The following is a 60374-nucleotide window of genomic DNA, read 5'->3' as shown; positions in this document are numbered from 1 at the left end:
CATCCCCTCAATGACATGGTCTTGGCTTCTGCACTCTGGATAATGAGGAGGACCAAGGGTGCTGTTGTGGCCTAGGCCTAATTGACAGCAAGCAGCCCTAGGAAGAAGGCAGTAGCACTGTCAGCAGGTTTTGGGAGCTGCTCATTGTGAGAACTCTGGGAAATAACCCTCCTTGGACCATCAAGGCTTGCTCCTGCCCATCCCTGACCCTCTAAAAACAGTACAAAGTGACCAAGGTCCAAGAGGTCTCTCAGAGGAGGTATCTAAGGTTCAGAGAGGTTACTTAACTTGTCCAAGGTCACTCAGCAAGTTGGAGATGGAGTTGCAGTTGGGACCCAAGCCTGGCCCCCAAAGCAGACTGGAGGCATTCCCTCCCTGGGTGAGTCGGGCTGGGGAAGAATGCTGAGGGGCCCCTATCTGGATCCACAGAACTGATGAGAACAAACTGGAAGTTGGACCCAGCGAAGCCTTTAAATGGGGCCTGCCCTTCCCCCAGCCCCTCTTTTGCTACCCAGCTGAGCTCTAAACCTCTAAGTTCAATGCTCCCTCAGCCTCCTCTCTGGGTCCTAGAGATGGACCTCATCTCAGGGCCCCCATGTGGCTTCCACAGCATCACACAGACACAGAACTGGGCACCCAGGAAGGACCCAGAAGCCAGGTCTCAAGATTTGCTCTCACTTCTCTCCCAGTGGCATATGTCACAGGTGCTAGCCCTCCTTCACTCAGTCAACCCCCAACCACACCTGCTCTATGTATGGCCCCAGAAGGGAATTAGACTCAATGTGGGGGCCTGGGAGAAAAGTTGACCTCCCCTCCCCACTTCACTGACCTCCCCAGGGACGGCGCTTAGGAAACTCGGACAAAGCAGCTCAGTGATTCTCAGGGGATTGGAAGCTGGGTGGCTGAGGGGAGCACCTCCACATGCAGGCCAGTTTTCCCAGGCCAAGTCCAGGCTGAGCTCTGCCTCTACTAGGCTCTACCCCACCCCACCCCCAGTGAGTGGGAAGTGACAAATGAGCCTGAGGAAGGAGGGGGGAGCTGGCGATCGATGGCATTAACATGGTGCCCAAATTAAATATTGACTTTCTTGGTTGACTCTAGGGACACTTGGATTGATGGCTGAGGCTTTGCCATGCCACCACAGGGGATGGGGACATAACAGCCTGGAGCAGGTCCATAGGGAAGCTGAGGCCTGGAGAGGAGGGGCTCACCTTTGCTTCCGCCTGCTCAGGAGAAGTAGGGGTGAGGGCTTCAGGGAGCCTGGAGCACTGTGCCTGCTTCTCCACCTTCCCCATGGAGTCCAGAGTCCCATCCTTCCAGAAGGTCTTGGAGTCCAGGCCTTGTTGAGTGTCCCCCCAACCCCATTCCCACCTCCAGGAACTGTGGCTAACCTGAAGTGCAACAAATGAGCAGAGTCAATCTCTGTGATGATAACCATTACTGGGTCTCAGGACCCGGCCTCCCAAGGTGGTAGGGCTGGTTATTTCTGATCATTATGTAGGATCTTGAGGAGGAGGTAGGGACAGCCTCTCTATTCATGTAAATCTCCCATCATCCTCTCCAGCTAACTCACCTTCAGAGACTACAGTAAGCCCTGAGCTTTCTCTCCCTCTTTTCTCTTTTTTTTCACTTGTCCTGAACAAAGGGAGTCTCCCGCTTTTCAAAGCTCCACTTTAAGAACTGTCTCTAGTCCCTTGATTTATTCACCTCCCACCCCACTCTACAACCCACCTCAGTGCTGGTTCCTCCCATAGTAATGACTCCAGCCCAGCCCCTCATTCTGAGTTCCAGCCCTGTGTGTTCAACTACCTACTTTCTGCTTGACATCTCCCCTTGACCATCTCAAAGTTAACATGCCTGCTATGGTTTGAATGTGTCCCCCAAAAAGCATGTGCTGGAAACTTAATCCCCAGTGCAACAGTGTTGGGAGATGGGGTCAATGGGGGGGTGTGTTTAGGTCATGAGGGCACCGCCCTCATGAATGGATTAACACTGATTATAAAAGAGCTTGGGTCTTTGAATTCAATCTCTTGCTCTCTCTCTCACCCTTCTGCCTTCTGCCATAAGATGATGCAGCAAAAAAGACCTTGCCAGATGACAGCCCCACAACCTTGGACTTCCCAGCCTCCAGAACTGCAAGAAATAAATCTCTGTTCTTTATAAATGACCCAGTCTTGGGTATTGTTATAGCAGCACAAAATGGACTAAGACAATGCCCAAGGCCAAATTAATGACTGTCTCCCCCAAAGCTGGTCCTCTTCCTGTACCTCTATGCCAATGACACGGTCATCCATCCAGGTGTGTAAGACAGAAGCCCAGGTGTCATCCTTGGCTCCTGATACCCAATCCACACCAGGAGCTGAGTGCTGACAATTCTACCCACTACATATATAGAAACTCCATTCCTCCTCCATAGCACCCTCTAAAGTCTCCTTCATGCAGATCATCTCCTTGCTGGTCTCTCTCTCTCCACCCTCACTCTTCAGTGTCCCTGCCCCCACCAATCCATTTTCCATCCACTCAAGAGAAATCGTGTTGATATAGAAATCTGATCATGCCAGTACCCTGCTCAACACTCTTCCTTAGCTTCCCATTCTCCTTAAAGGCCAAAACCCTCAAAGGGGTCTCCTCTGCCTTGGACACTTAGCATATGTTTTGAGGGCCTGAGACGGTGGAAGTCTTCCCAGAGTCAGTGGCCTTGGAGGAGTGGAGGGAGGAATACAATGGGTACTGGGGACTGGACTAGAAAAGCCCCAACTGGGGAACCCCATGAGGTGCCAGGGTGGGCATGAGGAAGCCTGAAGGGAAATGAGTCTTGAGAAGCAGAAGTCAGCAGCATCCCACACCCAGGTCCTCCCTCAGGCCACCTAATTTCCTTTTCATTGGTGCCTAATGGAAGTGATTTAAGCCCAATTGAGTTTTAACATGTCTGTTCCAGTCTAGCCTCAACTTGCTTCCCTTCTCCCAGAGTCTATGGCTGCAGGGGTAAGGGTAAGGGTGAGGGTAAGGGTGCACCCTTCCCCCAGCGCTGCTGAGGGAGGCCTGATACCAGTCCACAGGTCTCCTCAGGACCTTCCCCTACTTCCCCAACACCTCCTCCCTACCCACCAGTATCCCCAGGATATGTGGAGTCCAGGAACCCTGGCTTTGGACCTCCCTTGTGCGGGTACTGTGCTGGCAACTTTCCCTCCATCACCTCCTCAAGCCCTCTCCATGGCCCCATGAGGCAGGCTGTGCAGAAGTACCTCCTTTTCACAGAGGGCACTGAGTTCACTTGCTCAAGGTCACTGCCTTTGTTCTGCCTAGAGCTGTGCTGTCCGACATGGTAGGCTCATGGGAGTACTGAGCAGTCAGAAGGTGGTGAGACTGACTTGAGATGCACTGTAGCACTGTATGTATAAAACACACAAGACATTTCCAAGACTTCATATAAAAAAAGAATGTTAAATATCTCAGTTATTTTTTATACTGATTATATGTTGAAATGATCGTTTTTTAATATATTGAATGAAATATATTATTAAAATGAATTTCACCTTTTTAAACTTTTAAAGAATGGTTACTAGAAAATTCTAAATTACATGTCGTTTACATTGTATTTTTATTGGACATCTCCCAGGGTCTGTTCTCATGAAGGTAGGGATGGTCTGCTCATCCTTGACCCTGCCAGTCTGGAAAGCAAGGAAAGGCTGCAGCTGAGCTTCTGTGGGCCTCTCAGTCTTGTCTCCTCATCCTTTGGGAGAAGACAAGTCCCTTTCAGCACCCTGGACAGCATCCAGGGCTGGCTTCCCACTTGGGGTTGAGGAAGGAATAACTGTGGGAGGAGTAGATTAACACCTACAAAATGCTTCCCATGAATCATCTTAAGTCATGCTCCGGATATCCAGTGAGGAAGACTGGGTAAGGACTGTCATTATCCCAATTTTGCAGATGAGGAAATCAATGTTCAGGGAGATTTGTGTATTCCACCCTTCACCCACTAAAGATTCACTGATGCCTGCTTCATGTGGGCCTCTGAGTGCACAAACCAGAGCAAGGCCAACACAGATGACAGCAGTTCTGTGTGATCAGTGCAGTAGTTACAGTGCATGCCAAGGCCTGTGGGGGCCCAGCAAGTGTTGACTGCTGGGCCAGGGAGTTCAGGGACAGCATCACACAGGGGGCTACTTGGACTGGGTCTGGAAGGCTGAAGGAGAGTTTTCCCTCTGTGAGGAGGGAGTTTCAGGCAGAAGGAGTGGTGCATGCACAGGCATGGAGGTCAGAGAGATGGGCCAGAGGAGGGAGGCAAGGGCCACATCACCAAAGGCCTTGAACTCTAGGCTAATTCCAGGATCCACAGAAGGCATCTGAGCAGTGGCCTGGCCAGATCTGCATTTTGGAAAGATCACTTGGGCCATGTGGATGAAGGGCTGGAGACTGGAGGCAGAGAAAATGAGGGCAATGATGTGAGAAATCTGAGTCTAGGAAAGAAATGACAGGTTGTTAGATACTAGCTCAAATGGAAGGGAGACCGGGCCAACTCATTTTACAGATAGGGAAACCCAAGTCAGACAGGGTCCAGTGGCCTGTCCAAGGTCACGCAGCAAGTCAGTGCCTGGGGGAGCAGGGACTGAGGGCAAGGGAGGGACAAAGCCCCCACCCCAGGAAAGCTAAGTGGCTGGTCCCAAAGCCAGCAGAGGCCTCTGCAGGCAGCTGTGGTTTGTGTTTGAGCAGAATCAACAAGGTAAATACTAAACTTCCTCTTCAACCAGATGCAAAGCAAGAATGGACAGGAGGGCTGGGACGTGCACATCACACCTCAGCCCCAGAGGGCTCCAGACGTGGTGACCAGTGAGCCTAAGACCAGGAAGGAGGGAGGTGCAAGCACAGGACAAGGCATTAAGAGGGCCTTTAGGTGATGGTCAGAGGAAGGAATGTGGAGTAGGATCTGCTGGTACACGGTCGGGGATGGGGGCTTTGTTTGTGCAAACCCCCTTTTAGGAACAGGCCCTCCTTTCTCAGAGACCTGCTCCCTCTCCCTCTCCCTCTCCCATGGTTCCTGATGGGACTGCCAATCACAATGCCCCAGCCTCCTGCCTGGGGCCAGCCACAGCTCTTCTTCCTTGGGGGTTTTCTAATTGGAATTCAAGAGAGAAAGTTTCTTCCCCTCTAGGGGCAATGCTGAGTGATGGAGCTGGGAGGAGGAAGCCTGGCGGGCCCAGGGGGAAGAGGCCTTAAAGAATGAAGCCGACACACATTCGAGAGAATGCCAGGAGAGGATGAAACATGCGGTGGCACTCCTGATCCCGGGTCCCATCACCAAGGCCAGCTGCACTTGCCCACTGCTGTCCTTGCGGCAGTGCGCTCCTGGGTGAACAAAGCTCCCAGGTGCCTAAGCTGGCTGGTATCGGATTCTGCCACTCCTAGCCACAAGTCCCAGTCACAAGCTGAGCTGTGGGAGCTTGGGAAAGTCATGTCCCCTCTCCGAGCCTTGATTTACTCATCTCCAAAATGGGGCAGTCACAATACCTACCTTGAAGAATCAAATGAGGTAGTGCTTGAGTGAACTCTGTGTACACTTAAGTGCTGGGGCTGCCCGGAGGGAGGCGGAGGAATGAGTCGCAGGAGCCCCAAGGGTCTAGGAGCACAGTCCTGAGTGGACTCTGCCTGCACGGCTCCTCTGACCAGGTCTCACAGCAGGCAGGATTGGAATGAGACCGAGAGCAAGCCTGTGCCATCAAGGCCTGCAAAACTCTGAAGAGGCCTCCACCCCTCCTCCAGCAGCCCTGGGCAGGCCATTATCTGTGATACCCCCTACCCCGGCAGCCAGTCACTTCTGTCACTCCCACCCAGGCTGCTGTAGCACCTAACTCTCCCTCAGCTCTCCAGGGACCTGCGTCTGTGTCTCCAAGTCCCTGGGAAGGGGCCCAGAGGCGCCCATGTTGCTAAATGACCAGGCGAGCAAGGACCTGTGACCCTGCTAACTGTGCCTCCACTCCAGCTGCTGCCTGAGTCCAGAAGATGTTTCCACATGTAATCCTGTGCCCCCTCTTTCTGGGGGCCTGAAAACTGTGCAAGGATCCACGCACTCAGGCATGTAATGAATGCAACTCAGCATGAGCCTCCAGCCCCTGGCACCAAGCCAGCCTGGCTCCCGCACCCCACCCCAGCCCTGGCCCGGCCCAACACCTGCATCTCCACCACAACCCAGCACCTGCGGCTCCCCTGCAGCCATGGTCAAGTTCCAGGAAGCTGAGCTGTAGCCCCACCTCCATCAAGCGTGGGTTTGAAGTCCCAGCTCTGCCTCTGACTGTGGCCTTGAGCAGGGCACCGCCCATCTCTGGCCTCATTTTCCTATCCACAAAATGGGCAACCTAAAACCTTCCAACAGGGTTGTTGTGAGGGGCCAGGGGACATGTGTGTGAAGCCCCTAGCTTAGAGCACTGCATGAGACTGGTGCCACGTGGTCACAGCTAACCCTTCAAGAGCTTATCCTGTCCCAGGTATTTGCTGAGCACTTTACAAATAGGAATTTGTTTCATCACCGTTAACAACCCTGTGAGGTGGGCACTGTTACCATCCCCATTTCACAGATGTAGAACCAAGGTCACTAAGCTCTATCTTGGCTCTAGCCCAGGCAGTCTGGCCTCTGTGCCCCAGTGAATGGCAGCCACGACCATCACAGCCACCAGGAAAGGCCAGCCATAAGAGGTCCCCTCCCACACTCCCAATCTGCTTCCCCCAGCCCAGGTCGGGGAAAGGATCGGGGAAAGAATCACCCAGAGTCAGGGACAAAGATGGGGTCAGAGCCTAGGCCGCCCCCTCCCAGGCAGGGCTGGCCCGACCCCATCACATAATCTGATGAGATCAAGTGAGTTCAACCTAGGAGACAGGAACAAAGTTGGGGTCCCAGAGCTGGGCCTTTACCTGAGGGAAGCAAACAGCTCAGCAGCAAAATCCACAGAGTGAAGTTTATTCCCAACAAAGTTCCCCTCCCACCTCCCCAGCCCGGGACAGGGACTGACAGGCTGGGCTGAAGATGGGGTTCCAGTGGCTGAGGGGCCTCTGAGAAACAAGGAAGGGCCCTGGGACCCCAGGCCAAGCCATGTCCGGCTCCCCCAGCCTGGCTGAGTCCACGACGCCTCCCTGCCCAGCCCTCGGGAGAGGGGAGAGGGTGCTGGCTCCTGGGTAGTTCCAAAGTGGAGTGTGAAAATAGAGAGATATATATATTTATATGCAGTGGGCAGTCCAGCGTGGCACTCACACCTCTGTCTGGAAGTCACCATCCGGTGGTTCTGTGGGCTCCCAGGCTGCTGCCCGGTGCAGAGTCAGCCGTTCTCGGGGCTTGGGGGGCAGCGAGCCCAGTGTCATAGATTTGAAGGTGCTCCAGCTCTGATGGCGCCGATGTTGGGACAAGCTGGGGCGCTCCCCAGGGCTGGGCTTATCCTGTGGAGGGAGCGGGAGGGGCCGTGGAGATGGACCAATAACCTTACCCATTGTACAGACGAACAAACTGAGGAGTCCCAGAGAGGGCTGGTAATGCCCAAAGTTATGGAGCAATCAGGTGTCAAGCAGAATTCAAATACAGACCTGCCTGGTTCCAGGGTGGGGTTCCTGATCCCTGTTCTCAGTGGCCCCCAGGACATATCTCCTGCTGACCGCTCTCCCTCCCAATCCTGGAGGACCTCCACCCCTGTTCGCCATCTGCCGCACCTTCCCCACCCCCAGGCGGCCCCAGACTGTTGCCCATGCCGTGGGGGAAGCCCTTGGTGAGACAGGCTGGGGTTGCCTGGGAGGGGCAGGAGGGCAGGGAGGGCACGGGTCCCTCAGGCCCACCTCACCCCACCCAGCCCGGGGGGACTCACGGTGCACACGCTCCGCTCGGCCGCCCCACCTGAGGACACACTCCACCGCTTCTCCCTCTGCAACGGGGGCCACCGGTCAGGCTCCAACCCCAGGGGCCGCTGCACCAGGTCAGGCCCTGAGCTTCGGGGCAGGGGCAGCCACGGGAGGAGCCCTCACCTTGGCCGTGGACTGGCTGCGGTAGCGGTCGAAAGTGTGGAACTTCTGGTTGAGCTCGTGGTAGAGTTCTGAATGCCGTTTCCGGGTGTGCATCACCTTCTAGGAGCCACAGGGCGTCAGAGGGTCGCTCCCCGGGGCAGCACCATGATCCCCCCCTACCCAGGGCACTCAGCACCCCAAGTCCCCCACATCCCTCCTTGCTGCCAGCCCCTCTGGGACAAGACCTAGTTCTCTCTTCACATCGGTGCTATGGGCTTGAGCAGGGAGGGAATCATGGGAAGATCCCACAGAACCCACGGGCTTGGGCTCCTGGGGTCAGGTTCTGTAACAGAGCTTGGACTACTTTTAGGAGTGAGCCCTCCAGGGATAGACACCACAGCCAGATGTCCCACCGCCCAGCACACACATGGCCCTTACCTCAAAGTCCAGGTCTGAATACCGTAATTTCTTTCGCTGGGAAGGCGCAACAAGGAGGCAATGGAGGAGAAGAAAGCTTTTTACCACAGGCAGGGGCTTTAGAGACAGGAAGCCTGGCATCCAAGGGGTCTGCCCGCTGCACCTTCCCCCCAACCCAGGCCCAGAAGTTGCGGACCTTCATGGGGCAGCTTTTCAGGCCTCACTGAACACACACACACACACACACACACACACACGGGTCAAATGGCATGGTACACACACACACACACACACACACACACACACGGGTCAAATGGCATGGTGCGGACTTCCAACATGACACACACACACACACACACACACACACACACACGGGTCAAATGGCATGGTGCGGACTTCCAACATGACAGGCCCAGATGCCCACATGGAATCAGAGCCAATGCTCATTCTCTGTGCCCTAGAGCCCATCCTGCATCCTTCCCCATCTTGCCCCATTCTCTCTGCCAGCCATAGCTACCCCTCCCCTTGGAACCTTCCACTTGTCCTGCAAACACAGGGATTCAGGCTTTCAGAAACCTTCCTTTGACCTCACATTGCCCCTTTTCCTGCCAAACCAGGCGCTGCCTCCCTGGCCTCTCTGCTCCCTCACGCCTCTCCTGGCCCTCCTCAGCCCAGACCACTTTCAAGGCCCCAGTAAGCTGTACTGTACCAGTGCTACTCAAGAAAGAGGCCTGAGAGTCTTAAAATGTTGGCACAGGGAGACCCATGAAGCCAAAGCCAACTTTCCCAGGTTACAGATGGGGAAACTGAGACCCAGGGAGGTGAAGGGAATTGCTCCCAGGCCTTCGAAGGTGATACCAGGACCACCATCTGGATCTCCCAGGCCTGTGGGCATGCTCACCACCACGGGCCCATGGCACTCACTCTCCTGGTTTTCCTCTCCTCTCCCTACCTGCTTTCTCCCCGCTGCCCACCCTGGCTTCTGTAATACTAGGGCACTCACACTCTGCCCCGGCACCTTCTCCTGCCTTTACCACACACACGTGTATCCTCCCCATCCCGGCTGCATCTCTCTTTCTGGGGGCAACAGGGCACCTCTCCCTGTCTGATGCCCCATAGGCACTGCACATGCAGCTCACACCAATGGAATACACTTGTAATTCCCTGCCCAAACCTGCTCCTCCGCCCATCACAGTTGCCCGCGCCAGAATTTTGGATGTCATCCTTGACCCCTCAAAGCACTGCTGCATTTACTGCTGCCTCCCACACAAGGAGCCTGATGTCCGCCCTCATCAGTGGCCGGCGGGCAGGTGTCCACAGAACAAAACCCGCCATGACGCCAAGCGCGCCCTTCTCCGACGCTGGCGTTGTGTTTTGTCTTTGTTACGCCTTCCTGTTTTTGCCATCTGTGGCAGGAGCAGGCACCAAATGTTCCAGAAACATTTTGGGAGAAAAACTAAACTTGTGAGCCCCCTAGCTACTCACTTAATTTTCGTCGTGTGGAGGATGGGGAGTGGGTTTCTGAGGCCGAGCAGGAACAGCCAATTGTGGCTAAGCCACAACTCCTGCCCCTTTCCTTAACCACGCCCCCTTCATGACTCCAGTAAAGTTGCAGAATGTTCTAGGGTTCCATGGCAGGCCACTACTCTCTGTTTGTTCCCAGTGATCCTCTGCAGGGAGCAGGCCTGAGGAGGCCAGCGGGAAGGTGAAGCATTCACAGAACACACACAGGCAGGGACCCAGAGGGGTTTGCTTTTCTCAGGAAGAGAGGGTCAGTTACCACAGGCCTGTGGGCAGCACCTGCAGCTGATTTCAGGAGTGCTAACAGCAGCAATCCCCAATTATCTAGCACTTTCTACTTGCTCCACATAAATGTTTTACATCACTCAATCCTCAAAACAACTCTACAAAGAGACTGCTACGGTATCCCCACTTTACACACGAGAAAATGAAGGCTCACTGATCTCACTGCCAATCAGAGTCCAGACTGGAACTCAGACCTGCATGACGCAGAGGCCCAGGCTCACACCCTATGATGAGGCTTCCCCAACAGCATAGCACGTTGCCTGAGCCACAGTCTCCTGAAATAAGGACTCATCCTAACCAGTCACCCCAAAGTAGGCCCTAAAGCAAGTGCGAACGAGTCGAGAAGTGCACTTCCACTGTGTGAAGTCCCAGCCTGTCTGAAGGATTCAGACACCACGGCGCTGCCATGAGCAGAAACAGAGAAATGCTCAGTGTATCCACTCCCAGTGACTTTTATGAGAGGCTGCTCTGGGGAGGATGAGGCTGTCCCCTCCTGGCTGCAGCCTGTGATTGACACAGTCTCAGACACACACCCCATTCCCTACAACCCCTCACCTCCAGGGAGCCCATCTTCATGGTAGAGCCGGGCACGGTGCGAGGCATGGTCCGGCTGCGCTCCCCTGGCTCGGGCACTTGGCGGGCGCTGGGTGTCGGCGGTGGTGGTTGGAAGGTCATTCCATAGGGATTCTGGAGAGATCCATAGGCAGGGCCCAGCCCCAGGCCCGAATGGTCCACGGACAGGAAGCTGGGGTAGCCTTCAGTGTGGGCCACTGTCTTGGCAGCTCGCCGGGGGGTCCCCTCGGGCCGGGCCCTGGGGGCATCCTCACCACCTCCACCCCCACCGCCAGGCTGCAGGCTCAAAGTCCGCCGGGGCAGCACCATGTAGTCTCCCTCAGAGCCTGGCTCAGTGGGCCGCAGCCATGTGAGGTCCAGCTGCCGCAGGCCACCCTCCCCACACATGTAAACAGGGTTGGCCTCCTGTGGGGGCGGAGGCTCCCCCAGCCCTGGTGAGGCTGCCATGGGCACCAGGATATTCCCAGGCAGTGGTGAGAAGCTGAGGCTGCCCTCAGGGCCCACGAGGCAGGACTTGGGCTCCTCATCCTCATCCAGGGACAGGCGAGACAGTGTGCCCGTGATGGTGGACGGGTTGCAAGTGTTGACCTCCTTGAACAGCACTGGAGGCAGGAGTGGAGGGAGGGGGTGAGTCCTGAGGAGAAGGAACCTCCAGATGCCCTTGCCCAGGCTGGGGAGGTACCAAGCTTCTGCGCTTGGACAGGAAAGGAAACTGGGTCCTGGAGAGATGGCTGGGTGGTTGGCAATCTCTCACATATAAGAGGGGTTAAGAAGACAACGGCTCCAAAGTCCCCACAGTGAGACAGGGCAAGAAACAAAGGCAAGGCCCAGCTCCCAATGTCCTGGTGCAGGTCCCGACTTTGACCCCATAGCCCCAGGGCTGTCAAAGGGCTTTGTCTTCCCACCTCCCTGTGCATCAGCTCCCCAGGAGACAGAAATGGAAAGATTCTGGTAAGAATCTGGAAACGATATAATAACGTAACACTCTGTGCCATGGGTCCCGCTAAGAACTCGATGTCCCCGAATTCATGCATGCCCCTAAGCCTCCCACCTGCCCTGGGAAGACAGTATCCTCTCCTTTACAGGTGTGTTAACTGAGGCTTAGAGAGGCAGGTTGTTTGCCCAGGGTCATACAGTAAGGGACATTCGCAGCCTTGCGTCCAACTCAGGGCTGTCTAACTTCGAAGCTGGACTCCAGCAGCCAGAACTCCATCAGGGCCTCCCAAGATGGGGCTCAAGGCCTCCCCTTCTTCTCCAACCCCAGAGCCATTCTCAGCTCTGCCGCGGCACACTCACCTGTTTGACAAGCCAGATCCACATCCTTTTCAAAGTCTGACTATAGGCGGAAAGGGAGGGGCAGGTGGGCAGAGGGAGGATTAATGTATCAGGGTGGGAGGAGGCTCAGGCCCTCCCCAGCCAGCTTTGCCCAGTCTGCCTGCCTGAGGGCTGCCCATGGCCCATAGCCCATGGCCCAGCAGAGCCCAGGCATGGTCTACCCCAGCCCCACCTGATGGCTGGGAAAACTGAGTGGGGGAAGGACTTGCCCAATGCCACCCAGGTGTTAGTGGCTGAGCCCGAATCAAACCCAACCCCTGTCCCAACCCTGCCATGGATGGGGAAGGTAAATTGTCTAGGGCAGGAGGACTGGGGTGGGGGGTGCCCAGAATCTGCCCAGGCCCTGCTAAGGCCCCTAACTCACCAGGATCTGCAGCTGCCCGTTCTTACACGAGTCAGGGGAGTCTTCGCTCTCATCAGCCCGGCACACCCCCATCTGGCACTTCACCACATCCTGGACCTGGGGACAGAGGGCGCCTGCTGGGCCTGAGGCCGCTGCAGGGCCCCTGACCACAGATGGCTGTGCTTCCCACCCCAGATGCCCAGGCAAGTGTAGAAGAGAGGCAACACATCCAACCTTGAGGAAGGTGATGACACCTGGGCAGGGTGCAAGGGGAGGAGGAGACCCAGGAGGCCAAGGATAAGCATAAGGGACAGTTGTGGGTACCCCGGGCTATCAGCTTCCACAGTAAGGGCTGCCCAGATGGGGCCTGGGGCACCCTGGTCGGGGCCTCGATCCTCCCGGTCTGCACAGTGGGGAGAAGCCAAGGGCCTGGCAGGTGTGGTGGGCACACAGGGGCGGGAGAGGCCCAGCCCCACCTCTCGGCGCAGGAAGCAGTGCACAGCAGTGATGACAAAGCCCTGCGCGGAGTTGAAGACAGCAAAGAGGGCCTGGAAGAGGACGGAACGGCGGTCTGTCATAGCCAGGACGGCAGACATCCAGGTGAGCGCCAGCAGGGGCAGCACCACGCAGGAGCTCCAGAGTGAGGCCCTGAGGGGACAGTGGCAGAGCCCATCAGAGTGACACTCCAGGGGACAGGATGGCTTGAGCCTAGGCCTCCACTCAGCTGGAGCTCTTCAGCTGCCCAAGACTGGGAGGGCCCCAAACCCCAGGGCCTCAGTAATGTCCCCAAGCAGAGAGGGGCTGAGGAGCCAGAGCCAGAGAAACAGAACAGAGACTGAAAGCAGCGAACTACAGGGTCAGAGCAGGGACCAGGAAGGTGGGGAAGGACACGCAGACACAGGGGGACCGAGCCACAGACAGTGGAAAGGGACGGGGAGAGAGAAGAGGAGGTAGACAGATGCACAGAATCACCTGAGGACGTTTTTAAAAATGCACGGGGCCTGGACGGCATCCCTAGAGCCTAACTGGGTAGGCTGGGGAGGGGGACCGGAAGAGGGACAAAGTGACAATAACCACAGTGAGAGAACGCATGCGACAGAGACACCCAGACAGAAAGATTAAACAGGCAAAGCATGCGGGGGACATCCAGAGCATGAATCCAGGGCCAGGACCAGTGAAGCAGAACTCCCCCCACATACAGAGAAGACGCCAGGCTCCCAGGGACTGCTCAGAGCCTTGGGCAGAAGGATCAGAGCTGGGGCTGAAAGCTGGGGTCGGGGCCAGGCCTACACCTCCCTGGCCTCCCTGCCAGGGGAGGGCAGAAAAAAAGCAGATGGGGCCTGGCATCCAAGCCATTCCCACCCCTCCCTAACCTGCTATAGCCCATGAGAGACAGCGGGGCCACCATACCCTCCCGGGCCAGGTGCCACACTCAGCCCACTCTCCTTCGCAAACACCCCCAGTGGGAGAGTCAGGCACAGCTCTAGGCATGGCAGAGGGTGGCACCATTCCACAGAGACAGCCGGGGGAGGCCAAAGCAGAGAGATGGGCAGGGGGCCAAGACCTGCCCTAGGAAGTGCAGTTCAGGGCTGTTCAGCCTGGCAGGGGGCGGGCACAATGGGCTCTGAAGCCCCCGGAGGTGGCGCCAAGACCAAGAGAGGGTCTAATCACAGTAATGAAAGCTACACTGATTAACCACCAATTCTCTACCAGGCCCTACACTGAACACTTTACATATATTACTTCAAATCATGATCAAAACAACTCCAATTAACAGGCATGGATTATTATCCCAATTTACAGATGAGGAACCTGGAGTGTGCCCAGCTGGGCAGGGAGAGGCATAGTTGGGATACAAACACAGCTTGACCGACTCCAAAGCCCAAGCATTGAAACAGCTAGTGCAGACGGGGTGAGGGAGGCAGACGGCAGCCCAAGACAGAGGGAGCTTCGTGGTGACGGTGCCAGCTGCCTCCAGAGGCCCTGAGCTCCCTGACCCTGCAGGTGTGCAAGATAAAGCTGGACCTCACTGGGCATGGAGGCTCGGGTGGATTTCCGGACCTGGGTGGGAGGTTGGGCCTAAGGTCTTTGTGGATTTGTTTTACCCTTGCATAGCTGGGATTTTAAGATTCTCAGATGCTAGGGCGGGGGTCTCAGTGAAATAATTCTCTACCTCTGTGATTCTCTGTCTCCAACTGAGTGTGAGATTCAATGCCTCTGAAATGCTAAGTCTCAGATTCTATGACAGATGATAAGACTCGATAATTCACTCATTCTAACATTCTTAGCTTCTGATTGTCTTATTCTAAGATTCTATCATTCTAATTCTAAGGTTCTATAGCTCAAAAATTCTAAGGCTTAAGATTGTCTGAGCCTCTGTAGGTTGGGGGTGTGGGGCTGTGCAGGATAGAACATTAGCTGGGAGTGAGGGCAGGGGCGGGATCCAAGGGTGGGCGAAGGAACCGGGCACCTGTGGGAGGCACAGACATCCACTCCTCATCGCCTTGGCCACCTCTTGCCAAGCCCTTGAGAGTGTGTGGTGGCTGGCAGGAAAGGGCAAGCTTTCCAGGGCACTGGTCTGATATCCCTCCTCCTCCCCCCACCGTGGGCACTGCCCCCCCCAATTCCTTTGCCCCACCCACCCCCACCGCCCCCCAGGGGGCACGACTAACATGGCGTTCCTGGCCGAGGCTGAGCTGAGCAGGGGGCTGGGGACCGCTCCACACGCTGAGCAGGGGAGGAGCAGGCTGGCCCAGGGGCACCGCTCCGACCTCGGGGGCGGCACAGACATGGGAGAAGGGGGGGAAACACATGGGAAGCCGGGAGATGGGGCAGAGTGAGCCCCGAGTGGGGTGGGAGGGGAGGGCAGACGAGAGAGAGAGAGCTGGGTTAGGGTGGGTGAGGGGCTGCGGCTGAGCACCCCGGGTGCCCACCTTGCCTGCAACCTTGATGCACCAAGGTTGGGGAGCCCCGGTCGCATCATCGAGCCCTGAGTCTCCAAGAGCACCCATGTCCCTCCCTCCCTGCACCATTTCCAGAAAGGCCAAGTCTCAGAGGCCCTCCCCTTACCCGGCCCTCTGCTTCTTAGATTTGTCGGAGATGCCATCACGTGCCATGAGCTTGTTGAAGACGATGATTCCGATGAGCATGTTCACCTGGGGGCCCAGTAGAGTGGAGTGGGGGAGACAGGATCACCAGGTGCCCTCCTGGCAGGGAAATCCCCATGTGGGAGCTGGAGTGCAGGGAGGAGGTAGAGGGAGAAACAGGATGGCCCCCTGGGGCCATGCCCCTTCCAAGATGCTGAACGGGCACATACCAGGACAATGACGGCTGCAGGGCCCACGAAGGCGTAGAGCAGGCCGCCCTCCAGGGAGAGCCAGCAGCTGGGGTGGGGCAGAAGAAGGGTGTCAGACACCCGGCAGCCTCCCTCTCCACCCTCAAACACCATCCCTCAGTCCTCCCAGGCTGCCATGCCTGCATCACCAGTGCAGTCTGAGCCCCAGACGGTGAGAGTGAGCCACTGGCTCCTGCTGAGCCTCGGTTTCCCCTCCAACAAAGGTCCAGAACATTAGGCTCATCCCCCAGTGCTCCCATGGGGATGAAGCAAGGCTGACTCCTGAGCTAAACAGTCCCTTAGGGATTACCCAGTCCTAGCACATTCCCTCAGTCAGGGAAACTGAAGCTCAGAAATGGGGAGGAACTTGCCCAAAGACCCAAAACAGGCATGGGCTAGGATTTCAGCCAGCTGCCCAGTCCGGTTCCCTAACAGATCCACTACCCGCTACCACCCACCACGGGAGGCCCACGTACTAGCTGGATGTACCGTATCCTTTCGTTCGGGTAAAGCCAACAGACACGGCCACCACCAGGGCAGGCAGACCTGGGGAAGCAGGGGCGCCAGAATGAGACGGTTGCTGGTCTTCAGGGACCCCTTGTTCTCCCAGATTCCCATCCCAGCTGACCCCTGTGCCCAGAGAGCTGGGCCAGGGCCAAAGCTGAACCTCTCTTGCTGCCCCTGCCCACCAAGGCCCAGCAGCAGAGTCCAGCACTGGCCCTGCTCACCCCAGCCCAGGCAGAGGAAGCGCTTGCGAACGAGGCGGGTGCGCATCCGCCCAATGACAGCCAGGTAGGACTGCCAGGCCTCGGTAAGCACCCAGCAAAAGGAGGAGAGAAAGAAGAAGTGCAGGAAGGCAGCCGTCATGGTGCACACGCCCTGCAGGGAGAGGGAATGGGAGGGAGTGGCCCTGAGCAACCGCCAGGGCAGGAGGCGCCGGGCTTCCCACGCCCGCTGCTGGGCGCTGCCACAGCCGCCCACCTGAGCCCCGCCCCCCACAGAGCCCTGCCAGGCACCCCCGCCTTCCTGCACCCACACACAGCACGACACGGGCCTGGTGACACACACACAGCACTCGGCATCCAGGGAGGCGGGTGGGCAGGCTGCCCACGCACAGACGGGGCTGGCAGGGAGGGGGACAGACATGAGCACCTGCCACGTCACAGCCGGGCAGGCCCCGTGCCTGGCATGCATGGTGCTGGCACTGTGCAGAGAAGGCCAAGGGGGCATAGGGAACAGTCTGCACAGGTCATCCACAGGTAGGTGGCAAAACGAGGCTTCACTCAGGCTTCCACACGCTCACAGACACAAGGAGGCCCAATGCCACCTGCCCAACACACACCCAGTGCTCAGCTCACACACACGTTTACTGATATTCACAGAAGTTCCTCACTTGAGTACACACCCCCTCTCCAATGTCCTCACATATGGTCTCACACACTATTTCATACACACTCTAATCCCAACGTGGGGCACACACACGCCACCACTAATGGACGTACAAGCAAACACACACACTGCAAACACACACACTGGGCTCTCCACCCTCACCCCTCCACCCCAGTCACACCCCTGGCAGCCTTGGAAGCCTGCACCTGCCTTGCTCAGCACCCGGGACTGGCCCACGAGGATCAGGATGTTGGATGCCAAGATGGACAGGCAGAAGTTCAGCAAGATGATGGAGCGTTCAGATTTTATGAACCTGCCGGGGCACAGCAGGCAGGGACAGAGGCGCTGGCTGCCCCACCCGACCTGGTGTGGCTGGCCACCTCCCGCGCCTGCCCCCTCCACCCCCAGCCACAAGAGCCAGGTGTCAGACCTACCTCCAAAAGGCGGCATAGATGGCGAGCAGGGTGAGCAGTGCCATGCACGACACTGCACAGCCGATCACCAGGGGGACCGAGGGGGAGCCCGCCAGCTCCAGGGTCTGGGGGAGATGGGCAGACAGTCAGATGAGTTGCTGGGAGGGGGGAGCTTCAGGGGTGCCCTGTCCCCTCATCTACCATACACTGGCATACACACAGGCAGAAGGGCAACAGCTTTTTGCTGTTGTACTCACGCATGCACAGAACAGACCCGGGTATCCATGTGGACACACATTTATGCTCAGTCACCTGCACTCTTCCACACACAACCAGACACACACATGTGCACACACACACACAATTGGCCACTGCCGCACACCCCCAGGCAAATATCATTGCTGTGAGCACAATCCCAGGGGCACAGGCATCCACGTACAATCCCACAAGCGCACTTGCAGATACACATTCAGGATCACCCAGGCGCCTGCCAACACCATCACTGATGGCTGCTGGAAGCCCAGGGCCTCCTCCCTTATCCAGCCCAGGCACCTCTGTTCCACTCACCAGGTCCTTGGGCGGCTGAGCCAGGACGGCAAAGGTGGACAGGTGCTGGCACTGGCAGCGAGTGTGAGCTGCCTGGGTCTCCAGGGTCTGGCAATTTTCAGTGTCCCAGTCTCCTGAGCTGGCATCTCTTGGGTAGGGGAGAGATTCAGTGAGCCCCAGGCCAGCTACGCGGCCCTGCCCCCAGTCCTGGCCACTGCCCAAGGACAGGCTAAATCCCCAGTAAGGCCACATCCACAAGGCAACAGCAAGGAGTCCCAGGATACGTTCTTGACCCCTTAGGCTAGGATGGCACCAAAAATCCCTCTTGCCTTTCAGGCAGGAGACCCCTTTCTGGCAAAGGGCCCTAGGGCTGCTCCCTTCCTCACCCAGAGGAGCCACCCAACTCACGCTCTGGAGTAGTCCCAGCTGGCACAATGGGGATCCGTGGTCCCCTGGGGAGCAGAAGACACGAGTGCAGTCTAGGGAGGGAAGCTCACCACACCCCATGACTGCCCATGCCGTGGGGGCCACAGCAGCTCCCACACAGGTCCAATGCTCAACCCACCATCAGGGACAGAGTGCTTCCCACCAGACAGGCCTCTGGCCACCCAGGTTGAGGTGTACCCAGGGTTTCTGCATGGATCTCCACTTACATTGATGATGTAGGAGAGCTCCACAGTGATGAGGGGCTCAGCTGGAGGCTGGGTAGGGGGGCGCACAGTCACTGTCATCACCCGGGATGTGACGGCCAGTGGGGGCCTGGGGGACAGGTACCGAAGTCAGCTCCTGCCAGCGGGTGCCAGCCCCAGTCAGAAACCCTGAAGCCGCTTTGGATGGGTATGCAGAGGCTTCCAAGGAGCCAAGGCCCAGGGGAAGGCCCAGCTCAGTGGGGTCCAGGACTTCAGGTGAGGTCTAGAGCTCTGTCCATCACCCCCTGGGTGGCAGCCCAGCCTCTGGGAGCAGCATGGATAAATTTGAGAAGCATGTGTCCAGAGCCAGGCAAAGGGTTCCTGAAGGTGGAGGAGGCTGCCATGGATCTCTCCGCAGCCAGCACTGGCTCAGTCCTCCTTCCCTTACCTGGGCCTTCCTGGACCCTCAGCAGCCCCATCCACCCATCCCCAGGACTCACCTGGGAGGTGGCAGGATGAGGCCAAGGGTGCGGTAGAGTACAGCACCGATCACAAAGTAGGAGGACTCATCGGGGTCTGCTGGGAGGAGGCGCTGGTGGGAGTGGCCCGGGCCAGGAGGCACCGTTCCTGGGCCCCTCCCCCTGCCAGGGCTGCCTGCTGCCCCAGATGTGGCTGGCTTCCCTGGGGAGGAGAGGCTGAGCACCTCCTTGGGCAGGAAGAGGCGGTCCTCTGAGTGCCGCACCCAGTCCTTCATGCCCCGGCGGCCCCGCATGGGGAACGTGATGTCACTGGACACAGCTGAGACGGGCTCTCGCTGAATGCTGATCACTGCAGTGGGAGGAGGGTGGACAGAGACAGACAGAGGGGCAGAGACAAAGGGTGGCAGACCAGGGGAAGAGACAGATGTAGGGGAAACACATACCAGGAAAGGTAGATGTGGACACCGAAGTTGGTACAAACACAGAGACAGACGTACACAGAGAAACAGACCACACATAGATGAAGGAGACGGTAGAATGTGGAGAGAAAGATACAAATACGGGTTTAGGTAGAGGAAAGACAGAACCTCTTGAGTTCTGGCACATTCAGGACCCCCTCCCTTGCCTGACTCCTTCTACCTAGATTATCTGTGACAATCAGAGAGCTCTGGAAGGCCTTGAGAGCATCGCCCACCAGGTGAATGAAGTCCTCCACGACACGGAGCAGGTGCACAGAGCCAGGGGACACCTGGGGACAGAGAGTGTGTAAGGGTCCAAGACAGGGTGGGTCACGGGAGGAGAAGCTGGCAGCTGTGCCCCGCACCTGCTGAGCATCGTCCCACTTCTCCTTGTTTTCTGCATCCACCATGAAGCTCACCACCTGGAAGAAGCGCTGAGGAGAGAGCAATGAGTGGCAGGGGGTCCTAGCCCCAGGGAACAGGGGGCTTCCCCCACTATAGCCACACTTGCCGCCTCTACAGCAGACTCTGCCTAGGGGCCTGGCCTCCCACTTCAGTTTGGGCCTTCTCCACCCTCCGCCCTCCTTCCTCCTAGGCAGTACCTGCACATCATCAGCCGAGGGCACGTAGGTGGCCCTCTTAAAGGTGTCAGTGACATTCCTCAGAATGTCCACAGAGAAGAGCAGGTCCCCACTATAGTAGGTGCGCCGGGCCAGTAGCTCCTGCAGGCTGCGCACCACCTGCGACATGCCCTCGCCCGCCAGCATGCGCTGCCCCTTGGCCAGGTGCTCCCTAAGCTGTAGGTGATGAGGGGGCCACAGTCACCGAAGTGTCAGGAGCTGGAACCAGACCCTGGCCCATCCCACTCCAGTCCACCCACTGCTTGCATTCATGGGGAGAGAAAGGGGGAAAAGGTCAGAGAGGCTCAAAGGGGCACACAGGGGAGACAGAGTCCAAGAAAGAGACTCATAAAGAGAGAGAGAATCCCAAAGGGTACTTTAAAAAAGACGGAAATAGAAACACCTAGAGAAAAAAGGTGTTCAGATGTACATATAAAAGATATAAGCACAGTATGGGAACGGGGTACCTCCCCATCCCAAAGGGGTCATGTACATTCTGGAGTGTAATGAGCGTGTGTGTGGGCGCGCGCGCGCACACACACACACACACACACACACACACAGTCTCTCTTTCTCTCTCTCTCTCTCAACACAAGCTCTAAATGCATTCACACAATTAATACCCAGTTACAGTTAAACATGTACACACATTCACTGACGCTACTCTTACCCCATGACTGGCCCTGGGCTGGATGCTGGGGACACAAAAATAAATTCAAGGAGGCCCCAGTCTAGCAGCACACAGAGACACTTGTGTCTGAGCACCTAATGACTGAGGAGCTCATTCTGCAGGAGCGCAGAGGTAGGTACCAGGGATAAAAGAAGACACTTGAGAGTCAGGTCTTGAGGTATGAGTAGGAGTTTGCCAGACAAGGAGAGGCACAGCCAGGCAGAAGTGGGCACAGCATATGCCAAGGCACATGGGAACGAGCAAGAATCACGCTCCCTCCACCCCCTAGCAGAGTCTGAGACAGATTCTGCTGTGCCCCAGCCCAGCAGGGTGCACTCACTGACAGATACAGGTAGCGGTACTCGTGGGAGATGCAGCGAGCAAAGCTGGGCAGCCCCCAGTACGCCACGCCTTGGGCACTGAGGAGACAGCGGCGGCTGGCAGACCCTGCAGGGCAATAGGACAGAGGTCTGGGCATGGGGGCCGAGCTCTCACCCACACTCCTCCATATCTCAGAGAGGCTGGGGGTGCAGAAGGGGGCAATGAGGATGGCAGGGGTGGTGGTGGTGGGGAAAGCCACCTGCTCCTTACCTGAGGCATTCGGGGGGCACTTGTTGTAGATGATCTCACCAGCAGCTGCCTTCTTCCACGTCATCAGCATCACGTACTCATCCCTGCACATCTCATGGAAGGCTGTGGGTGCAGGGGTAAGGCTCAGCTGGGCCCATACATGGGGCCCCCAGCCCCCAGGGTCATTAGGGCAGTACCTGGACACCTCTTCTCACTACAAGGCTTCACCTCCTCTCCGGTGCCCTCACAGGGGTAGCCCTGCGTGCCCGTGGCCTGGCACATGCGGAAGCGGCGCTGCCAGCCTGTGTCACACGTCTTAGAGCACAGGCTCCATGCATTCCACGGCCCCCACTTGCTATCAGTGGCTGTGGGAGAGGGGAGGCATATGAGTGGGCCCAGGTGCCCCCAAGGTCAGAGCTGCCACTTGCCACCCCTGTGCCAAGCACTCACCCGGGCACTCGAGGTTGCTGCACTCCCGGGTGTCAGTGAGGGCACCCGTGCATGTGGCCCAGGCTGGGCCCGCCACGCTGCACTTCCGGCTGCGCTGCTGGGTCCCATTGGCACAGGACGTGGAGCATGGGCCCCAGGGACCCCATTCTAGCCACTGGCCTTCCACTGCATGGGGAGACACAAGCAGGGGTGGCTGTTGAGCACGATGTGTGAGGGCTGGTGGTGTGGAGCACCACAGGAAGACCCAGAGCCTGCTAGGCATTCAGATTTGAGCCAGGCCAGACCCACTGGAGTGGGGAGGGGAGGGGGTTATGAGGGAGGCTGGAGTGAGCAGGTAGTGCCTGGGCCTCATATTGCCTGCCTGCCACCAGCTCCAGAAATACAGGACACCTCTCCTCTTAGCACCAGGCACAACTCACTTCTGGCTAAGGGAAGGGGCTGCAGGGGTGTCTTCTGATCTTTGCCAGCACTTCAGCCCAGCTTTGTGTCCTCTCACAGTCCAGCTGGCCATGCACCAAAATGCAAGGGCAGCCCAGGGCTTGGAGAAAGAGCTGTCCCCTTTTGATGGCGTCACAGAGTACTAACTCATGTCAGGGCTAGGGGTCAAGTCAGGGCTAGGGGGTCACCTCGCACACAGGCAGGCATACTTCTCCAGTCTCCCCATGCTTGGTCAAAGTTTAAGGGGCCCCCAGGGGCAGGTCACTGGACCTGACTGCCTCCCCAGGTCTCCCGACCCCCCACCGGGCTGGGCAGCGCCCTCATGGAAGCCCACGGGCGCTACTGACCCGGGCAGGCAGCCATACTGCAGAGCTTAGTCTGCAGCTCAGGACCCTCGCAGGCCTTGCCGCCATGCTGGGGGGGCACGCAGGTCCGCATCCGGCTCCGGGACCCCCGCCCGCAGCTGCGGGAGCACAGGCTCCAGGACCCCCACTCCTCCCACACGCCGTGCACTGCAAGGAAGCACGTGGCCGGTGGCTGGGCGGCACCATGGCCCCGCCCACCACCAGCGCCTGCCCATCCGCCCACCAATCAGGAGCTCCGCAGCTCTGCGGCTGCTCCTCATTGGCTCTGCCCCGGGTTCTGTTGCCAGGGGGATCTCCCAGGGCCCCACCAAGGTGCGACCCTTTGAAGGGATGTGCAAGACACAGGCTTCTGGTCCTAATTCACATAGGACAGCCCCTGTGGACGCCTGGACAAGGGGTCCAGGACCAACAGGAGGGGAACCAGGGGTCCTCCTCTCCTGAGGGCACAGGAAAATTCAGGAAAGGACCCAGGACCCACGCCATTCCACCCCTCCCCACCCCACCCCTAGACCCACAGCTTGAATACAACACAGCAGTCCGGGGGCAAGGGAAGCGCCCTTCCCAGCCCCAAGCGCACAGACACACAAATAAACATGAACCTCTACATGGACACCGACACACCGAGCTCACACGCTGGAACACAGCTTTGCCCCAGGCCTTTGCAAACTCCTGCCACATCCCCAGATACCGAGAGCCCTTCCCAGGTAGGCCCTGCTCTAAATCCACAGCACCACTGGCATGGCCTACGCCCCACTTCACCCCCTCAGGGAGCAAGGAGCAGGACTGGCTGTAGCTGCCCTGCCCTTGCTGTCTCAGGCAAGCACATGCATTTCCTTAACAACTACACACTCAACTGAGGGAGGCTTAGGGGAGGCTCCTTTGAGAGGGGGTGCCCAAAGCAGGGAGGGGAAGGTCAGGGAAGTGGCGTTTGTCTTAGATCTTGAAGGACAGGCCGAATTTGAATAGCCAAGGTCAGGCAGGAAGGATAGGACAATAATCAGCAAATGCAGGGAGGTGGGAAAGTGAGCAAGCTACTGATATGGCCAGAGCGGAGTGGGTAAAAACACAAGCCTTGGTTACCAGGATGCAGGCATTGGGGGAATGATGTGCCCAGAACCGGGCCCAGTAGCGTGGGCCCTGGTCTGATCCATCTGTGCCCCCAGTGCCCTGCACCGGGCTGGCATGGTGCGCAGAGTTGGGCATGGTGTGGGGAACAGCCACATTTGTTGAATGAAAGGAGGAGGCAACCAACCATTTTGGAGATTAATCTGCCCGAGTCCCAGGCAGGACCTAACCCTGCAGGCAGATGGGGTGGGGAGGAGGATGGGCCTACCTGGGCAGGTGGCTGAATTGTTGCAGGGCCGGGTCTCCCGCAGGGGCCCGCTGCACAGGGTCCCATAGGGGGAGGACACACAGGAGCGGGTCCGCACCTGCAGACCCTGCCCACACGTCAGGGAACACACGCTCCACGGGGACCACTCCTCAGCCGCCGGGTCGCCTACGAGAGAGGGACAGCGTCGGCGGCAGGGGGCACCTCCCAAGCACTCAGTCTCATAGGGGTAGGGGGAGTGGCAGTAAGGTGGGGGCAGGCATCAGAGGGCTCCTCCTACCCTGACCCCAAGTAACAGGCTCTTCAGGAGGCCACCCAGCCCTTCCCACAAGCTTCATGTGGCACAGACGCGACTGAACTGCAGGACAGAGACAGACAGGCACACACCAAGCACACACACCACCAGATGCACACAGTCGGGCCCCCGCCACAGAGGAAGGGAGGCGGGCCCGAGTTACCTGTCTGCGCCATGTATAGCCCAGGCTCATCTGCAGACCTCGGCCACTGGGTTTTCACTTTCGGTTCCTCTTCCGGCTCCTCACCTGGAACACGGAGGTGGTGGCAGGGGCTCAGCAAAGCCCAGCTAGGTTCTGTTACAGTGGCACAGTGAAGGCAGCCTTGCTTGCCCTCCGCCTGAGGGCCTGGAACCAACTGCATGATGCTCTCTCAGGATCACATTCTGTCCTCTGCCCCACCACCACTATTTCACAGACAAGGAAACTGAGGTTCAGAAGCTACAGAGGACTAGGCCCTGGCCTCACAGTCATCTTTTCCACCTCTTGCCTCAGCCAGATGTGGGGGAGATTTAAGGGGCATGGCTGCCCATATGAAAGAGCTCTGGGAATGCTTCTGTGCCAAGTGCGGCCCATACCCCTCTCCTTTAGTCCTCTCACTGGAAAGAAGAACCATCATCTCTGTTTACAGATGAGGAAACTGAGGGCTAGACAGGGGAAGTGCCTTGTCCAAGAGCACACAGCTACATTTGCTCCTCCATTGGACTGACTCCTAGGGGCGGAAAAAACATCCAAGCTGAGCTGCTGCAACCCTGGCCCCGAGCCTGTCTCTGAAATACAGTTCATCCTCCCCAAGCAGCACTGGACTATGACCTGGAGGCACAGGTCAGAATGCCACTCCTCTGAGACCCAAGGGGCCTAGGGCAGGTGCCCACATCCAACAGACCTTTCTCCTGCTGGCCCTGAGGCGAGGAGAGCAGCAGGTGCTCGAGGAGGCCAGGCTACCTTGACCCTGGCCTCACCAGGCTCTCAGCTGCCCTGATTTATGTGTCTGGGCTAGGCCTTGGAAGCACTACCAGCCCTGGTGGCTTCCATTCTCCAAAGCCTGGCCCCTTCTGCACAGACATGAGCTCATCAGGGCCCTCTCCCACAATGGGGTGTCAGGGAGGGGCAGACATGGGCGCAGAAGGGAAAGGCCCAGCAGCCTCTGCATGAGCAGGTGGGACTGGAAGAGCCTTTGAGGATGGGCTTACCCCATGCTATCCCCAGACTATTAGGTACTCCTCTCCCCCACCTCCAGGCTCCTTCCTATCTCTAAAAGCCAGCAGCACGGGACAGGCGTGCTGAGTGTGAAGGGACCCACCAGGGCTGCCTCTTCCTGCCCCCTGCTGCCCAGCCCAGGCTCTGCAGCCGAGAGGAAACTCACCAAGCATGAGGAGCCGCCACCCTGAGCAAATCCGCTGCCTGGGGGCTCGGAACTGCCACCCAGCCCAGCCTCTGGTCTCATCCACTCTGGGGCCTTTCCCTCCACGTCAGTCACCAGCCCCAGGGCCTGATCCACATGGTCCCTGAAATTTCTCCATCTCTGAAACCTGGACTCCCAGAAGAGCTTTGGAGTGAGTTAACCCTGGATCCCAAATGGGGTGTGGACGTTGACCAGCTGCATGGCCTCGGGCACGTCTCTTCACCTCTCTGACCCTGCTTTATCCTCTGGAGAACAGCATTCATTGTACTCCGCCGCCAGGACTCACGTGAGGACCCCCTGCCAGGAGGGCCTTGAGACCCTCAGCACCCTGCTTGGCACACAGGAAGTGCTCAGAAGACAGTCGCTCTCGTTTATTTTTATCATCTCCCTACTCTTCACAGCCTCCACCCCTTCCAGCCCCTCATGTGCCACCCGAGCCTACTCCCTCTGAATAGCATCTGCAATTCCACTTGGCCCCTGCCTCTCTTGGGACCACAGAGGAGGTGGCGGGGCCAGGCGTGCCAGCTCCTCGATCCCCTCCCCCAGCCCGCTCAGCCGTCCCCAGCCCTGGAGCCTTGTGACAAGCTACCCTCTCCACACCCACCCCCAGGCTGCTGAAGAAATCTACGGCTGTGCCAACTGGCACCATGACAGCTTCAGGGGCTCCACATCCGCTGGGCGCCCGGGACTTCTCAGTGGCCCTTCTTGGCTCTGTTCCTTCCTCATTCCCTGCTGTGGCCATACTGCACCTTGTCCTCTCTCCTCAAGCTCATCTCTGCCCACTCTCTCAGCGATGACCTCAACATCGGGAGCCCCCAACTTCTTGCCCAGCCTCTCCAACTACCAGCTTCCCTACAGCCCTTCTCCCCACCAAGGCCAGCCCCGTGGCCTGGGCCTGCATCCCCCTCCTCCCGCCTTCTCAGGAGGGCTCCACCCATTATCCTCTCTCATCAGCACCCTGTCAGCATTCTCCCCTTGCGGCAGCCCAGGAACGGATCCAGGCCTCCTTCACTCTCGGAGAGGCCCTCCTCTGACCCTCCGTTTCCCTCCTCCATCAGTGACTGGTCTGCAGCCGGCACTCTGGTTTTTCACCTGACAGTCACTTCCTGGCTCAAATGTCACCTCCCCTGTTAATCCACTGCAGTCTGGCTTCTGCCCACATCTCTCTGCTGAACGTGCTCTTGATAAAGTCATCAGCGCCCTCCTTGTTGCTAAATCCTGTGGATACTTTGCAGACCTGGGCTCACTTGACCCCTCAGCAGCATTTGGTCCTGCTGACTCGTCCTCCCTTGAAGCACTCTCCTGGTTTCCCACCTCTCTAGCTACTCTGTCCCCATCTCCTTGAGTCGTCTATTTTCCTGCTGTTTCCCATATCAGGAGTCCATGCTTTGTCCTGTTTTCACTGCATATGCTCCCCACCAGGCTTAATTAACCCCCTCTGAACCAATGCTCCCAAATCATCATCCCCAGGCCCTGCCTCTCCTGTGCTCCATTCCTGGATATCCTCCTGCCTCCTGAGCAGTTCTCCTGACCATCAAATTCAGCATGTCCAAGAGGCCCACCATCTCCTCTCAAATCTCTACCTGCTTGTTTCCCCACCCTCTTTGCCTAGAAAACTCCTACTTGACTTTCAAAACCCACCTCAAATGACTTCTCATCTCTGGAGACTTCCATATTGCCAACTCCCCAGGCAGAGTTGGCCACCCCCTCTTCTATGTGCCCTTTCATCACAGATGGGTCCATCTTCTGTCAGAAATACCCCCAACTCTCTACCATAAGCCCATTGAGGGAAGGCTGTGAGTCCTCTCCTTGACCCCCAGGGAATGCCAGCACAAAACTCAGCCCAGCGAAATACCAAGAAATAAGCACCAATGAATACATTGTTCCCAGCTTCCCCCACAATGGGGCTCACGAGGAATGGTCATTTGTAATCTTGACTCCCCATGCAAAGTATCAGCTCCGTCCCACAGCACCAGCATTCAGATTTGATATGCCAGCCTGCACAGAAGGGACCACTAAGACAGGCTCAAAGACAGAGCTTCTGGCCCTTATTTATTCACAAACACCTTGGAGGTGCAAATCCAGCTGAGAGTCCTCCCATCCAGCTCCTGTGCGGGCTTCCTGCCCATCATCGTGTCTCAGGCATCTACCAGTCTGGCATCCAGTGCCCACCAAACGCAGACACGTGAGAGACCAGCCTGACCTGCTTGTTGGGGACTCACACTGCTTCCTGTGGTCCCTGCTCCTCTTGTAACCACTCACGGACCAGCTGCTGGCCAGTGCCACAATGTAACAGGAGGGGCAGGGCGAAGGGGGAGTGGGTTGGGGTCAGTGGTTTCCAGAATCCACCCTATTTGAAAATCAGAACATGTCCGAGGTTCAGTTTTTGGCTTCCTTTTCCGGCCTTCTGAGCTGGGCCAGAGAGGGGAAGGTACAAGCCCAAGGCCACACAGCCAGGCCCTACACTGCCTGCCTGCCCCTCCATTCCCACCCATCCCACTCAGAGGAGAGGAGAGGCCAGCAATTCATTCCCACAAGGGGAAGGCTGGTTCTCCCTGGAGGGGGAAGAAGACAGATAACAGCAGAGGTGTCATTTACTGAAACAAACACTTAGTCAGCACACACTGTGTGCAGGCCCCAGCCAGCCCTGAGGCCAGAACAGGGCAAGCCAAGAGGAAGCTGAGCCAGGCAGGGTCTAAGAGGACAAGGAGGGGCTCCCAGAAGGGACGTGAGTACCCCCAAGAACTCCTGAGTGTTCCACCCAGTGAGCTCAGCAGCTTGTGGGCCAGGTGCCCCAAGGCCTGCAGTCTTGCAATCTATCAGTTTTCTCATCGGGCTGCCAGTCGTGGGCACAAATAGATGTGCTACCTGGGACACACTTCCCCACTTGACCACCTGATGAGCTCATAACTATTCTGTTCTGAATAAGGCAACGTTTACTAAACAACTCCTACATGCCAGTCACCGTGCACTCAGCATCACCTCACTTCATCCTCATCAGGGCTGGTTTCCCCCATTTTACTAATGAGAAAGGAGGCTCCAAGGTCTCACACTAGAGAGAGGCTGAGGTGGGATTCAAACCCAGGCCTGCCTGACTCCAGAGGCCATGCTCTTTCCACTGTACTGCACTGGCTCTGACAAAATGCCACTCAACTTGGACCTCCTCGGAGACACCTTCCCTAATTTGCATGGGACCCCGAGTCACTCCCCGCCTCCATCTAAGCCCCTAGTCCTTGCCCCTCTTATCCTGTTTTTGTGCTACTGTTTAATTGCTCCTTTGCACACCTGCTCCCCTTTCCCCTGACGTGAGCCTGATTCTCCTCTGTGTAACCTCCAAAGTGAGCCTCGGGGATCCCAGCCCCAACCACACCACTCCCCAGCTGAGAAAACCTTCAGTGGCTCCTCCACTGCTACAGCCAGAGTGTGAAACTCTGAGCCTGGCATGCTCCGGCCCCTGCTGACCTGTCCAATACTGTTTCCCACACCCCACTGGGCAGCCAAGCACACTGCAAAGCCATATGGACCTGTGGAAAGGGCACAGATTCTGGAGCCAGACACATGTGGGTTTGATTCCCAGCTCTGCCACCGTCTTGCTGTGTACCCTTGGGCAAGACACCTCATCTCTCTGAGCTTCAGATTCTCTGAAGGTAAGGAGGACACTTTCTACCACACAGGTTCATTGTGAGAATTCAGTGAAACCAGAGATGTGGACTGCCTGGAGCACAATCCGCTCTCAATGAAAAGGAGATGTCAGCTGAACGAGGTGGCTCACGCCTGCAATCTCAGCACTTTGGGAAGCCGACGAGGGCGGATCGCTTGAGCCCAGGAATTCAAGACCAGCCTGGGAAACATGGTGAAACCCTGTCTCTACAAAGAAATACAAAAAAATTTTAGCTGGGCTTGGTGGCATGTGCCTGTAGTCCCAGCTACTTGGGAAGCTGAGGTGGGAGGATTGTTTGAGGCCACGAGTTCGAGGCTGCAGTAAGCCATGATTGTGCCACTGCACTCCAGTCTGGAAGACAGAGGAGGCCCTGTCTCAGAAAAAGAGAGAGAGAGAGAGACAGAAAGAAAGGAAGGAAGGAAGGAAGGAAGGAAGGAAGGAAGGAAGGAAAAACAAAAGAAAAGAAAAGAAAGGAAAGAGAACAAAAAAGAAAGAAAAGGAGATGTAACCCCTTTTCATTATCCCTAGAATGTACAAATGCTTTCCTCCCTCCACACATCTGCTAACACTATTCCCTGCCCTTGAAATACCCTTCCCTCTATTGCAATCTGCCAAAATCATCTACATGTCAGTTGCCACCTCCTCCAGGAAGCCTTCCTAGAGTGACAATACAGTGGTTTGGATATGCTGGTCCCCTTTTCTATGGCCTAGTCCCCAGGCCACCTTCTTCTATACCTGTGAGGATCCTGGGCTCATCCCTCTTGTGGTCCCTGAGGAGGGGTCTCCGTCTCCCGTGCCACTCTTGCTCAGAGGGCCTAGCTTCTGGGAAGACAGGCATTCAGCAAACATGGGCCAGATATTGCTGGGAGTTCCTCCACCCCAACCACAGAGAGGCCCCTCTTGCCTCACCCCTGGTGCCAGCAGGCAGGGTGAGCACAGGCTCTTTGTCACTTGCACAGGACTGCAGATACCTGCTATGCTGTGCTTCACAGACCCCGCCCCCCAAACTCCACACAGTCCTGTGCCCTCAGCCTACTATGGTATGAATGTGTTAAAAATAACCACAATAATCATCACTTCCACGGGGAGAGAGCACTGCGATTTACAAAGCAATCGTCCCTTCCCTGGGCTCCCTGCTTCCTTCCTGAGGCTGGTCCCAGAGCCCTGAGCAGGAGCCGACTGATCCCCTTGACACATGCTCTGTCATGTCCCTCCATGGCACCCCATCCCCAGCAGTGCTTCTTGCACCCCACAGTGTATCAGAATCGCAGGGCGCAGTTGGGGAAAGAGGTGGCTTTTGAAAGGCGCAGGCTCTATCCCCGCAGTCCAATGAAACTGGGTACCCCTATGAGATCCTGTACCTAGCCAGAATGCCAGACCCCCCCCTCCCCCCGCGCAATAATTCTTCCTCCCCAGGCTGCTGACCTATCTACTCAGCCTCCCACCACAGATAGCTGGGTCCCTGCCACCTCCCCCATGTGGCCAGAAGCTCCTCGAGAGCAGGGATCGTGTCTGACTCAGCCTGCTTCCCCCAAGACGCCCAGTTTCTTGCTGCCATAAAGCCCTTGGCCAAGAGGATGAGGCCCCAGTGTCCTGGGATGGCAGTCAAAGCCCTGGCCCCGTCTCCCTCCACCAGGGCTACCGTCCAGCAGCTCCAGTCTCTTTATAGCTCCTACCTCCAGCGTGGTTCACACCTCCACGCCCTTGCACAGGCTGTTTCCTCTACCTCGAAAGCCCTTCCTCCTGAGAGCTTCCCCAAAGCATGGGGCGGAAGATGACTTGGGGCGGCTCACAAATGTGCCATTAAATGCCACTGGATCCTGGACTGAGGATGTCAGACTTTCCCAGGTCTCTTCATCAGTTTGTACGGGATAGTCTGGTTTGTGCCTGTTGTCCTGACGTAATTGATGGTATCCACCTCTTCCCCTTCATAACCTCAGATGTGTCACAGTTTAGATGATAAATTACATGGTCACTTTAATCCTTCCAACTGCATGAGAGATAAAGCCTGTGCAGTTCCAGACTTTAACACATCCCCAATGTGTGCTAATTCCTCTCTCTAACAAATGGAGAGGTAGGAAAAGCATCTAGCTAGAAGTTAATAACGGCGCTTTGTTTTCACTGTGGTTGCTTCTTTGGTTATCCTCTATTTCAGATAAATGATACTCTTTCCATTTAGGATATGAAACTTATTTTTAATATATTAAATTTAAAAAATGATGCAATTGAAAGAGAAATTTCACAGGCTAGTGAATTCCTATTCACTCCTTAAAACTCAACTCCAAATCACCCTCTTTAGACTACGTTCCTCCCCTTTGTGGTTTAATCCCTTACTCCTCCTCTTCCTTTGACATCTGGCAGGGTCACAGTCGTCCCCATTACACTAAATTAAGATGACCCAGCTACTACTTTGTTAGGCATCTACCATGTGCCAGGCACTGAGCACTTACTCTCATCCTCTCACTGAACCCTCCCCACAGCTCTGTGGAATAGCTCTCACTACTCCCGCTTTACAGGTGATGAAGTGGGAGTGAAGGAACTTATCAACAGCCACTCAGCTAGTCAGCAGTAAGGTCCGAAACTGAACCCGGACTGGGCGACTTCGGTCTGTGACGTTGACCACCACTGTCCTAGTTAGTGCTCTCCCTCCCCCACCGGCGGGCAGACAGTGTGCCTAGCTCACCTCCTACTCATTCAGAGCCAGCCCTAGGCCTGGCACAAACTCTACTCTGATAAAGACATGAAGATGTGTGTGAGGGATTGGCTGGAACTCAGTCCCTGCTGAGATGTCTGGGGACGTCTGGGCCCCGCTCCCCACCCTATGGTAGAGCACACAGATCCCCCCCAGCACAGATCTGGGCTGGAAGGACCTTCCAGGAAATACCACCACCGTGTGTGCTGGGTCTCCCTGCGCCCACACTGCCTCCTCACTGCCTGGGCCCCCAACAGGCAGGGGAGGCCCCCACTTCCTGCTGCCAGACCAAGATGGCCAAGAGACAGCAGCAGGGTCTGAGCGCTGGGAGGGAAATGCCAATCTTAGGCCAGGGATGGGCAAATCAGAGGCAGCTTCCTAGAGGGGACAGGGCTTGAGCACTGCTTAGAAGGATGCAAGCGTTCTGGATAACCAAGGGCAAACACCATTCGAGGAGCCTCGGTTGAAAGGGTGGGGGAGAATTCGAAAGAAGGCTCAAAAGCAGGTGGTAGCTAGGTCCCAGGTGGAGCTTGGACACCAGGCTGAGGAGTTTCAGTAGCACTGGGGATTTGCTGGGGGCTGGATCAGCGGGTGACACACAGATAACTGGGGGTTCTGAGGCCCCAAGATGGGCAGCACCTTGTCCAAGCCACAGAGCAGCAGTGGCAGGTGGGGGTTTGAGCCCACTCTTGCCTCCCAGGACACCCCAGGTTCACCTGGTGGCCACACCTCAAGGATGGAGCCTGATGATGGGGAGGGTGAGCCTGCAGCAAGCAGCCAGGGGCAGGCCAGTGCCCACAGGGGAGGTAGGGATTGTGGCCAAGGAGAGAGGCGTGCATGAGGCGGGGTTCTTTCTCCCAAGTGTCACTGGGCACAGCCATTCCCACTGCCCAGTGCCTCCTCAGGATTAGAGGGTCAGTGGGCAGGAACTGCAGCCTGGCACCGGTCATCAGGAGCTGAGCCCTGCAGCTGGCACTAACTCTGCGGCCCGCCTTCCAGCCCTGACCTCAGCCAGCCTCCGTGCCAGTCCTCCACCAAGCTCCTTCCTGCCTGCCTTTCTTTTCTTCCTTTCCCCCCACTTAACAGATTGCGGCAGCAAGATGGCACAAATTTATGGCTCAACTCACCAAAAATAACAAGAGATCTATCAAAGGCAGTTTGCGTGAAATTAACAGGTGCCTGTACCCTCTTGTCAAACTCACTCGGCTCTGAGGCGTCCCAGGCACTCCGCCCAGTCACTGCCCACCAGCCCCCAGCCCAGTGCTCTTCCGGTACCAGCCCAAGCCCACCCTGCTAGGCCTTGCTGTGGATCCTCCTCGGGGGTGTCCCAGAGAAGATGAACACAGCCTCCCTGCCCTGATGCCTCAGAAAGGGGCCAGGACAAGGGTCTCATCCTTCCTGTTCACTACCATCCCCATGAATCTTGCTCTCAGTCTGGCAGCTGCAGGTGCCAGTCCATTCTCCTGCAGCCCAGTGGGGAGGAGACAAGGGGAGGAATGGAGGTGGCCAAAGCCTCGGCAAAGGTGGTGCTGCCACAAGGCACAGATGGTGCCACGGACCCTCAGACATGCCCTGACATGTGGAACAAACAGTCATGTGCCCACTATGTCTCACACCAGAAAGGTTGGGCAGGAGGGAGGGGATGGCAGAATAGAAGAGCTTCCTGCCTGCCAAGGGAGGGGAAGGGCTGTGCCAGCCCAGCTCTGGGCACCAGTGTGCCATGCGAGCCCACTTATGACAGCTGATGCCACATCATCCCATGCCAACTCCCTACAGGGGCCCTCCCTGAAAAGCAACCCCAAGGAAACATGCCAAGTAGGACAAGGGGCAAGAGCAGAGGTCAGGCTTGGGAACAGCTGGGAGCCCCAGCTCAGGGCTCCCTGCTCAGAGAGACACCTGGCCTCATGCCCAGGAATAATCAGGCATCCAATCTCCACCCATCTCTAGCCCCAGAGGCCTCTGCAGAGGCTCTGATGATGGTGCCTTTCCCATCGCCGGCCCTCTCTGATCCCCAAAGACACCCCAGCTACCAACCAACTCCTGCTTCCGGCTTCAACCAAGCCCAGCTGGCTGCTCCTGGCTCTGTGCTCCACATGGCAGCCTGCCCAGATGGTGCCCGCCCATGAGGGCAGAGCCTTGCTCCGTCCACTGCAGATCACTGGGCCGATGGACCGCAGGGAAAGCCAGACAAAAGAACCCGCCTGCAGCTGAGCACGATGAGGGAGACCCCCACAGAGTGACAGGCAGTGGCGGCCATGCAGGAAGAGCCATAAACCTCCTGATATACGCCTGGCGTTCTCCGCCGATGTTCAACAAAGAAGCGAAATTCAATTTCTTCCTACAGGCACTAAATCCCAGGCCAGCCTCCAGGGCCTGTAACCTACCCGCGGCCCGGCTGTCACTCGGACGGCTTCATTGACCGCCGTTAGAGGCCAAGCTAGCCTGGGAGAGAGGCCACAGCAAGGCCACTGCTGGGCACTTGCCGTGGATGGGCACGATGCCAGATGTCTCACTGGAGAAGCCAAGAAGGCCCCCATCCAAAGTACTGGGTCAGGCTACTTTCAAGATAACTACCCCCTCTAATTAATTCAGGGATACCTCCCCATTCTACAAAGAATCCACTGCCCACCAAAAATAAAGGGATCAACTCAAGGTAACAGTCAAAGGTAGAAGCCAACTCCAGGGCTCTAGCCAGCAAAGCAGGGCTGGGGACAGGCTGCAATCCTCCAGTACTCCTAGCAGCCCTCACACGATGCCCCGTCTCCTTCTAAACACTCTCCCAGTGAAATCCAGATGCCCTTTCCATCCTCTATCCCTGCATCCTTGATCCTCATGAGGATAGGCCAGCACCTGTTATCCCAAATGGGGAAACTGAGGCCCAGAGCGAGGAGAAGCCTCCCTGTCAGTACCAGAGCTGCAGACCAGACCCCAGACCTGCCTCCTTCCCATCCCCATGTCGTCGGTCCCTGTTCCCTCCAGGTCTCCTGGTCAGTCCCTGGCCCAGCACTGTTCAGCGGGCACACAGGATCCAGCTGAGGCCCTCAGGGCCTTGAAGCTGCAGGAAGCAGGGTCTGTAGAAGGCAGCCGTGGCTGAGGGAGCTGGGGTGGGAGCGGGAGCAGGCAGGACTCAAGGGCTCGCAGAGCTTTTGCCCAGTCAGCAGGAAGCTCTAGCAGCTGGCGGCCTCGGTCCCAGAAGACATGGGCCCTGAGGGGGGAGACAGGGGACACCAGGAGCTGAGCCAGCCCAGCCCTCCAAGGCAGCCTGGAAGCTCAGGCCTCTTCACCCAGAGACACTCTTCCTTGCCTCTCTCTGCCCTGACCCTGGGGCAACTGCCAAAACTCACTGACCTGTGTGGACAGGAATGCATCCCTGCTCCCTGCCTACTCCAGCCTCCAGGCAAACTTGTAAACTTGCAGCGCCAGGGCCTGCCACTTTCACTCCCAGCCTTGGGCCTTTGTGCACGCTTCTTCCTCTGCCTAGAATGCCCTCATCTCACTTCTGCTTGTCCTTCAGGTCTCTGTTCCTGCATTACTTCCTTCAGGGAGCCTCCCCTGGCTGCCCAGTTAGGAGGTCCCTCCCTGGGTTTATATATCACCCTGCATTATCTGATCTGTGCCCCCATTCATCTAGCCAGTCTGCAAACTCTTCAAGAGTGAGGTCTCACTGCCATGCATTTTGGTGACTGCAACATTTGGACAAGGCTCAGCAGAGGGGTGACATCAGTGAACAGCTACATGCATGGCCGAGGATCTGCCAGGATGGACACCAGGGACACTGTCACCCCCTGCAGACCCCACCCCACCCAGGCCCTGCTCAGACTCACCATATCTCATCTCGGTTGTGAATAGATCATTGCTGCTCCCCGAGTGCAAATCGGCCTCAGCAGGTGGGGCTGGGCCCCCGGGCACCAGGGCATTGGACAGGGTGTGGGCAGCAGGAGGGCCTGGAGATGTGGTGGTGGCGGAGCCAGCCCCCGCCTCTCCAGGGCAGCTGCAGCCTGGCTGAGCAAAGCCGCAGGCCCTGCCGGCAGCGCGGCCACACTCCTCACTCCAGCGGCAGAGCACACCACAGGTGAACTGGCTGGAGTTGTTGTTGTTGATGAGCAAGACCTCGACAAAGCGGAAGGCTAGGGCAGCGGGCGCCAGCAGGCGCGGGGCCTCAGAGGGCTCAGCTGACAGGCACAGCTGCACGAAGTTCTTGTCGAAGTGCAGGAAGGTAAAGGGGCCCGCGCCGCTGCACAGCTCCAACCCCGCTGCCGCCTCCGCCTCCTCCTCTTCTGGCCGCCCCACCTCTGACTCCGCCTGGGTCACCGCCTCCTCGGGGCTAGGCCGCAGGCAGGTAAAGTTGACCAGGTAGTGGTCCAGGGGCAGCAGGCGGGGGGCAAAGTGTGCGCACACCTGCTCCTGGCGGTTGAAGCGCAGGTAGAGGGAGTACTTGGTGGGGTCAGGGTTCTCCAGGGTCCAGGAGCAGCCCGAGGCGATGGTAGGAAAGAGGTCCTGCAGCGAGAAGGCCCCGTAGAGCACACCCGAGGCCAGGGCAGAGCAGGCACTGGGGGCGGGGTCGAAGGCGGCGGCCAGGCGCAGGGACAGAATCACAGACAGTAAGAGGGGACAGGCTGGGGTCATCCTATGTCCCTTGCCCTGTGGAGAGAGACAGTAGTCAGCAGGTCTGACCCCGCCCAGCACAGCCAGCATGGGCTCTGAACCTCCTATGGTGAGCTGCGGGAGTGGGCCTCATAGTTAAGACCCTGGTCTTTGAAGTGTCACCTGGGTCCACCTGTGTGAACTTAGACAAGGGACTTGACCTCTCTGAGCCTCAGTTTCCTTACCTGTAAAACGGACCAATGATAGTACCTATCGCACAAGTTTCCTACAAGGGTGAAATGAGATAAGTAAGGGAAAGGACTCGGGAGAGTGCCTGGAATCTTGTGAGCCCTGAAGAAACAGTAGTTGTTGTTGCCATCCTTCTGTTTCCTCAGAGCCAGCCCATCAACTACAAGCATATTCGCCTCGCATTCAGATCCAGCCCCAGCCTCACCATCCAACCTGTATTCTCCATAACTGTTGCTCTCCGTCCCCGTGTGTCATGATCAGCTGTGAGGCATGTCACCGCGTAATCCTGCGGTAATTGTCAAAGTGGTGATGTTTGACTACGATTTGCTTTTTTATAAATTAGAGCAATTTGAGGTTATTCCTGGAACAATGTCATTCTCACTCACTTGCTTTACTGAGAGGGAGAGAAAGGGGCGGAGTTACAGCCAGTGTGCCAGGAACTGCGCACAACCTGAGCCATGCCCACAGGAGGGCACTGTCAGTGTGGACGTCACATGTATTACTGCTGTGGATTTCCTGGTTGGAACAAGGGGGAGAGGCACCAAGCAAGGGGACATTGGGCTTGAGCCCCAACCCAGCCAGCCACGTGCTGGCTGGGTGACCCTCATGAGCCTCAGTTTTCTCATCTGTAAAATGGGTGCAGAAATTCCCCTCTTACTTCCCTCTTCCCCTCCAGCTCCATGGGATTATCTTCCAAGGCCTGGTTCAGGGCCTGCTACCCCGCCCCCCACTACCGACCCTGTGAAGCCACCAGCCAGTCGTGACCTCTCTCCTATACTGTTTCCCCAAGGCTAGTTCATTCAGCTTATGGGTCTTCCAGTTCCTAAGAGTGGGGACCCAAGCTTGTTGCTTTCTGCCTTCCCTTAAAGTGCTGCCCTAAGCTGAGCTCCCAACAGGTGTGAATGTACTCCAGGTGTGGGTGGGCACCTAGGACCCAAGCCCGACCCATACAGACACACAGAGCAGTCAGGCCAGAGTGGGTAAGGGCTGAGGATGGGGGGAGCTGCAGGTGCCCTCCCACCCACCAGGCCAGGGCTGTGTCACTGCCCACAGCCTGCCCAGCCTCTACCCAACTGCCCAGAAAATGGAACCTAGCGCGTGGTCTGAATCAGCCCCAATTCCAATCCTACCCCCCAAGTAATCCAAGCGGCCTCCCTCCTCCACGCCACAGGATAGCTCACAGCACCGCATGGGCCCCCTAGAGCCCAGTTGGTCCTCATCAGAGAAGAAAAGATGGGCCTAGGAAAAGGGAGACAACCCACTCCAGATCACACAAAGGTGGCCGGAGAGGACTCAAGCCCAGGATCTGAGGCCCAGCCCAGGCCCATCTCCCTCCACCAGTAGCCTCTGCCCCTTCCCTATGCTTGCTGCTCAGGCTTCAGGCCAGATGGACCAGCTATTAGCTCTGGGGACTGAATCAGAAACATAGGACAATTCACAGGTATGACTAGATTCTCCCAAGACACAGTTGCTCCCAGGGAACAGTCTTCCTTTTGGGTCTTCAGGAGTCTAAACAGCGGGCAGAGGGGGGACAGGATTTAGAACCCCAACTTTCCAGTCCCTGTGCAGCATCCATGGAGCTCCCCACTGCCCCATATCCCACATCCCCTCATGCTGCACCTCCAAGCCAGGCCCAAGCAAGCATCTGCCCCTCCCAGCCACACAGGGGCTGGGGGAGATGGTGGAGTAGCTCCAGGCAGACCTACTCACTGCAGAGGAGCCACCCCACCCTCCTTCCAAGACCCACATGGAGTTATTCGACGGAAGCCAGACAGGCTGTGCCTCTCCCCCCACCCACCCACCCTCCTCCTCAGAGCTGAAAAAGGGATCAGGCCCCTGGTCTTTCCCACCCTACATCATGCCTGTCCCAAACTGCTCAGCCCGCCCCACCTGCTGTGGCACTAGCCAAGCCAGCGGCTGATGATGAGTGACATCCAATCCCCCTGCTGCCCCCAATTATTTTTAAGCTGCAAAATTCAGGCCATGGCTGCGGCTCAGTGGAGGGGAGGTAGGGGCTCATTATAACCGGCCTCCCCTCCCCTACTTACAGCAGCTCAGGGAACCTCCCCTCACACACACACCAACACACGTGGGTCTGAACACCCTTGTGCCCTGAGGACACACACACCAAAGCATGAGGGCACAGATGTTCACAGGAGTTCTGCATATGAACAGATACATATATACACGGACGTGCACACAGGTGAAACCCACAGATTCATGCTGTCACATGCACTCAGGAGTTAACACACACACACACGGGTGTAGAGGCTCACACTTGTACACATGCACAGAGGTGCACACGCATTCTCGACTGAGAACATACATGAGTATCTGGCCCTCTGAGGCTCAGCATATGACAGCAAGTGTCAGGCAGGATCCTCTGCGGGGCCTTCCTTTGCGTGTCTGAAGCTGGATCTCCCTCCCCTACCCTGCTCCTAGGCTGCTGCTCCCTACTCCACAGCCCCGCCCCATCAAGAAGCACAAGGTCCACATCCTTCAGAGCCACAGGCTGGCTTCTCCAGAATGGAGCCACTTTTAACCCAACCCAACCCCCCTCCTCCCCTCAGTCTCCTTCAGACACCTTCACGCTCATTCTGGGATTTCGTCCTGGACATGCGTGACCCTCACTGTGCCAGCTGTGACATAAGACCTTTTGGGGTACCTTTTTATATTACTTCCCACCATTCAAAATAAGGCAAAGACCCAATTCCAAGCTGGGTCACAGAGAGCCACTGGTTCATTAAAGACCCTCCTGCCTGTGTATAGCCAGGCCTGTCCTCCTGGGGGCACTGACGACCCAGAGGCCTCTACCTGAGCCACCCAGGAAGGAGACCTAGAAGGATGATCCTTGCCTCACAGGCAGCCCAAGTGGCTCGTAGTCATGATTAACCCCCCTGAGCCTCAGTTTCCCTCTCTGTGCAATGCAGACCATGAGCCTTGCCCTGGGGATGGTAGACTGTCATCAGCCTCCCAACAAGTTCCCAGCACAGAGCCTGGCCCACAGCCCTGTCTCCTCTCCATCTTTTCAGGACCTCATAAACGCTGCCCTCTTGCCTGCTGAGGTACAGGGCACTGCCTCTGGGAAGGCTCTTTGGGTTGAACCATAAGTGGCTTGGCTACCTCCAAACCCAGGAAGACCACAGACCCATCCCTGCACAAGAGTTAGATAGGAGAGGTACTAAGGTCAGCTCTGAGGAAGAACTTCCTGGGCCAGAGGTGGCTGATAGAGAGGAGGATCAAAAGGCCTCCTGCCTCAGAGATGGGTGCGGAGCTGGCTGAGGTAGTCTCCCTCTCACTTTTAACCCTACCAAGGCCCCTCCTCTAGAGGGCTGGGGGCTGCCTTCACCACATGCCCCCGACCCCAGCAAACCCAGGAATCCCACTCTGCCCAAACACACTCAAGTCCCCTTTCTTCCCACCCCTCAGGGCTCCCCAGCTTCCCTTCTGCACCAATAAAGGAATTCAAGGCTTTCAGCAGCTGAAAGGGCCAAGGCAAGACTGTGGAGTAAGGGGCAAAGCAACGAGAGAGGGGTGTCTCAGGCCCAGGGCCGGTCCGGGATTCCCAGGATGACTCCCATTCACGCTGGGTGGCGGGGGAGGGGCGGGCCGGGGGAAGGGGCGCGGCGACGCGCACATCCGTAGCGTTTATCCACCTGGCAGCTCCAATTCGCCCGCCCGTCACTCACCCTCCGCCTCCCGGGCGCTCGCCGCCCGACCTGCCCAGGCCGCCACCCAGGCGGTGACCCCCACTTGGTGCCTTTGGGTCCTCTGCCAGCGCTCGGACCCGAGGACAGGGTCCTCAGGAGCCGCTCTCCCAGAGCTCTGTCGCCCTGGGGGACGCACACCCTCCATCCTGCCTCCGGAGCTGGGGTCTGGGCCGAGGGGAGGGAGCGACCCCCTCTGTGTAGCCCTCCCGCTCCGACTGCCAGAGAGGGTCGCTCTCTTAGGGGAGGGGGTTCCTCCTTAAGGAGGAAAACGCGGGCAGAACTGGGAGGGGGACAAGGGGCAGCCCTCGGCCCCTGGGGGCGGTGCCGCGCGGGCGGCGGGGGAGGGGGCGGTGACTCAGCCGCCCTCCGCCTGCCTCCCCGGAACTTTGCAGCAGCTGGAGCCGCCGTTGCTACAGGAACCGAATGCTTTTGTTCCCCAATGTCAGGGCTGCCGGGGCAGGCGGGTGATGAGGAGGCTGCCACTCCCCGGTGGGACCCAGGTCCGGCCACACTACCCAGAGGACTTCCAGCCATCACAGGTTCGAGTCCCCTTCCTCCGCACCACCTTCCCTTCCCCCAAGCCACTCAGGCCAAAGCTAGGTTTCTTCAAACTCCTCAGGCCCTCAGGCCCGGTGGCCCTGCTAACTCTGACCGGAGGCAAAGGGCCTTGGGAAATTCCTGATGGTGTCTGACCTCCTGGGGTCAGTAGAGGCTCTTCTGTGGCTGAGTGATTTCCCACCTGGGCTCCCCCTAACAGGCTGCCTGCCTTCGGGGACTCTGACTGGGGTTTCTTCTCTGTACTTCTCCCACCTCTGCAGCCTCTACACTTGAACCAAGACCCCAGAGACCATGGCCTGGCTTTCACTAATATCCCTCTGGCCAGAGCTGATCCCAGAAAAATATAGTAGGAAGTTGCAGGACCAAGGAGGAGACGAGGGAAACTGACAGTCACTGGCTCCCCCTGCACCCGTACTTTGGGGGAAAAGTGGGGACTGGGGGCTAAAGGTGTTTCTGTCTTTATTATACTGGGGGTTGGAGTGAAGGCACTGGAACCTGTTTTTCATTTTTCTCCTTTGGGCTTAGGAGTGGAGTGGAGAGGGGCCTGACCTTGGCCTTGAACAGAAACAGCCCCACACCCCTATCAATATTGAGCATTGCTAGGTGCCAGACACTCTATACAAACAACCTAACTTCATTCTCCCAACAGCTATATGAGGCAGTGATCACTGGCCCATTTTATAGAGGGTCAACTGAGGCTCAGAAAGATTAAGTAGCTTGCCCATGTCACACAGCTTTTGAACGTAGGTCGTCTGACCGAAAGCTGAGTTCCTAACTACTTACTCCGCTTCATTACCTGGGGGTGGGAAGGGAGGGAGGGATGGGGGCAGATACCAGATGGAACCTCACTTTGTGTTACAGAAATGCAGACCACGCACGCACACCCCAGACTAGACATATCCTTTTGAAGAGTGATACAGAAAGAGGGCAGAAGAGAGAGCAGAAGGAGGAGAGAGGGAAGAAGAGGGGAAGATCTCTTCCCTCAGTCTTGGTCCAGAGAAGACCCTCCCTAACCTCCCCACTACCATCACCAGGACATATCCTGCGCAGAGTCCACACTGCCCCTCACCCCAGTAGCAGTGCAGAGGATACTCCCCAGGTGCTTGCTCTGTCCCAGGGTCAGGTGGACTCCCCCACAACCGAATCCATGCGCAAGCCAGGCAGAGCCCACCTTTGCCCCCAGCCCTCACCTCATGGGAAATGCCATGGGGTAGAGGCTCTCTGGCAACACCTGACCAAGCACAAACAAGCCCAACCAGGCGTCCCGGAGCCCGCGGCCAATCCTGCTGGTCTGTGCGTGAAGGCTCAAAGGACTCTTGACTTGCTGCTGGGGTGAGCCCTCCACCCCACCCCAACCCATCCCACCCCCAGAACATATGGCCTGACAACCAGGAGTGTTTGGGCATGGCTAGCACGAGGAGGCACCTGGCCTGGCCCACCAATCTCCTCTCCCCAGGGACTTCCCAGCGTCAGTCCTGCAGCCACCGCTGATGCTCTGGCTGCGGAAACCCGGGGTTGCCCGCGGGAGAAGGGGTGGCGGGTCCCGGGCTTCGGGCAGGGGGCGCCAGAGGACGCCCAGGGGCCCGGCCGGCAGCTGGCGAGGCGGGCAGGCAGGCAGGCGGCATCTCTCGGCCCGGGCGCCCCTCCCCCCCGCGGGCAACAGATCCGTCGCCCGCTCTGCACGGGCCGCGGCGCGGAGGACTTCCCCCGGCTGTGCCCTCGGACCAAGCTGACTGCGGGAGTGGCCGCCAACTTCACAGCCTACAGCCCCCTCTGGATCATGCCGGCCCTGGGGCTGCGGGAGGGTGCGTCTGGTGCCCAGCTCTATGACCAGGGGTGGGAGGATAGGGATGGGGGATGGACAGATAGACTCCGGCCAAAGATGGACACGGGAGTCAGGGATGCGGGTCCAGTCGGGATCTCAGCTGGAGGGGAGGGGGCGCGGAGCAGACACGGGGGACACGGCCCCAATTCCAAGCTGGGGGGAGGGGACTTGCAGCAAGATTGGCGAGGGAAGGCGGGACTCTGGGCAGATAGATATGGGGGAGGGGGCACTAGGGGCAGAAATAGAGAAGAAGCATGGTCGGGGTACAGGCGCGGGGGAGGGTAGAAACTATGGGCAGACATGGATGGGGACAGGAAAGACTCCGGGCAGTGATGAAGTGGAGGAGAGGAGCAGGGTCCGGCATTCAGACCGTGACGGGAGATAGAGGGGGAGACACAGTTGTGCTGCAGGTTAATGGGGGGGGCTCTAATAAAGGTGGGGGGAGCACTGCCCGGATCCAGGCCGAGATAGGGAAAGACTCGAGACAGCAAGCACGGTCTGTGTCAGAATTCTGGAGGGGGAGACTTTAGCATAGATGGGTAAAGAGGGTCGGTCCAGGCTGGGGGAGGGGGGGGCCGAGATTAGAGATTCACCAGCGATCAAGGGGGCCTCGGCCCCAGGTTTGGGAGTTCCTCAGAAGATGGGGGTGGGCGAACGCTGAACGAACTCAGTTCGGGCTGGGGGAGAATTCAGCAGAGACGGGTTAGGAGAGCGCCCCGAGTCCGGGCCGGTGCGGAAACTCGGGACCGCGCCGGCAGGGCTCGGTGCGAGGCCAGGTCGGGGTCTGGGGCCGAGCACTCACCTGGGCGCCGTCAGCAGCAGGAGCGGGGGCCGGCGCTGGCGGGGGCGGCCACGGGGCGCAAGTTTGCCATCCCTAAGTCGGGGATCGGGCCGGGCGCAGAGCAGGTAGCTGCAGCCGCGCGGAGGGCCGAGGCTCCCGCTCTCCCGGGTGGCGGGTGCAGAAAAGGCGCCGCGGAGCAGCGCGGGGCGGGCGGGCGGGCGCCGGGCCGGGCGCGGGCTCCTGCCGCCGCCGCCGCCGCCGCCGCCGCCGCCTCCTTGCCGCGCCGCCCCCCGCTCCCCCGCTCCCCCACCCGGAGCACGGCCCGCGCCGCGCTCCGCCTCCTATTTGCGGGCGGCGGCCGCAGCCCCGGGCTCTGAGAGCCGGTGCCGCATCCTCCTCGGTCTCTGAGCGCCGCCGCCGCTGCCGCCGAACCCGGTTCCTCCGGCCGCTCCGGCCGCTGCCCGCAGCGCGCGCCGGGCCGAGTGACGGCCGAGGCGGGACGCGGCGCCTGCGCGGGCCGGGCCCGGGAGGGGGCGCGCGCCGGGCCGGGCGCGAGGAGCCGCGCGAGAAGGGGCGGGGGGCGGGGGGCGGGGGCGACGCGCGCCGCCTCCTGTTAAAGGGGGAACAGCGCCAGCCGAGCCGATCGCGCCCCCCACCTCCCCGCCTTGGGCCCCAGGCGCCGGCGCGGGAGAAGCCCTGGGTAAGCCCCCGCCCAGCCCGCTGCCTCCTGGACCGCAGAATGAGGCGATCCGCGACGCCCCTCCAGCTAGACCCATCCGGAGGCTTGTCGCGCCGCCAGGGTCTCCCGGGCCCTGCAGGCTGAAGCATTTGCTCACCTTCCCATGTGCATTGCATATTGCATGTCCCTGTGCATGCAGGTGCCAGTCATGTGCGCTGAACTTTGCATATGCATACAGGTGCCCTAAGTGTGCACTGCCATGTTGCCTGGGTAGGTGCATGCAAGTGCTACACACATGCATGGTGTATTAACATGTGCCCAAGTCCTGAATGCATGTTGCTTGTTCCTGTGCGCAGGGATGCTATATGTATGCAAGCTTACAGGTGCCACATGTGTGCTGAGGACTGTGGGTAACTCATATGTAGCAGCCACATATGTATACTGCAATGTGACATGTTTGATGCATACTGTAAACTGCAATGTTGCACGTCCTTAGGCACGGGGATGCTACACGTGTGCAGTGTGTTACATGTTTTCCTGAGTCCCTGTCTATTCCCACAAGTGCCTTTCCCTGTGCCAGGGGCACCCCCATGTTGCATCTGTTTGTGTAGAAGCAGCAGAGATGTACAGACCCACCCCTTCCCCATCTTGGCACTGAGCCCAGAAACAATTGGGTGGGGCCTGAGCCCTCATGGTTCAGGTGGTACACAGGGAGATGCCCATGGTTCAGGGCTCTGGTCAGGCAGTCTGTGGCCTGGGCATGTTGCCATCAGTAAGGTAGGCCGACCAGGGACACACTATTGCAGCCAATACAAGTAGGTTAATCCCATGGCTTTGGTCAGAGGAGAAACCAGCAGGGGGCAGCTTTGCAATAAGGGTGGGAAGGTTTCAGCTTTGCAATGAGGGTGGGATGGTTTCAGGACCATACTTTTTGAAGGTTGTTGAAGATTCACTAGCTAGGAAGGGCCAAATTTTCAGTGCAAAGAAGTCCTCATTTCAGCAAATACCAACCCCACCTCTCCACTGATGCCCCTTAAGTTGTGTCACCCTCGAGATGGGGCAAGAAGAGAAAAGCCTACCTCTTCCCAGGGGCAGTAGCAGGAAGAGGCAGAGAACCGCCCTCTTTTCCCTCCTTCTGTCCCTCCCACCTCCAGCAGCCTCGGTGACATTTGTTGTGAGTGATTGTGAGAGATTATCGACTTTAATGGAAGGAGGTAATAAGGGGCGATGAAGGAATCTCACCTGTCACCTTAAGAGAATTTATGAGGCCTTATGAGGCAGGGAGGAGGGCTGGGCCGGCACCTTCCCTTTCCCTGCGGATGCCCCAGGAGGCCTGTGCCTTGGGCCTAGCATTGGCAAGCAAGGCTCCTAGGGTTTTCTAGGCACCCTCAAACACACTCAGACATCTCTGGATTTCAAGGCTCAGCTGCTATGTGAAAGCCAGGCCAGGCAGGCCTTGCCAGCTGCAAAGTATGTTGAAAGCCACCCCAGGACAGTGGGAAATCCAGGCCCCCTCCTTACATGGGCACTGGGAGGGGCAATGGGGTTGCTGAGACTGGGGCTTCAAGGAGGTGGGCAAAAGTGGGGAAAATGGTGGAGACATGGGTTGCCCACAAGGATGCAAGCCCTTTAGAAATCTCCAGGACCCTGTCCAAAGCTCCAGCCCCCTCCTCTCCTACAGGGAGCTTGCTTCCCTCTTTATGAATATTCATAATAATTAGCATATTAGAGACCCGGAGCCCAGAGAAACCTAGGCAGGTCTCTTGCAGATGTGATGCAGCTGGATCCCTGAGGCCCCCCTCCTCTTTCCCCAGGATGCAGCTGGGTGAGAGGTGATGGGAGGGACTGGCCCCAGATCGACAGCAGCGTTTTTGTCTGTCTCTCTGTTCCTCGCTAGCCCTCTGACTTCTTGACCCCTTCTATCAGCCACAAAAATGTACGCCCAAGGAAGCATAGGTAGACTGAGTGAGGGACTGACAGAGATGGTGTCCCATACCCGGGGGCTCAGTAGGGGCAAGGTGGGGAGGTCAGCAAGGCAAAGGGGGCTGTGGGAGCTGTGTGGGGAGAGCAGGACCTCCCCGGGGTTGTACAGGAGTGAGCAGGTGAGACTAGGGCTGACCTCTGGAAGGCTCTCCCTGGAGGCACCTCTCCGCATCAGGGTTTCCCCACCTCCTTTCCCAGGAGCCCCTGCCCTTCCAGACTCACTCTGGTAATAATGCCGCCCAGGAGGACTTGGAGTAATTACAAATCATTTCCATATTCAAATCCAGCTGGTTGAAAATAAATTACTTCTCTGATGCTCAGGCGGGGGTGAAAAGAGCAAGTCTTAGCCCCAGGAGGGGCCTCCAGGGAGCCTGGGGCAGAGACTGGGCATGGGAAGGGGCACCGGCCAGAGCTTGAGCACAGAGGGCTTGAGCAGAATAAAGGGACATCCCTCTGAACCCCCTAAGCTGGACCAAGGACAATGACTTCAGCCCTTTAGCCCCATTGGGGTCCCCTCTGGAACCTCTGATGGGATTATGGGGACCCACTCCACAAGGGCAACTGCCTTGCTGTCACCCTGCCATGCTAGGTGACCTTGAGAAAGTCCCTTCAGCTTTCTGAGCCTCTGTTTCCTTATCTGGGAAATGGTATAAATGATCTCAGTCTGGGATCCAGTGAGATAAAAGATGGATTAGCAAGGGTTATGTCCCTGAAGGGGCCTTTGTAAGTAATTATTTTATTACCAATTAATTAATATTTTTGTCAATAATAACAACCATCAATGGCCCAGTTGGAAGGCAGACAGCCCTCAAGGCCTAAGCTGGTGGGGCTGCTCAGGAGAGGATGGTGTGTCGAGGAAGGGAGCTGCCCTGGCCTCACCCGCCTGGCCTCAGCCTTGCCTCCCGCTGGGCCGGCCGCTGCTATGCTTCGTTGCCCTTTAAACAGATGAGAAAATGTTCTTCTTCCCTTCCCAATGATTTATTTGGCCCAGAGCCTAGGTAGGTTTCCTTCCAGCCAGTGGGACCTAGGAGCACCCCTCACTCAGCCCTGTTCACCGCTGCCATTCAACTAGGCACGGTCCAGGGCCACCCAAAGCTGTGGGTGCCGAGGTCTCCTTCCAGTCCCGCTCCTACCCCATACACCTATCAGGCGCTCATAACCTGTCCCTAAAGACACCCAAATCCATGTGACAATCTTCTGCCCCAGAGTTCCTATGACCAACACCTGAGAGCTCTGAATGGCATGCATCCAGGAGGCCATCCTGGAAAAGGTGGACTGGCCCTCTCTGCCTGTGGGAAATCCTTCATGTCTAGCTTCCATCCTTCCTGCTGCAGATGCCAAAGGGGCTAGGAGCCTGGGGCAACCCAGGTTGGGTGTTTGTCATTTTCTTGCTGCTGCAGATTGGGGAAAGAAGGGAGGATGCCTTGCTCGCTAGCCAAATCTTCCCAGAAATGCCTGGTTTGTGTGCAACTCCTTGAGCAGCACCTGCACTCTCTGGCCCCTGGCCCCTAGTGCAGAGGATAGAGCAACCCTTTAGGGTCTTGGGTGATCTTTACATATGTGCCTCATACCAGAGGATGCACACATCTAGAGGATGTATATAGAGCCTGGCGCCTTTATTCATTTATTCAACAAATATTTATTGAGTCTACTATGTTCTAGGCACTGGGATCCCGGCCATCAGCAAGTCTTGTTGCTTCTACCTCCCAAAATATCCCACATCTATCCACTCTTTACATCCCCACTGCCAACAGGGGAGTCCACACCACCATCATCCAGTGCCCAGATTCTCCCTTACTTAATTTCTGGGCTTCCACTCCTACCTCCCCCACCCCAGTCCATTCTCCTGGAGCCCACTGAACTGAGCCATCTCTTTAAAAGTGTAAATCAGGGCACCTCTTAAGCCTGCTAGTGGCTTCCCACTGCACTTGACAATGTGGCCTTCCAGACCCTGCATAGCCTGGCCCTTAGCAGCCTCTCAGACCCATCTCCAGTCCCCTACCCCCACCCCACACCACGCTGCAGCCACACAGTTCTCCTTGCTGCTCTTAGAAAACTCCAAACCCTTCCCCCAGCAATTCCCATGGCTGACTCCTTATCAAGAAGGTCTCAGCTCCAAGGTCACTTCCTCCAGGGAGCCTCCCCTGACCACACCTCTAAAATAGCTCTACCCCACCCCCAGTTGCTTCATCCCATACCCCTGTTATATTTCCTTGGCAATACTCATTGCTCTGAAGATACGTTGTTTATTTACACATATGTAACTTGTTGCCTCCCTGGACTGTGAGTTCCGTGAAGTCAGGGACCTTGTCCATCCATTCACAGCTGGGGCCCGTGGCACCCAGCACCAGGTACAAGGTAAGTAGTCAGCAAATATTTGCTGAGTGAATGAATGGTGAAATGGCAAGCAGACACCTTGCCCTCACAGAGCTTTCGATCTGTGACTCTTGACTGATGTTTGTGCAGTAAAACACTGGTTCACAGTTTCCCATGTGATGAACCAGAAGACTTCAGGCTCTGAAGCCACACAGATCTGGATTCCTGCCTCTGTCCCTCACCAGTTGTGTGACCTTGGGCAGATCACTCATGATATCCAAGCCTCAGTTTTCTCTTCTGTAAAATGGAAACAACGAGTCCAACTTAGCAGAGCTGATGTGGGTCACATCAGACGAAAAAGAGGAAGTGTCTCACACAGTGCTATGCCCAGATGTCGTCTGCATGTAGATGTCATCTGCATGAATGTGGGCCCGTTTCAGACTTACTAGGACTATGGGCTGTTCCAGGTTCTGGGGACACAGAGATCACTCAGGATTGGGGCCCTGACCTTAACACCTTCCCAGCAACCCCCATATCCCCCAAAGGGAGAGAGGTGTACCAGCGGGAGCTCTTTTCTGCTGAGATCATTGCAGATAAGGAGGCAGGAGCCAAGGTTTTGCCAGTGTGATGGGGACAGTGTGTGTGGGGGATCCCTGCAGAGAAACTGAATCTGGATCCACTTCTCTGCAGCACCTCTTCTCCTTATTTGGAAGTTCCTCTTCCTTTTCAGCCTTCCATGTCTGTGTAAACACACACACACCATTCATGTACAGATAAAGCCATATCTACACACTGACACAGTTGCTGGCCCATAGACATATACACTTGACACAACCCCAGGACACAAGCCCCCTCCATTTTTCTGGTCCAGTGGGTATCTGTCTGGCTTATATATTAGTGCCATCACCTCTGGCTCTAGACTGAGGTCAGACACAGTCCCTCACAGGAGGGAGCCCAGGCACTCCCCCTTGGTAAATTCTTCCTGAGGTCTAATCCCACACTTCCCTACTATAGGCCTTAAGGTCCGTGAGCCCTGGCAGCCATTCCAGACGGCCGGGGATAACAGCACCATACCCTGTACCCACACCCAAGGCTGGTGGATATTCAGGGGGCGGAGGCGCCTGAGAAGAGCTGCTCCCAGCTTCCTGCCATGGGCGGGGGTGAGGAGCATCCCTCAGGGAGGGGCTGGGACACTCTCAGCAGGCATGGGGCACGCTGGCAGTGGGGGAGGGCCCGTGTGTTCCACTGCCTGGGATGCCCCAGGTCCTCTCTCCTGGGCTCTGTGCCACCTGGATCCTGCTGAACTGGGCTTGTGCCAAACAGGACACATGGGCTTAGCAGGCAGGGGTGCAGGGACCTAGAGGTTTGGAGGCACTGGCTCATCCAGCCAAGCCCCTCTGTGGGCCTGACACTGTGCCAGCTGCTCTGCACCTATTGTTCAAATGAGCCCTCAGAACAACCCTTGCAATCGGTCTGGTCACCCGCATTTCACAGATGAGGAAGCTGCTTTACAGAGAGACTGAGACAAGAGCCAGGCCTCTACCGCATTCAGGGTTTGCTAGAGGCCCTGCTTCAGTTCTGCCTCATCCTGCCTCAGCCTGGTCCTCCTTGCCACCTCCCAGAGGACAGACCAAGCACCAACTTTTGAAACAATTTATTTCAGGATTAGAGTTGATCTTCCAAAGAAGACCAGCTCCCTCGGAGTGAGAGATTTGGTCGGTGGGGGTCTGACTCCCAGGGCTTGACACCTGCTAGAAGAGGCTGAGGCTGGACACCTAGGTTCTGGGGGAGGCAACCAGAGTTGCTGAGGGTGCTGAGAAGGACAAAATGCAGGACCAGTGTCACCTACATGCCTCCCTGGCTGGCACAACCACACTTCTTACAGGACCACACGATGACACACCCCAGGAGGACATCTGTCCCTCTTGCTGGAGAGGAACGTACACTAACTCATGCTGGCAATAAAGCAATCACTGCAGGGTTGAGGGGGTTGCTTCTGGCTTACCACCAACCCTGGCACAACTCTGACCTCAGAGGGTCCCAGGCTTGGGGGTGAAGCCTGTGGATGGGGTAGGGGTGTAAGTTTCCCGAGCCTTGTGGTTGGAGGGAACGGCCCTGGAGCACCTCGCCAAGTGAGTGTTCTGTGTGTCAGAGTGGGAGTGAGTGGGGCTGAGCTCCGGTACACGTGTGGGTGGTTGTGTGCGTCAATGTGTAGGGGGAGAGTCTGTGTGTGTATATGGTGTGCCTGTGAGCGGGTTTCGTGTGTGTCTGCCTAGGCTTTGTACGTCAGAAGCCTGGACCTGGCTCTGGGATCTCTGCTGCATGTGCGTGTGTGTGCCTTTGTTTGCAGGGTATGTGGTGTATTCATGCATTTCTTTGTCTGTGCGTGTGTGTGTGGTGTAGAATGCATACACACCTACGATGCTGGGGTTTGGCATCCACTCAGTGTCTGGGTGAATGTGAGGTGTATTGACAGGGCAGTGTTTGCGTGTCATTGGAGTTTGTGTGCAGCCAGAGTGTGATGTTTCCTGGGGTTCGGTGTGTGCTTGAACCCATGTGCGTGTGTGTGTGTGTGTGGAAAGTGTTTGCAGGCCTGTGTGTGTCTGTGCCTTTGGTGAGTGAGGGTGCATGGCATTTGCAGGCCCAAGTGTGACCGCGTCTGCATGTCAGTGGTATGTGTCTGTGCCAGCCTGTGGTGCGTGTCTCTGTGTGTGCCTGGCAGTGCTGGCAGGCCCTCGGCTTCCAGTGAGGTCCGTGTGTGATACTGTTGGGTATGTGTCTCTGGGTGTCCTATATCTGTGTCTGGATGAGGGGTTTGGATCCACTGTGGTGCATGTCTGCAGATCTGTACCTGTGGCCTTGGGATTCTTGTCTTTGGAGACTTTGGGAACTAATCCTTCCCTGGAAGCCCCCCACCCCCTCCTATTCCCAGGCTGAATCCTCCATCGGGCCCTCCCTTACAACCAGCTTGGCCAGCTTGGAGCCTGACTTTCCACTGGAGGTCCCGCTCCTGAGGGAACCCTGAGGCTGCACAGCCACCGGATCAAGGTCACATATGGGGGGACAGAGGCTCCCACTCCTATGGTGCCCTTACCCCTTTTACCCTCACAAAGGGCCCCACTGCCGGAAACCGCCCGCGCTCCCACACCTTGTGCAGGTCTCCCCTGAAATGAATTTTAATTTCCGCTCAGGGCAGGCGGCGCCGTGAGTCCTGAGCCCGTGGCGGCCGCGGCGGCGGCGCGGGTGTGGGGCCGCGCGGCCGGGAGCGGCGGAAGAGAGCGCGAATTTGAATTTCAAAGGCAGCTGGGGCCCAAGTGCTTCTGCGTTGCCCGATTGTGTGTGTGGCGCTTTTGTGTGTCCGCGAATGCGCGCGTGCGTGTGTGGCGTGTGTCTGGGTGTTTTATGACTGTCCTCCGTGAGGCCGTGTGTGAGCCCTTGCGTGGGCTGTGAGTGCGGCAGGGAGCGCGGTGTCTGTGGGCCGCCTGTCGGTGTGTCTGTGCGTGCTTGTGCGCTAGCCTTTGCCTCTGCGAGTGCGTATTTTTAGGACCGAGTCTGTCTATATGAGCCTGTGTCTGTGTGTGTGCGCTCCCGGCCCTGCGTGTGTCTGTGAGCGTCTGCCAGGGCGCGTGTGTGCTCGGACCCCCGCGGGGGTGTGCGGGTGTGTCCGTGTGTCTGTGCACGTGCAAGCGAGCGTTCCAATCTGTGTGTGTGCATCTGAGTCTGGGCTATGTGTGACTCAGGGACGAGTCTATGAGCCTGCCTGTGCCTTTGTGTGTCCGTGTTCCAGCCGATACCAGTGTATGCTTGGGTGTCTGTGTCGTGGTGTGTCCCTGCAAGCGTTTGTGCCTGCAGGTGCTGGAGTGTGTAGCTGTGGGAATGAGTGTGTGTGAGTGTGCAGAAGGGGCACCGCGCGAGGGAGCGCCAGTGCGGAAGGCTAAGCGAGCCCGCGGCCCCCACGGACGGTGCCGCCACCCCCTCCCTCCGCCCCGCGCTATGTGCCCCTCTGTGCCCGCGCCGCCAGGGCCCTCTCTGGGCGCCAGGAGGGGGCTGAGCGAGCGGCTCTTTCCTCCCAGGGACCCCGGGCCTGCCGCCAGCCCTGGGCACACCCGCCCCTTCCTCCAGCGGCCCCGCTCGCTGACCCACGGGCACTCAACGGGCACTCGGGAGGCAATGGCCGGAGAGGATGGGCAGTTAGCGGGAGGGACCGAGTGGCGCCGGCTTCACGCTCTCATTCTGCTGAGGGCTTGGGGGCAGCTCATCAGTCTTCCGCAATGGGCCTACTCGCTGTGAGATCTTCGCTGTCTTGTGGCTGAGCTGGAGACTCAAGCTAGAGTGCAGGAGGGACCACTGGGGTTTGAGGCAGCTCCATCCCTGAGCAGATGCATGCACACGCTGCCATAATTCAGACACACCACATGCCCCAGCACAGCTGACCCAGCACAGAAGTCTGGGACAGGCCCCTGACATGGGGCTCAGGGACAAGCCCACCAGTGCACACCCAGGAGTGCACACACACACACACACACACCCTGACCCAGAGACTCAGCAAGTCTGTGCACACCCCGCACTCAAACAACCCCACCTCTCCCTGGGTCTTGGACCCTGTTGGGTGAAGAAGGCCAAGACTCAGAAGTCCCAGAGAATAAGGGCAGCCTTGAGTCACTCAGTATCCCCTCTACTCTGATGGGCTTTGGAGAACTAGAGGTGGTTCACCCTACATCCTACCTCCCTGAAGCTCTCAGTCAAGGGTTAGCAGGAAAAAGCAGACCCCAAATCCAGTCATTTCCATCAGGTGCCACACCACAGCCAGAAGGAGGCAAGGGTCAGGGGCTGCCTCTTCATAGGGATGCTCCCCCCCCCAACCCCCCGCCACAGAGAACTGGCTGGGCACAGGGAGGTGATGTCAGGATGTCCAAAGGACAGTAAAGGAGGAACTACAGATGGAATGATGGTTTCGCGGCCTTCTTCCCTGCCAGATTGGGAGCATTTTGAGAAGAGGTGTGGGCTGACTCCTCCCAGTAATGCTCAGCTACAGGCCTGGCACCAAGGGTCCGCTCCATTTAAAACACTTATTGACGGAATGAAGGAAAGAAGTAAATGAGTCAGAGAATGCAGGACCACTTAAGAAGGGAGTGAGCACTGTACAGAAGAGGCAGAAATAGTATACCCAGGCTGTGTGCATGGCTGTGTGCGTGTGTGTGTGGTACTTATGCTTGAGGGAAGATGTGCGAAATGAAGGTTAGGCTGGAAATACATCACTGAGGGCCTTGTAAGCAAAACCAGAGGTAGATTTTATTCTGAAAGCAAAAGAGATCTATGAAGGGTTTTAGACGGGAATGAATCATAGTCAAGTTTGTTTCAGAAACAACTGGGGCAATGGATGGTGGATTTGAGGAGTCAAGATTGAAAAAGGGGACTGGATGGAGGCTCATTCATTCATTCATTCAAGTAATATTTATTGGGAGCTTACTAAAAATGTCCAGCACTGAGTGAATCGAACAGACACAATCAGTTGAACAGTTCCAAAACTCCAAGGAACTTCTAGAACCTGACCACATAACTGCTGTGTTTATGTGGAGTTCAGCTTCTAGTGGGGAAAGGGAGGCAGACACAAACACCTAAATATATGGAATGCATGTGCGGACAAGTGCAAAGAGGGAAAATAGTGTCCAGCAAGGGTGCAGAAGTGGTGGATGAGAATGGGGGCTGTTTTAGGAAAGGAGGTCGATGTCTCTGAGAAGGTGACATCTGAGCAGACCCCTGAGGCACATGAGGGATATTTAGAGGAAGAGCTGTTCAAATAGGGGAAATTGCAAGTGCAAAGGCCCTGAGGGGGAGTGTGCCATTTACTCAGATGGGGAAAGACTTGTGGGAAGTCGATGATTTCTATTTTAGACATGCTGCATTGAGGTGCCTTCAGGACATCTAGAGACAGTGTCCAGGAAACAGGAGAGATCTGGGTAAAGATAGGGATTAAAGAGGCCGGGTGCAGCAGCTCACACCTGTAATCCCAGCATTTTGGGAGGCCAAGGGGGGAGGATCACTTGAGCCCAGGAGTTTGAGACCAGCCTGGGCAACATAGTGAGACCCCTTCTCTGCAAAAAAATAAGATTAGCCAGGTATGGTGGTTCACCTTTGTAGTCCCAACTCAGGAGGCTGAGGCAAGAGGATTGCTTGAGCCCAGGAGCTCAAGGCTACAGTGGGCCATGATCACTGCCTGGATAGAGTAAGACTGGGCAGAGCAAGACCCCAACTCTAAAATATAAATGATAGGGAGTAAAGAGAATTGAACCCTGGGAACTGACGCAGAGGATAACTGCAGGGAGGGGAAGAAGGAGCAACCTGAGGTGTGAGAGTCAACTGTGGGGAGACTGGATGCTAGGGATGGGGAGTGGGGAGTGGAGACCATGTGACTAATGTGGTGTCCCCAGAATGGTCCTGAGAACAGCTGCTACTCCTCCCGATCCTACCCAGCTGCCTGGGAGAGAGCTGGGGCTGTTTCATCACATTTCAGAAGGGTTCAGTGGTATGCTGGTACAATTTAACAACTGGCTTGGGGTCGGGGAAGTGCAGCCCTGATTTGCAGCATTTGCCAATTTCCATGGTGTAAATCCTCCCATGATGGCTAATTTACATTACCAATGTGAAGTTAACTGGCTGGCAAAATTCCTAAGAATTTAACAGTCAGCTCTCACAAGCTGGTATGGGCTGGCTCTAGCACCTTCTCCAGACCCTTTCCAGAGAGATGGGGAGAGGCAGAAAGCCTAGGGTGGCGGTGGGGGGATTTGCCTTTCAGCCGGAGGAAAGCATTCTGGCCTCCCCATCTTCCCTCTCAACACCCAAGTCATTCCCCAGAAAGAAGCTCTAGAAACCTCTTCTTTGTTCCCGCTGCTCCTCCAGTTCTAACAATTTGGCATCCTGCCTAGGCCCTCTCTCCATTGCATTTCCTACTTAAACTATGGGCTGGGCTGGGCGTGGTGGTGCACGCCTATAATCCCAGCACTTTGGGAGGCTGAGGCAGGTGGATCACTTGAGCACAGGAGTTCGAGACCAGCTTGGGCAACATGGCGAGACCCCATCTGTAATAAAAATACAAAAATTAGCCAGGCATGGTGACGCATGCCAGTAGTCCCTCCTACTTGGGAGGCTAAGGCAGGAGGATCACTTGAGCCTGGGAAGTCAAAGCTGCAGTGAGCCAAGATCACTGCACTGCACTGCACTCCAGCCTGGGCAACAAGAATGAGAACCTGTCTCAAAGAAGAAAAAAATGTGGGCTGATACCACACCCCCACCCATTCTCCCTGCTTCCCTTCTTTAGAAGCAGATGCCAGAGAGCCATGGGCCATGTCATCTTCACCCACGGCCAGAGCACCGCTCTGGTCAGTGTAAACAGATGGCCTGGATGTTTGGCCCAGCTCTGCCACCAGCTCCCAGGAGGTTCCTTGCCCTATCTGTTATCAGTTTCCCCATCTGTAAGGTGTTGGCAAGTGCTAGCCTCTCCAAGGGCCCTTTCAACTGTGAGATTCTGCAGTTTCTATCACTCCCTGTCTCAGCCCTGATGGCAGCTCGGGGCCTTCTCTCTCAAACAACCATTTCCCCAGCCTCCTAGACCCTCCCTTCTCCAGCAGCCCCCCACTGCCTCTGACTCCCCAGGCTCCCGGATAAGGGGCCCAACTAATTACATTAGGATTTCATGCTAATTAGCAAACAATTACACGGGCAAATTGGTGCCTAATTTGGAGCAATAACGACAGCTCCATTGGCCGAGGAACATAGCTGCAGACAAGACTGCTCCCCTGGCCTGGTCCTGTCAGGGCCACTGGAGGATGGGAGCCAGCTTTCGGCTCTAATCTGAGCCGAGGCCTGCAGTTCTCCTTGTAGGATCTTTAGGCAGCTGTTTATGCTGATTATATGGTCAGCCCAGGCCTGTGCTAAGTGAAGAGGGTAGAGGAAAGGGAGAGAAGGTGAAAGTGGGGGTGGAGGGGCACTAAGGCCTACAGGGCTCGCTTCAGTGAGAAGATGGGGAAGATTTGGGGAGACAGGGAAGAGGGATGACAGCATGGGGAAGGGGAACAGTAATTAATGTGAACAACGGCTTGAATGCTAGAATGAGCCATAGGAACTTATGAAGAGCTCCTATGGAGAAACCAGGTGGGCCAGAGCACAGGAAGGTAGGGGAGCTGAGGTCACAGAGGTATATAGGGCCAGACTGGGACTGTCATTCCAGGAAATTTCAACATTCTCCTGGAGGCCTTGGGAGCTACCGAGGCTTCAGGGTGGAAGGAGTAGATTGTGCTGGGACTCATCTTAAACTCGGGATCTTGGATCACCAGCAGCCATCCATCCCACCTCCAGCCTGCCATGGGGTCCCATTTGGTTTGCCCTCTTAACATCTCTAGAGCCCACCATCCTTGTTCAGGACCACAGATACCATAGCAGTAGCTGCCAGTCCTGTCCCCCCACCATTCCTGTCCATGTTTTCTCCACGTGACTACTCTGGCAAAAACCTGCCCCCATTCCTCCCCTGCTTAAACCCTCAGTGTCTCCCCAGTGCCCTCAGAGTAAAGTTCCAACCCGCTGTAGACCGCCCAGCTTTCCCTCCCTTCTTACCTCTGCATCCACCCTGTTCCCTGGGAGCTAGACACCATTTACAGATCGTGCCAGGCTCTTTCACACCTCCAAGCCTTTGGCCGTGCTGTTCCCTCTGCCCAGATTGCTTTCCCAGCACCACTTTTTTGTTACCAAATGTATCCTCCCAGGCCCCCTCTTCTGCCTCCCAGATTTCCCCAGGAAGTATCAATTCTTCTCTCCCCTGGGTTCTGTTTGTAAACTCCTTCTTCTGTGGTACAGGTCACTCCGAATCAGAGCTCTTTGTACCAGGGTCTGCCTGTTCCACCTGACTTGGAGCTGATTAGAAGCAGGGCCTGGGCCCAGCACAGTGGCTCACGCCTGTAATCCCAGCACTTTGGGAGGCTGAGGCGGGTGGATCACCTGAGGTCAGGAGTTTGAGACCAGCCTGGCCAACATGGCGAAACCCTGTCTCTACTAAAAATACAAAAATTAGATGGGCATGGTCGTGCATGCCTTAATCCCAGCTACTCCAGAGGCTGAGGCAGGAGAATTGCTTGAACCTGGGAGGCGGAGGTTGCGGTGAGCTGAGATGGCACCATTGCACTCCAGCCTGGGCAACAAGAGTGAAACTCTGTCTCAAAAAAAAAGAAAGAAGAAAGAAGAAAGAAGAAAGAAGAAGAAGAAGAAGAGAAGCCTGGTGCTGATTTACTTGACGTCTCCTTCACTCAGCCCCAAAAGTGAATGGAGAGAGAAGACAAAGGGACAGGATAGAAACATTTTCCCCTGAGCACAGTGGGGAAACTGAGGCAGAGGCCCAGAAAAATATTTATGAACCTGGTGAATGCTTCTCTCAGAAAGGAAAGTTGGGTCAGCTTCCAGCCTCTGCCCACTGGAGCCAAGCCCTGCCCCCATCCTCTTTAAGGTTTTCTCCTGAAGCACCCCACCTCCACCAGCCCCTACCCTGGTGTTTTCCCCTCTGCTTTCAGTAAGTGAGATAAAGAAAGTCCCTACAGCCAAGAATTCCCAAAAAGCAAAGGCAGCTCTCATGGGGGCAGTGGCAAAGCAGACTGAACTGCAGCATGAAGGACTGTGGGCAGGCTCAAGGAAGAACCTCCTGACCATCAGAGCTCAGGTGATCCCTAAAGTGATCCCTATGGAGAAGAGGAGGGGGCCTGACCTATCCAAGGGGTGTCGGGAAGAAGAAGCCGGGGATGGAACACAGATCTTTCCAGGGGCAGGGGGATGACCTGGCTGACTTGCCTGAAAGCTTGGTTCTCACCCAGGGGGCTGCTACTCTATCTCAAGGCCCATCGCTCACATTAATTACTGAGAAAAAGCCAATTTCTCCTCATTTCCAGACTCCAAATGACAGTATCATTAGGCTAGTAATGTGCGGAGAAATTGTGCGTGTCTGTCTTGGAATATGTCCTGAGCCAGAATGGATGAGGGCGCCCCCAGCAGGGGTTTGTCTCCAAGACACTCCCCATGGCTGAGGGCCAGTCTCCAGAAGAGATGCTGTGCCACCAGGGCAGAGATACTCTCCCTCTCTGTTCAGTTGGCACTAACAATGGTGATTAAATCATAGCAGGCAATGGTGTGGGCAATAGCCCGCAACACAAAAACCCTGCCACACATGAACAGAGCCACTCTTGACTTACCACAAGGACAGGAACTCCCTGGTCTGGGCTGAACCTGAATTTGAAACCTGTCTGCTGTGCCATGGTCCTTCCCAGTCTTGCCTGGACACTTTTCTCTGAGCTCCTATCCACCTGTGAACCAAGAGGCATCTGGGCGCCATCTTGCCTCGGGGAAGGAGGAGTTGGCTGGTCCTGAACATTTTCTCTTCCCTCAGCAAAGTCAGCTCTCTGGATGTGAGCGGAACACTGCCTCCTAGCCCTAAAAAACTCGCCTCTGCTCACAGCTCTTCACATGCTTCTCCACACTCTTCATGTCTAGTGCTCATTTTTTTTTTCTTTTTTTTTTTTTGAGACGGAGTCTCACTCTATCGCCCAAGCTGAAGTGCAGTGGCGCGATCTCGGCTCACTGCAATCTCTGCCTCCCGGGTTCACGCCGTTCTCCTGCCTCAGCCTCCCAAGTAGCTGGGACTACAGGCGCCCGCCACCACCCCCAGCTAATTTTTTGTATTTTTAGTAGAGACGGGGTTTCACCGTGTTAGCCAGGATGGTCTCAATCTCCTTACCTCGTGATCTGCCTGCCTCGGCCTCCCAAAGTGCTGGGATTACAGGCGTGAGCCACGGCGCCCGGCTGTCTAGTGCTCTTTCAAACTCACTTGGCAAATGAGGAAACTGAGGCCCAGAGAAGCAAGACGATTTGCCCAAGTTCAAGCCTCAGAGCTAGGCTTGACCCCCAGGTCTGCCCAAGGCCAAAGCTCAGACTGAAGCCAGAGGCCTCAATCCAATCCACGCAGTACTCTAGGCACACGACGTCCTCTGTCCCATCTTCCGCCCTCAGAGCTGAGGTTGGTGAGGGAGAGGCAGGATGTGAAAATATAATTATAGCTCAGTGTGATGCATGCATGACACAAAAGAGGAGATTCAAAAGGTTTATCCTCCCCAGTAATCAAAGAAATGCAAATTAAAACAACAGTATAATGCAGTTTTACCTATTGAAATTAAGACAGGTTTTTGTTTTGTTTTTTAAAAATAGCACCAGTGTTGGTGAAAACTGCAGTCTGGGCGCTCTCAGACTCCGTTGATGAAAGGGTAAATTAGAACAACTTTTCTAGAAGGCCACTGGGCAGGAGTGTCAAGAGCTTTAAAAACAGATAGACCCTTTGGTCCCATTAATCTACTTGGAGGAACTCAATCCAAAAAATAACCACAGCTGTTAAAAAGAACCAGGTACAAAGATGCTTATTACTGTTACTTACAACTATGAAAAATCACAACCAACATAAATGTC

At 56.8% G+C, this 60374-nt stretch overlaps 1 protein-coding gene across 15 annotated transcripts; it reads right to left on the bottom strand.

Annotated features, from left to right (window-relative positions):
- Nucleotides 1-6936: 6936 nt before the first annotated feature.
- On the bottom strand, nucleotides 6937-44102 carry ADGRB2 (adhesion G protein-coupled receptor B2). Of its 15 annotated transcripts, none has more exons than XM_054531322.1 (31): nucleotides 43925-44102; nucleotides 36021-36837; nucleotides 24604-24687; nucleotides 24149-24313; nucleotides 22798-22962; nucleotides 22013-22177; nucleotides 21760-21927; nucleotides 21584-21685; nucleotides 21333-21439; nucleotides 20305-20499; nucleotides 20068-20136; nucleotides 19884-19992; nucleotides 19266-19593; nucleotides 18790-18895; nucleotides 18545-18588; nucleotides 18158-18284; nucleotides 17612-17715; nucleotides 17388-17490; nucleotides 16517-16667; nucleotides 16265-16334; nucleotides 15771-15837; nucleotides 15524-15609; nucleotides 15127-15225; nucleotides 12931-13102; nucleotides 12476-12571; nucleotides 12073-12112; nucleotides 10759-11378; nucleotides 8419-8454; nucleotides 8002-8100; nucleotides 7845-7901; nucleotides 6942-7425 (listed from the first exon to the last, which is right to left on the bottom strand). In XM_054531322.1, the coding sequence occupies exons 2-31, from the start codon at nucleotides 36820-36822 to the stop codon at nucleotides 7240-7242; spliced, it is 4722 nt and encodes a 1573-aa protein (XP_054387297.1). In that variant the 5' UTR covers nucleotides 36823-36837; nucleotides 43925-44102; the 3' UTR covers nucleotides 6942-7239.
- Between the last annotated feature and the right edge of the window lie 16272 nt (nucleotides 44103-60374).

The sequence above is a fragment of the Pongo abelii genome, chromosome 1 (assembly GCF_028885655.2).
Source record: "Pongo abelii isolate AG06213 chromosome 1, NHGRI_mPonAbe1-v2.0_pri, whole genome shotgun sequence".
NCBI classification, from domain to species: Eukaryota; Metazoa; Chordata; class Mammalia; order Primates; family Hominidae; genus Pongo; species Pongo abelii.
This window is presented reverse-complemented; position numbering and strand designations above follow the sequence as displayed.

Bases quoted from the DNA above. Each gene is read 5' to 3' on its own strand.
- ADGRB2 (XM_054530892.2), bottom strand. From the start codon at position 41,273: ATGGCTGGAAGTCCTCTGGGTAGTGTGGCCGGACCTGGGTCCCACCGG. The intron at 20,500-21,332 runs GTGAGTGCACCC...CATCACCTACAG, and splicing joins ACCGCTACCTGTATCTGTCA to CTTAGGGAGCACCTGGCCAA. The intron at 13,103-15,126 runs GTTAGTCGTGCC...CTGTCCCCTCAG, and splicing joins GCCTCGGCCAGGAACGCCAT to GGCCTCACTCTGGAGCTCCT.